We start from the raw sequence: 60,948 nt of genomic DNA, 5'->3' as shown, positions 1-60,948 counted from the left end.
AATTAACGGGAAATTAGAAACTGGATACAACTGCATTGAACTGATCTAAAAAAATAAATAACGGGAATTGGAAATTGGATGCAACTGCATTGAACTAACCTCAAAATATAAATAACGAAAAATCATAAACTGAATGCAAATGCATTAAACTAAGCTCAAAATATAGTTAAGTCATATGTTGTAGGAATGTCTCGATAAGTATAGTTTTGCATTTAAAATGGAGTTTATATTATCTTTTTCTGTATGATTGGGAACTCTTTGCAATTTAAGTAGCTTCAATATATATGAAATTCACTTTATTAGGCAATCCCACAAAACTTCAATCAAGCTTATATTATTAAACAACAAAATATAGTTGAAGGGTTTTATCAAAGGTGAATTTTTTTTTTAATGGAGAGTGAGGTTTTCACGTTATAAGAAATTTGGTTGAGTTATAAATATAATATTAATATATAATAGTTCTGCATATTTGCAAATATTTTTTAGAATAATTAATATAACAACACCCGTTCGTAGATAATCTTTGAAGATTTCACATAGTGAGTCATGCATAATTTAAAGAATAATTAATGGGAAATCGAACTGGATAATCTTCGATGATCCCACATAGTAAATCAAGCATAATTTACTTTTTATGTTATGTTTGCAAGGACACTATAGATGGATCAGTAGAAGTTGATATTACACACCACATTGGATAATTAAAAGGAAATCGGAAACTGGATTCAAATACACAAGTGAGCTCAAAGAGTAATTAACGGGAAATCGGAAATTTTATGCAAATGCAATAAACTAAACTCAAAAAGTAATTAACTAGAAATCGGAAACTGGGTGCAATTGCATTAAACTAACGTTAGATAATAACTAACATGAAATTAGAAATTGGATACAAATCCTTGAAAAATGATTAACGGGAAATCGAAAACGGTATGCAAATACATCAAAAAAATCTCAGATAATAATTAATGGGAAACTGGAAACTATATGCAACTACATTGAACTAAACTCAAAAAATAATTAACAGAAAATCAAAAACCAAATGCAACTGCATTGAACTAACCTCATAGAATAATTTGTGGAAAATCGAAGCTAAATACAAATGCATTGAAATAATCTCCAAAGATAATTAACGGTAAATCAGAAACCGAATATAATTGCATCGAACTAACCTCAAAGCATAAATAATCAGAAACTAGATGTAGATGTATTGAACTAACCTTAAAGAGTTATTAACGGAAAATCAGAAACTGGATCCAAATGCAATGAACTAATCTCAAAGACTAATTAATAAAACTTTGAAAAATGGATGAAACTGCACTGAACTAACCTAAATGAATAATTAATGGAAAATTATAAATTTGATGTAACTGCATTGAACTAACTTTAAAAAATAATTAACGGGAAATCGGAAAGTTGATGCAAATGCATTGAACCAACCTCAAACATAAAATTGAAAATTGGATGCAACTGCATTGAACTAACTTCAAAGAATAATTAACGGAAAACCAAAAATTGGATGCAACTGCATTAAACTAAAATCAGAGATTAACTAATGGGAAATCAGAAATTGGATGCAAATGCATTGAAATAACCTTAAAAAATAGTTAACTGGAAATCGAAAGTTCAATGTAACTGCATCGCACTGACCTCAAAGCATAAATGTCCACTTTTTTAGCCTTCTCACATGAGTAATTACAAGTAATTAAGAACCCAAAACGAAAGTGAGTTTATAAAAATAGACTCTTACATGTATGCAAACTATATAGAAATTATAAACTATCGAACTAACCTAGAAAAATAATTAACGGGAAATCATAAACTGAATGCAAATGTATTGAACTAACCTCAAAGTGTAATTAACGGGAGATTGGAACCTGGATGCAAATGTAATGAACTAATCTCAAATACTAATTAACGAAACATCGAAAACTGGATGCAAATGTACTGAATTAACTTTAATAAATAACTAATGGGAAATCATAAAGTGGATGCAATTGCACTGAACTAACCTCAAATAATAATTAACGGGAAATCGAAAACTTGATGCAACTGTATTGAACTAACCTCAAAGAATAATTAATGGGAATTTGGAAACTGGATCTAACGTACTACATTAAACTAACCTCAAAGAATAATTAATGAAAAATCAGAAACTTGATGCAAATGCATTGAACTAATAACCTTAAAACATATTTGTATTATATGTAGGGAGAATAAATGTCTCGACAAATATAGTTTTGCATTTTAGGTAGTGTTTATCATAATTCATTTATTGTGATTGGGAATGCCTTGCTATTCAAGTAGCTTCAATATTATTTTAGTCACATTGGGACTTCTTACAAAACTTCAATCAAACTTCTATTGTTAAACCTAACAATAAAAAGAAGTCGATGAGTTTTATCAATGTTTAATGCTTTCTTTTTATAGAGAGTGGTGCAAGAAATTTAAATGAGGAATTAATATAATTTTCATATCTCAAAGCTATGCATAGTTGCTAATATTTTTTAGAATAATTTAATATAATGACACCCGTTTGTAGGACACGTTCATGTGATAAATCTTTTCAAGTGGGAGTTGTGTATTCTTTGAGGATATGGAAACAATCAATCTGTTTTAGTGATTTGTACACATTAGTACGTAAGCTGAGCGGTGATGATTTACCGCTAAATCACTATAAATCTAATAAAACTATTATACAAGCTAGATCGAGTTTAAGATAATTCAATTTGAAAATTACAGATTAATATCCTAAACCACAAAGTGAAAATTCTATCTCAATTTGATCCCTTACTTTCCAAGTACTTATGTACCATAATCGCTGCTCATTAACGTATTTCGGTTTATTTTCAATAAAAATATATTTTGATTCGAAAATTTGCCGCTAAATCACTATAAATATAAGAAAACTATTATACAAGCTAGATCGAGTTTAAGATAATTCTATTTGAAAATTACGGATTAATATCCTAAACCACAAAGTGAATAGGCTATCTCAATTTAATCCCTTAGTTTCCAAGTACTTATGCACCATAATCGCTACTCATTAACGTATTTCGGTTTATTTTCAATAAAAATATATTCGGATTCTAAAATTTTCCGCTAAATCACCATAAATCTAATTAAAACTATTATACGAGTTAGATCGAGTTTAAGATAATTCTATTTGAAAATTATGGAATAATATCTTAAACTACAAGAGGCTATCTCAATTTGATCCCTTAGTTTCCAAGTACTTATACACCATAATCGCTTTTCGATTTATTTTCAATAAAAATATATTCTGATTCAAAAATTTGTGTAAGACATTTTGTAAAGCCTTTTTAGCACACAAAATATTTAATAGATCCCGAGCGTATGCCCAGGTCCAAAATCTAGTCCTAAGACTAAACATAACATAAACCTATAAACTTAATTAGATTTAGGCCAGAAGTAGGATCGTTGTCTACTTAGAATGACTTTCCCCAAGGCTCCCTGCTATAAACCCACCCTCCATCCACATATGCGTGCTTTCTAGCTAGCTAGATTCCCCATCCATGTTGTTTCCCCACAAATGAAAGATTATGTCATTGATAAGAGCCCAAAACTGTAGTTTTAACCCTGTAACAGACATACTTTTAGACCAATTATGTGAGTAATAATTAAGAGTTAACACTGATTACGTGTTTTTATGCATTTCAGGCTTCAAAGTCCATTATGTGCAGAAATGTGCCACTTTAGCGAGATAAATGAGCAAAGGTTGGTTACTAAGGAGTTCCGTGATTAAAGGCCAAGATTCAAGAAGAAAAAGCTTTCTAAAGCCCTGTCAAAAGCTGAAAAAGTCGACGCGTAAAACATCACACAAAGTCGTGAGAAACTTCCGAGGCCATATCTTTGGACTCAGACCTCGGAATGGGGCCTACCTTATGTCAAAACAACCGGCTCGGAAAGAGCTTTCCAATGGTCTAAGCCGTGATCCAATCAAAGGAGCAGAAGTGGACGAAAGGTCTATTGAAGCCAACTGCAGCTAAAGAGGCCTTTTTGGACTGAAAGAATTGGGTTTTGGGCCTGATTCTCTGACCCAAAACATGGCTCCAAGCCCATGCACGATTTTTGGATCTGAAAGTATAAAAACAAAAGCTTAGCTCTTTGTTAATGGTAGATTTTTTGGTAGAGAATAGTAGATTTTTAGGTTAGAAAATAAAGGAGTTTAGAATAGAAAGTAGCCATTAGAATAACTTCTAGATCTAGATTTAATTGTTTTAATTAAGTTTAATTTCAAATCCAATTCTTATTTTAGATTAAACTATTAGAATCATTACTCTTAATTAGTTTGATTAATAAAATAGCTAGTTGTTAAATTTCGATTCTTGTCATTTACATTTGTGTTAGATCTGATTCATTTATTACTTGTTATTCAATTCTTAGTTATTAATTAGATTTTAATTATTGTTTAATTTAGATTAGTAAATTTCAATTCTTTATATCATGTTTAGTTTAAATTTAATCGGAAATGATTGTGTAATGATTCTCGGCTAAACCTCCATTAGAGGGGGTTGAGAAACTTTGATGAAAGCTTGATTCCGACTATCGTAGAATCGTCGTAATTTCCTTTCCACTCTAGAAACGATTAGTTCACCATGAGAATGGGTTTAATCGCTCACATGCTAGTTATGAATTGGTAGGAATGCCATGTGTAATTAGGGATTAGGAAGAACCAATTGTTCTCAAGGCGATTCAATTCGGATTCTGACGATTAAATGGATTAATAGGATTAAGTCGAGTTAAGGTGGAATCAATCCCCCTCTAACTCCTTATCATAGAATCAACGTAGCATTCCCTTAGTTGTTTTAATAGTTGACTAGTGCATCTTGTGGGTAGTTGCATCGTAGTCTAGTTGCCACTTCGTAAATCTCTCATTAGACTTTATAGTTAGAATACTTATACTTAGAGAACATTAACATGCGGAAGGACTAGGAGTGGAACGAATCACTCTACTCCACTATATCTCATAGGATTGAGAGTAGAATTCTTTGATAATATAGGCATAATAAGATAGTTTGTAGTTTTACTTTTGTATAGAGTTTCATCGCTTTATTTCGTAGGTAAAACTATTTAATTTTATAATTTATCAAATGGCGCCGCTGCCATCTTAGTTGCACTTTCGCATTGTTTTCGTAGTGTAAGTACTTTTCTTAAAGTCCCATTTCACCCACCCACCCACCCGTGTTTGATTCATACTGTGGCTTTCCGTTTCATCGTTGAAAATTTCAGCGAGAAATTACACCGCAGCTTAATCTCGAAGGAAGGCACTGCCCCTATAGCTCGAACAACCGAAAACCCACCCCCATGGAGTCGCGACCATACTAAAAACACTGTAATTTGAAAATTACCCGGCGCCGATCAAGCTTCTATCGAAGCGACCAGCTCCCCTTTGTTAATTTTTCCGAATTCTACGCTTTTGACTCGAACTTTGATTTTTCAAATTTTTCAGTTGTCCTAACTTGTTATACACAACAACACGCGTAAACAAGACGCTATTCATAAGCGAAGCAAGGACGCTTGTCAGGTATTCCTTTCTTCCACACATCGCATCTCCCCGTAGAAGTTTATACTAGTATATCGAGAATTGTTTGGAGTGTTGATGTGTTTAGCTAAGTTTGGTTTTAGCCTTGTATGAGATTAAGGTCCGGCCGAACAAAAACACCGAACGTAATTACACAACAACGCCAACAAACAAGTCTATCTAGTATACCACCCACTACACCTCTAGCTACTATTTCACACACATCACGACCTGATGCCCGACGAAGAAGAGACTCCTCTCTCGACTTCTACAAAGCCTTGAGAGATAGCCCCAAATCTTGCATCGTTCTAGCGGACCCGATTAGAGATTTCGAATCCCCCAAATATTTTTAATTTGTTACCCATTTTTCATGGATTAGACCATGAAAAACCTTATCAACATGCGTAGGGATTGAACAAGTCCTAACAACATTCCACCATCCTACCCACGGTTGGTGCGGAACAAATTAAACTCGGGTATTCCCTTTCACCTTAGCCGATAAGGTGTGCGTCTTGGTTAATTGCCCAAGCCTAATTCTCAGGACTCGTGGGCTAAACTTGTTCACCTATTTATGGAACATTTTACCCACCCCTAAAGACGGATGAGATGCTTTCCAAGATTCATTTCTTTTCGACAAAATCCTCATGAATCATTTTCGAGGCTTGGAATTGTTTCACCGATCTCCTTATAGAGTGTCCACATCATAACTTAGCGAAAGACACGTTAGTTCGTACCTTTTTCAAAGGACTTCTACACCACCATAAAGAAGTCCTAGACATAATGAATGGGGGTAGTTTCTTAAGTAAAGGAGCCTCGGAGGCTTATAAATTTTTAGAGGATCAAACTAAGCGAAATAACAACTGGGGGGTAGTGATGATATCCACCGCTCCGCTAGTTCATCAAATACAGTTAAGGCCGCCGGTATGTTTGAAATTAAACACGATGCCGAGCTTAAAACTCTAATCGAATCACTCACTAAAAAGGTAGAGGCCATTTCTATTCAACAAAAGCCTATCCCCGTCATGAATGTAAATTCAAATCCATGTAGTTTCTGTTGGAGCCCTGAGCATCCCGACTCCCACTGTCCTATAGCCTATGAACAGGCTTGTTCCATTAATAGTGAACCTAAAGCCCCTTGGAGACAAAATCCCAACTTCGGTTGGAGAAATAACCAACATGTCACACCTCCAGGGTACAATAATCAATATGTTAGGCCAACACAAAGTTTTAACCAAGCTCCACCACCACAAGGACAGGGTCAGGGTAATTTTAATAATTATAACAACCAAGTGCAACCTCGACAAGGTCAAGCACAAAGTCAAGGTGGTTATAATAATTATAATGCTAATAGAGGTATCGTTCCGGTAAATAATAACTATCAAAATCCACCCATAAATAATTCACGTGAAATAGTTCCAAATACACCACTCGACTACTACTACACCCACACAACCGGATCGTCTTGGCACCTTCATACAAGTGAGCCAAAAACTTTTCCAAACCATGGCTCAATCTAACCAATAGCTTCTACAATCCGTTAATAATTTAACCCAACAGTTAGCTCAAGATAAAGCCCAACCCAAAGGTGTGTCTCCAGGTCACGCAATACCTAATCCTAAAACAACAAATACAGCCTTTGAGATAACCGATAATACTAGTAATGAATATGAAAATGTAGGTGAGCTAAAGGCCATCACCACTCTCCGTTCTGGCAGAGTGGTTAATAACAAAGTAACTATGCCTATAGTAACCCCACCAGTAGCCCCTACACCTGCTATTTTACTAGATACCGAAATAGAAACTGAAGAGCCTACCACGGTAGAGGTACCAGTTACAACACAACTTAAGAAACAGAAAGCCACGGTTAAACATCCGTGTGATACCATTGCTAAATATAGACGAAACCACCATTTCCACAAAAATTAGCCGTGTTAACTAGGGATACTAATTATGAGGAGATTAGGGACGCCAAGAATCTAACTATAAACCTTCCCTTCCTCGAAGCTATTAAAAAGCTACCACACCATGCTAAGTTTCTTAAGGAGTTGGTACTACTAGGCGTAAGACAAATATACCAAAAGATGCCTTTTTACGTAACAATTCCCAACTCTATCCAACATAATGGAATTGTTAAGTACAAGGACCCCGTCGCCCCATCGCATAATGCACCTTAGGAGATTCCTATACGACGACCGCGTTATTAGACTTGGGGGCTAGTGTTAACTTACTCCCATTTTATTTGTATAGACAAATAGGTCTAGACGAGATGCAACCCACTAAAATGACGCGTTGCAAATTAGCCGATCGGTCCATTAAGTATCCTAAGGGTGTCGTCGAAAATGTTCTCGTAAAATTCAGGATTTCTACTATCCGGCTGATTTTGTCATCCTCGATACGAGAAGTCGTTAACGACTCGTCCCGATCATCTTAGGGCGCCCTTTCCCCGGCAACCGCCAATGCGCTCATTAATTGCCGCGATGGTTCAATGTCCATGTCTTTTTGGCCATCTTGTTTGTTGAAGTCAATGTTTTTAAAATAAAGACACAGTTTACCCGATTCGTCTATGGATGGAGAGGTTAGCATGATCGAGAGCTTTGCTCGAGATTATTTCAACAACACATTCCCTGATAATCATATGCCCGAATTTCTTTCCTTTGGAAGTTCAGACTCCAACATTTCCATCCCTACACTAGTCGATACACATATTACGTATGGGGATGAGATAGATGACTTTCTCAAAGATGTAGAGGACTATCATAGTAACGAGGATATGACCAATCTAGATGAGCAATTCGATGAGTTTCTTAGAGCAGGTGATGATTCACCCTATCAAGAACTACTTTGCACAACATCCACCTCGACTCCCCTCCTTCCACCCTTTCAAAGGAATCTCGAGTTTGCACTCGATCCTGTTGTTTCTTCTGTGCTTCATAATTTTTTAAATTTACCTAGTAAACAAATACTTCAGAAGACAAAAGCGTTTGACAACTTCATTTTCAGACTTGAGACAGTCCCTAACTACACCATAAATGAGTTTTGTGCTAAACCCACATCCTCATTGTTTACATGCTTTCCTTCTACAACTTACCCATATCCACCATATTCTCCACAACCATTCACTCTTCCACACTTATTCACTAGGACACCCTCTCGTTCAAAAATGAAAAAGAAGGTGCATGCTACGTTATGTACTAGGGTTATCCGACTTCGCTTTCATTTCACTAGGTTGCGTCATAGGAAATCTTGGTGCTTGATTGTGTTTGGATATATTTTCTATGATATTTATTTATGGAATGATCCACAATTATTTCGGTTGTTGATATATGATAAACTGCATATTCATACATATGTTTAGATAAAGTCTCGAGTATCTGACTATAAACGACTCAACTTTTGTGTTTGGTGCATTTCCTTTCATTTCCATATATTGGTGAGTGCACCATTAAGGTAACCGGACCCTCCCTACGGAGTGTGTGGCTGTAAGTCCCGGATCCTAAGTCCACGTTTAAACATAATTCACGTTTTCCACTCTTGCATGTTTTCTCGGATTTTTGAGTCATGTTTCTCTATGGGGTGAATTATGTCTTTCTTGTTTATTGTTTTTCTTTTTAAAATTAAAAATATATAAATATATATTAAAGAATAAACATAGTAATATAGGAAGTCTCGGGAATCTGACTTTAAAAGACCCACTGCTAAAAACAAATTTTCTAAGCTTCGTTGTAAAAAAATTTGTTTGGGGGTGGGGTGTTCGTGTTTCCATCCTAAAATGTTTTATGTCCCATTAGAATTGCTTAGGCCGTTTAATTGTATTCCGATTCGGGTTGACACAATCTATGAATTTAGAGTTCAGTCGTTCGCATAACGTACGTCATGCACGCACTTTGAGGCATTTTACACTATCTTATATGTCATCCACGGTCGGAATAGAGTGTTTTATAGATCATTGGATTGGAAAATTCTCTCCTGATCATTTCCATATCTCATTTGCAAAAATCGGACCGGTAACGAAGCGGCAATTTTGATTTGAAGTTTCGCGAAAAAAATCGAAAAATTCACAAATTTCGATTTGGGCTTGGGCCCATCCCGCACCCACAGGAAGCGCACTCGCGCCCTTACCTTAGCCCAACAGTCGCGATCATCTTTTCCAAACCGCCATTAACGCCACCAAAGCTCCAAAAACCTAAAACAAAATAAAATTAAAAAGAAAACTAAATTTACCTACGCCCACAATCAAGACCCAACCCAAATCGACTCCAACCGCGACCGCCCCACCCTACACCGATTTGCATCAACAAAACCACCGAAAAATCAAATTAAATTAAAATTTTGTGTGTTTGCCACCACCGTCGCCACCACCACCACCGCTTGCTTCAGTCGGGTCGATACAAATTCCACCACCACATCCCATTTAAACCCCCACTACATTCCAAACATTAAATGGCTCAACAACGCCGAATTTTGCTTTTGCGAGAAAGCTTTTATCGGCGACCACTTCGCTACCGCTTTATGGTGATGAAATGATCGAGAGATGGAATAGCTTGTGGTACTTTCGGCCGAGCCTATTACCATGAGGACTTAGTCCGACGGTTCTACTATACGAGGGAGTTAGAAGGGACTAGGATTTTTGTTGTGGTGGCGAAGAGGAGGAAGGAAGTGACGACGAGGTTGTTGGCTGAGATTCTAGGCATTCCGCCTAGAATCCATCTGGATGTCACATTGCAGGAGTCCCAATATAATGGGGTAAAACCATTGATGAACGTGACGGTTACAGAAGGGAACTACAATGCGAGATCGCATTGTGTTCGCCAGGCATCCCTTAGGACCAACCAGCTGGCTGCAGCTCAGTGGATTGGTCGGAACGTCCTGGGGAAGGAGAAGGTCAGCGACATCGGCCTGAACTGCCTCCACATCTTATGGATACTCCAGGAGCAGAAGTACTAGTTATGTATCTTGGAGTTTTTACTTAGCATGATTAGGGGAGTAGGGAAGTCTGTTGCACCTCTCCCTGTGTTGATAACCAAGATCATGCTGAAGTTGAGAGCAGCACTTAGGCGTCGGATAGGACTTACATCACCCTACACCGAAACCCTCGCATCTATAAGGAGTGTGTCCAACGAGTTTGGAGGTTGGCTGAGGATCGAGAAGAAGAAGAGGAGGATGGTGGTTATGAGAATGCCGAGGAGGATGGGGGAAACGAGAATGCCTCGGAGGATGAGGAGGATGTGACTTGTTTTGATGCGGATGCCTTGGAGAGGTGTTGGTCAGACGCAGAACGCATGGCTGTGATTCATCGTGGCATGCGTTCGCTCAACACTATCTGCGAAGACCTCCGGACTCGACAGGCAACGATTCATCATAACTTTGAGATCCGTACACAGAGAGAGGATGAGAGGTGGGAATAGATGAGGGCCGAGCTAGAAGCTCAGCGCCAGTTCCGGGCTGACATGCTTTCACGATTCCCACCTCACGGGGATTCTCCGTCTGAGGACACACCATCGAGGCATGAGCATCGTCGCCGAAGGACGGATGGTGCTAGCCCATCGGGAGCTCAGGAGCCATCTCCTGACCGTGTGCCCTCCACTACCAGTATAGGAGTGATTAGAGATAGTATCGTTTAATGTTCTATTTTTATTTGTAGTTTCATTATTGTCATTTATTTTCATGTAAGTTTTATTTCCGTAATTTGAATTTTGTAGTGAAATGTACTTCGAATGAAAATTTTAATATAATGTGGTTATTTTCATTATGCGTGGTTGTTTAATATTGATCCCACCTTCCCAAATTGTTTGGGGGTGGTTTTATCTATTCCAGCATGATTTTTATATGACCCTCGTCTTAGAATTTATTATGAATCAAGGTGAAAATATGGCCGTTTAGGCATATCTATGAATAAGTATCATGGTAGGATGAAATATCGATTAAATAGGTAGATTCTATCATAAATTCAACCTAAAAGATACTAGGCTTGTTTTAGAATCAAGAAAATGAGTTGTTTCCGCTTTTCGGTTTGGAAATTTTGGTATTTCCGAAAACCGCCGCGAAAAAACCTTTTGGCAACTTCCGATCCGTTTTTAGCAACTTAAAACCTATATAAACTTCATACATTCTACACTCACAACTCACAATACACCTAACCTCCATCACTCACCGCTTCACACCCACGAATCCCACGTTTTCGCCTCATTTTCCGAAGTTTCAAGAACTCCGAAGCGCTTTCGCAAGGCTTCTACAGAGCGCACTCGCGCTCTGCAATTTTTTCAGTTTTTTTTGTCAGAGCTCACTCGCGCCCAAGGTGAGTGCGACCCGCACTCAAACACTGGAATTCTAAAAACTTCAGAGCGCGCCCGCGCCCAAGTAGAGCGCACTCGCGCCCTGACTTCCGTGGACCAGAAAAAATCCAGTTTTCTGCGGGTAGTTTCCGGATCATTCGCAGCTATTCCAGAGCGTAATTTTGAGATGACATCTCCAACATTGATACCGGAACAGTCTTTCGAAGATTTGTTCCAAAGCACTACTTATGGTGCTTGGTTTCGCGAAGCGATCACATACGTTGGTTGGGAGCCGCTTATGGTAAGACCTGATGCACTTTATTCTCCAACACTAGCATCTTATTTTTACGATAACTCCATTTTCTTTGAAAGACCAGATGGAGAACAAGTGTTCTCCATCAACATTGATAATGAACCAATGGAAATTACCAGGTTCTTGCTAGCATTTGTTCTTGGACTTGCTATGCCCGCTGAAATACAAGACCCATGGTGTTATTGGGTAGATAATATGTATGTCTACACTTATGAGTTTTTGCATGAGTCGATGGGGCGGCATTTTCCGTGACGAGGACCAAGGGGACTATAACGCCGCTTTTGGTAGCCCTGTCCATGAACATAGAAACTGTTATGTTTTGGATCATGCTAAACATTTTAGGGGAATGGCATTTTTCTTCTGTGAATGATGCCACTTGCAGCGTTTTCCTTGCTTTAGCCACGGGACGTATGTGTCATGACCTTCCCCGAACCTTGATGTCTAGTTTAGCTCGATCCCATAGCATGAGGCATAAGTCTTCTTATGCCCGCTCTAGTTTCCCCGTGCTATGTTTCTTTCCTATTTTTGTACATGTTTCACGGATTGGACTACGGCCCGAATCGCATTAATGCGATCCATCAATATTATTATTCGATCCTTCGTGGTAATGATTGGCAAGGGTGGAGGATACAACCTCATCGGGTTGCACCCTACACCCGTCGGACCAAAGTGGCTCTTAATAGGTTAGCAATAATAGATGATAAATGGCGGGAAGCCCGGCAAATTATCATGGCATGGCAGATCTAAAGGAACCTCACTTCTTTATGGAAGAAGAGGATGAGAAAGATGATGAGTAATGCGGAGATAAGATAAGTTTTCATTCTAGTTAGTGTCCGCTTATGTCCCAAGCAATTTCATTCTTGTTAACCCCATAATGGGTAGAACTTCGTTATAGAGTTCGCGTCGGTTTTTATTTCCTTTATTAGTACGTTCTAACTTTGTTTTGCGGATGTTCCCGAATTTCACACGCTTCAATGGTATTTTTCCCCTCTTTTATTTACAATTCTTTGAGGACAAAACATGCTTCTTGTTTGTTTGCATAGAAACACGCGTAATTAAGGCATCCGTTAGGATATAGATATGTATAATATGCATTTGTTTTCTAGTTAAAATTTCAAAAATTCAAAAATATAAATAAATAAGTTATGCTATACACTTAGGAATAGTGGTATTGTTTTCCTTCTCTATGCTCTTAACAATCTAGAAGTCTCAATGTAGTCATTTGCATCGTAAATAATTGTTAGAAACTTAGGTTAATATGTAGGTAATAATCTTTGCATCTATCTATAAATATATTACATGAGTATCTATGATTGTTAGCAGTAAGTTTATGAAATCTAGGCTAGAGTACTTATTCTACAAATCCTGTGAGAATATAGCCTAAAGCCTTATATGAGTGAAACATTTGAGAAATGACACAAAGGAGAAGTAAAATCCGGATAGAGAAATCACACGTCCACTTGCTTGATCACTATGCCATATCCTAAGCGAGAATTTAGGCCCTCTTTGGATCGATATAGCCAGAAATTCAAACTTATGAATTATTTTCCGCTAGTCGCCCCTCTGAGCCTTTCTTTAGCCTTCCATAAACCACAATTCCTTTACCCTGTTACAAAACAAAACAAAATAAAAAATTCAATGTACCAAATCTAGAATAAGTCTGAGAATAGAATGAGTGAAGAAAGAAGAAGAGAAAAACCTGTATACACAAAAATTAGTTAGTTGCTTCCGAAAAGAAAAAAGTTTCCATCCAAGGAAAAGAAAAAAAAAAAAAATAAATAAAAACTCTAAAAATAGAATAAAAGGGAGTCAAAAGCCAAAGAAAAAGAAAAAAAGAAAAATATGGCTAAGGATGGAAACAAAGTATAGAAGCAAAAAAGAAAATAACAAGGTTTTCTCTAAGTTACATAATATGAAACTCTATTATCTCGGACTTGTCCTTTTTTTGAATATCCATTTTTTCCTTCTTAAACCATCTCCTAATCCCCGCAACACCTAATAAAGACCTCTAGCTCAATTAGGAATAGGTTAGTGTGATAGTAAGTGGCAGATGTGTTTGATCGACTCCGGCTTCCTTGTTGTCATTGAGATTGTAAGGTAAAGTGTGCCCACTGCATACTGGAGTAGCGGAACTTGAGTGGAAAAATCAGAGTGTTGTATCTTGACTATTATTGTGAGAACCTACTTAAGGACGCTATCCCGAGTTTCAGAAACGAACCTGCTAGGCATTTCATAGTATTACTCATTGTATATATGTTTATTGTAGATGATTGATTATTATGCATATATTAGCTTAGGTTTTGACTTGATTACTCTATATGCATTGCTAGTGAGAGGTATAGTTAATTTAGAGCATGAATAAGGAAACAATAGTTTTATTTCTTAGTCGTTGTAGTATAGATGAAGTTTGTGAGTACCTTTATCGAAAAACTCTCACGAGGTTATAACTCGTCCCACTAGGGAATTCCTAGTGGTTTAAGGCCTTTGTTGCATATGGTCAATGCAATCACACTCAGCGAAACGAGAGTAGTTAGAACTCCATTTTTGGTCACTTATTCCAATTTCTCATCTTTGCTTGAGGACAAGCAAAATGCTGTTTGGGGGTGGTTTGATAAGAGCCCAAAATTGTAGTTTTAACCCCTCAGAATGATATACTTTTAGACTAATTATGTGAGTAATAATTAAGAGTTAACACCGATTACGTGTTTTTATGCATTTCAGCTTCAAAGTCCATTATGTGCAGAAATGTGCCACTTTAGCAAGATAAAGGAGCAAAGGTCGGTTACTAAGGAGTTTCCGTGATTAAAGGCCAAGATTCAAGAAGACAAAGCCTTTCTAAAGCCCGGGCCAAAAGCTGAAAAGTCGACGCGGGCAGAAATAGCACACAAAGTCAGCAGAACTTCCAAAGGCCATATCTTTGGACTCAGACCTCGGAATGGGGCCTACCTTATGTCAAAACGACCAGCTCGGAAAGAGCTTTCCAATGGTCTAAGCCGTGATCCAATCAGAGGAGCAGAAGTGGACAAAAAGTCTGTTGAAGACAACTGCAGCTGAAGAGGCCTTTTTGGACTGAAAGAATTGGGTTTTGGGCCTGATTCTCTGGCCCAAAACATGGCTCCAAGCCCATGCACGATTTTTGGATCTGAAAGTATAAAAACAAAAGCTTAGCTCTTTGTTAATGGTAGATTTTTTGGTAGAGAATAGTAAATTTTTAGGTTAGAAAAGAAAGGAGCTTAGAATAGAAAGTAGCCATTAGAATAACTTCTAGATCTAGATTTAATTGTTTTAATTAAGTTTAATTTCAAATCCAATTCTTGTTTTAGATTAAACTATTAGAATCATTACTTTTAATTAGTTTGATTAATAAAATAGCTAGTTGTTAAATTTCGATTCTTGTCATTTATATTTGTGTTAGATCTGATTCATTTATTACTTGTTATTCAATTCTTAGTTATTAATTAGATTTTAATTATTGTTTAATTTAGATTAGTAAATTTCAATTCTTTATATCATGTTTAGTTTAAATTTAATCGGAAATGATTGTGTAATGATTCTCGGCTAAACCTTCATTAGAGGGGGTTGAGAAGCCTTGATGAAAGCTTGATTCACTATCATTCGAATCGCCGTAATTTCCTTTCCACTCTAGAAACGATTAGTTCACCATGAGAATGGGTTTAATCGCTCACATGCTAGTTATGAATTGGTAGGAATGCCATGTGTAATTAGGGATTAGGAAGAACCAATTGTTCTTCGGGCGATTCAATTCGATTACTGAATTTATTAAATGCGTTAATAGGATTAAGTCGAAGTTAAGGTGGAATCAATCCCCTCTAACTCCTTATCATAGAATCAACGTAGCATTCCCTTAGTTGTTCTAATAGTTGACTAGTGCATCTTGTGGGTAGTTGCATCGTAGTCTAGTTGCCACTTCAGAATCTCTCATTAGACTTTAGAGTTAGAATACTTCGACTTAGAGAACATTAACATGGAAGGACTAGGAGTGGAACAAATCACTCTACTCCACTATATCTCATAGGATTGAGAGTAGAATTCTTTGATAATATAGGCATAATAAGATAGTTTGTAGTTTTACTTTCGTATAGAGTTTCATCGCTTTATTTCAGGTAAAACTATTTAATTTTATAATTTATCACCATCAAGAAAAAAATCTTAACATATTATTTATAGAGTGAGTAAATCGACCATTATTTAAAAAATAAAACCATAACCAAAACTCTTATATAAGATGTTAAATTGTTTGTTCCACAAGTTCCAGCTAAAGTATAAGTGTCTTTGCTTTTGAATAAAACTTTTTTTCTTCTTCTTATTATATGCACAAAAATGTATTTTTTTCATTTACTTTTAAGGATGAATGTGTTTCAGGTTTTCACGCGTTTAAAGACAATGGCATGCTAAAATTTGAAGTGAGTGGGCATTATAGTTGACTACTCGACTACTACTTTCCAGTCTAAGGAGGGTGTATTGATTACAATTTTATAATAATTAAAAAGGTGTTGCCATAAAAAATTACGGACATTTTCAATTATCCGCATCTAATCACTTAATATTAAGGCATTAAGCGCGACATTAATTAAGCTATTGAGGTAGTAAAACACAAAGATTTATTCCAAACAATAAGTTCATTATGTCATGTATATAGATGATTAAATTGGGCCAAAGGGGATATTATTTGTTGAAAATCCCTTCGATCAATATGAGGCATAGCAATAGGAAAAATTGAGACTTTAAAATGGAACCTCGTGAACATATAAAAGAACTCGGATTCTCTGCAAAAATTATTATGGATTAATTATATACTAGAAAATAGATCCGTGCATATGCACCAACTTTTTTGAAAATTTGTTCAACAATCATAACTACACATACATATAAAAATTTTCTATGTGATTTCTGTTTTCGTCATTTACTCGTTTTAATTTCATAACAAATTATTTTGATCAAGTCTTAAAAATCTGTTTTAATTTCTCAACAAATTGTTTTAATTAAGTTTTAAAACCCCGTTTTTAATAGGATAATGATTCTCGTTTTAATTAGAAGTGTTAGATTTATCTTTTTCAATAGGCCGGGGAGGAATTCCCATTATAATAGGAGAAGAATTCCCATTTTAATTAGAAGTGCTAGAATTTCCTTTTCAATAGGAGAGAAATTCCCGTTTTAATGGAAAATGATGATGTAGGACTTTAATAGAGCTCGAAAAATACCCTTTGTGGGAGCTTTAATATCAACAAATTATTTTAATTAAGTTTTAAAAACCTATTTTTTAATTAGGGGAGAGATCCCGTTTTAATTTAAAAGTGTGATTCCCATTTTTAATAGGAGAATGATTCTCGTTTTAATTAGAAGTACTAGATTTTTTTTCAATAGGGGAGGAATTCTCATTATAATAGGAGAAAGATTTCCGTTTTAATTAAAAACGCTAGAATTTCTCTTTTCAATAGGAGAAAAATTCATGTTTTAATAGGAGTTGATGACGTAGAATTTTAAAAGAGCTAGAAAAATACTAATTGTAAAAGTTTTAATATTAATATATTGATTGATATAGATAAGAATTTGTTTAGGTTAATGCTCTTAGGATAATACTCCACAAGTTAACTTCTTCCTAGATAAAGCCTAGAACTATCATCGAATCACTTGGCATATAATTGCCAACTATAGTGCTCCATATATATTATAAACTATACTCAAAATGTTATTCGCATAACCCTGTCATATACCTGGAATTTGCATTTGTTGTTGGTTATTAACTTCTCGAGTAAGTGCCCGAATACCCATCACGCACTCTCACATTTTTAACATATGCACTTTTCTTCATTTTCATTTTTCTTTCTTGGATCTCATTCTGATTTTCAAACACATGCAGGCTACAATATGATAATACATATTGAACGTCTAGACCTGTAAAAAGAACACCGGTTTATTATGAAAGGGTACTTTTATTTGCACATTTGATTTATGCTTCTTTGTATGACATTGTTTCTTTAACAATCTAATGATATATCTAATAATCATCCAAACACAACCTCTCATATATATACACTCGAACACTCAATTTAGAAAATGACAAAGTTAACACGAGATAAAATGCCAAGGTGCAAACTCTCCAAAGTTCTTTCTCATTAATGTAGAGAATTGTGGTTCTATATATTGGTTTAAGACCACTATAAAAGGATCGGATGATCACCGATAGTCATATTTGGAAGACAGGTAAATGTAATGCATGGTTATGCATGTGATGTTGTTTTTCTATTCAATGTATATAGAGCAATAGAGTACGTTTACATGTGAATCCATATAGCTTTTTCCATCACAATAAGAGTTGACTAAAACAATCTAGATTTTGTATTTGGATATCATCGACAAACACAAATGAACTCAAAAGCAAAATTGTATTTGGCACTTGGGACGGTTTCCTGTAGAAGCCCAAATGGTAAGCAAAACCTTAAGTATATGTACTTAACTAATTTAATTTATAAATAATACATTGGCTTTCTTTGAATTGAATATATACAACTTTCTTACATTTCATTTTAGCTCCTGGAATAGAAATTGGAACCGACTCTTATAACAAATACAAGATACGGTGAGTAAAATCACTTCATTCAGGAGTGAGGATTAAATTAACTAATCGAGGCGGCTGTCTTCAGTTTCCTAAGTTTGTCATTTTTTTTCCTTGAGTACAGGAAGATGGGATAGTGCTAAAAATAAAATTTCAAAATTTGTGCTCATTTTGAGTGCAGAAAGATGTGATAGTACTAAAAGATATGGGTCAAGATGCTTATAGAATGTCCATATCATGGAGTAGGATCCTACCAAGTATGTTTCACCTATCTAACTTCATAAATGGGTGTGGATGCTTATAGAATGTCCATATCATCATGGAGTAGGATCTTGCCAAGTTGTATAATAATATGATGTCCTATATGACCTACTCTTGGTATTGCATAAGAAAGCTATTATTGAATTTACATTGTACTGAGCAGTTCAAAGTGATGGAACTATGTACAGTTGAACTTGAAATTGCTCAACAACATTTATTCGATACGTAACAAATTTTGGTTGCAAAGAGAGCCACCTAAACATTTTTTGGTTGTAGGAATTTTAATAATTTTGGAATAAAATATATTGAAGCTTAAAAATTCTTACGAGTGTTCTACTGATAATTGATAGATGATAATTCTTTGGTCCAAAAGAGTGAAGAGTGTTTGTGTGAATTATTGTTATACTTATTTTTGTGGCACTTTATTAATACCATCAAACTTAACCCTTTCAACATTAGTGCAAATATTGGAAGAACTTTGTGGTACTATTTTTTCATCCGAACTTTGTTTTGCAATGTGCTTGCAGAAACATTGAGAATAGATATATCTACTATAAGAAATGAGAAAAAAATGTGGAATAAGAAAGAATATTTGAGCATTTTATTGTAGGTTCAAGGTGTGTGTTAGAAGCTTCAAGTTTGGAAAGAAAATGTTATTTGAAAGACACACTCTTCTTCCATCCATTTGATTATTAGATTGTTCAAATCTGAAAATTAATGGTCATTACTCATTTTACCCACCCAATCTTACGTTAACACTTTGACATGTTCACATTGACGAAAGACATAGAACGACATGATCTTCTCTGTTATTCATGTTGGAATTGAATAAGTATATTTTGCATATATACAAACAATTACCTAGAAAAAGAGAAAATATTTGGGGGAGTATTCTAAGTAGGTGAACGCATTTTCTTGAAAGAGAATTTTTTGTTGTATTCATCAATTCATCGTAGAACACGTTTATGTGATAAATCTTTTCAAGTGGGAGTAGTGTATTCTTTGAAGATATGGAAACAATCAATCTATTTTAGTTATTTGATAGATATTTTAGTCATTTGTATACATTAGTATGTAAGCCAAGCGGTGATGATTTACCGCTAAATCACCATAAATCTAAGAAAACTGTTATACAAGCTAGATCGAGTTTAAGATAATTCTATTTGAAAATTACGGATTAATATCCTAAACTACTAAGTGAAGAGGCTATCTCAATTTGATCCCTTAGTTTCCAAGTACTTATGCATTATAATCGCTGCTCATTAACGTATTTCGGTTTATTTTCAATAAAAATATATTCTGATTCGAAAATTTGCCGCTAAATCACTATAAATCTAATAAAACAATTATACAAGCTAGATCGAGTTTAAGATAATTATATTTAAAAATTACGGATTAATATCCTAAACCACAAAGTGAAGAGGTTATCTTTTGATCCCTTAGTTTCCAAGTAATTATGCACCACTGCTCATTAATGTATTTCAGTTTATTTTCAATAAAAATATATTCTGATTCGAAAATTTGGGTGAGACAATTTGTATAGCCTTTTCAGCACACAAAATATTTAATAGATCCCGGGCGTATGCCCGGGTCCAAAATCTAGTAAACTCTATGCCAAAACCTATATAAAGTTACCACTGTACTAGTGTAGTACTTTATTAGTACTTTAGTAGTATCCTTGATAATTGTCATTAACAATTCTTTATGTTTTTTTACCTATTTAATATTAAACAATTGTCATTAACTTATAATGTTAAATAATTGTCATTAATGATTTTTGATAATTGGCATTAACTTATTTAATGTATTTTTTTGAACTTATTCATTTGTGAAAAATAATGTCCCAAGTACCATATTTTCTTTTAGGGTTACAATTGTCTTATTCATGATACTCATGGTTTTAGGATGTTTCTCTTATTATTCAAGAAAAAAACTTTCAAATTTGTTGTATTACTCATAAGGGTGTCTTTGGTTGTAAGGATTTAATTCATAGTCGTACATCATCGGACCTGGCAGTAGAAAACTTTATTAACTGCTGCATGCTGATACATGCATTTAAAAACTTCCAAATTTGTTGTCTTACTCATAAGGGTGTCTTCGGTTGTAAAGAGTTAATTCGCGGTCACACAATATTTTTTATAAGAATTAGTTAGAGGTTAGTCATATTGCGGTCATGCAATATGACTTGGTAGTAGAAAGTTTTATTCACTTATGCATGGCAGATATTGAAGGTATGAATATATAAGCTTTATTCACTTCCAAAAGTGTAAACCCTTGATGTATGTTTTGACCTAAGCAACCAAAACGTAGTGTGAGGGCGGATGCGAGTGCGTGAGCCCGAGCGTCAAAACGCCTTAACCTCAAAAAAATTCCCCAATTAAAAACTCCTTTAGAGCATATACTCTTATACATTTAATTAAATTATATTATAGAAATACTAGCAATCTTCCTCCCCCAGTTTTTAGTATTTTCCGATAATTCTTGATTATAAGTGTGACAGGATACTTCGGACAGCCTATTGCTTTCACTTATGAACAAGATGAGGTGGGGCACAATATTATATTTCCTATCTGTTTATTGAGAATTTTTAAAGTTTTTTTAGTCCTATCTATGTGTAGGTCGTACCGCGTGACATTGTTTGCAGTGATGAAAGATTGAAAAAAATTTACCATGTTAAGTATCAATTTTCTTAGAGATGGTATGATTGTTAGTAACTTAGTATAACAATTTTTGTCTCTTTAACCAATTCGGTCCTAATTGTGTTTTTTAAGCGCAGGTCACGGCGAAAAGTTGGTCGAACCATTGTTGTTACGTTGTTGTCTCGGAACTCAACAGTTGGATACATATTCAAGTTCCGATGTAAGGATTTATTAAATTAAGTAGTTAAACTATACAAAAATTGTTGTAAAGTAAATAAGTTCATAGGTAATCATATGATTGTCGAAATAGCTATGCATTTTCAGGTTTAAATTTAAGATGGAAACGAGTGAATTGAGAGTTTTTTTTTTTTTTTTTTTTTTTTTTTTTTTTTTTTTCTCTCTCACTCTCTCTGGTAAAAAGGTGATAAAGATACAACTTAAACTAGATGTGCATGCGAAGATCAGAAGTGTTGCTTAAAAATAACATACTAAGAGCAGATAGATTGAGATTTTCCTGTTTTAGAGTATGACCTTATTCACATTTTCTATTTGCAGTGAACACACCAAAAATGTTTGGTGGAATGTGTTGCATCTGAATTGAAACACAAGACACTACATTTTTCATTGCCCGTTTGACATCTTCGAGTGGGAGGATATTGCTTAATTAGAAGTATCCCAAATTGGTGTGGAAGTTTATATCCATCATGGTGTAGAAGTTTATATCCATCATTTGGGAGAACAGGGAGAACATGTAAATTTTTTTTTTCACTTTAAGTCATTGCAGCAGAAATTTGGCCTCTACTTACGGGTCATCTAATTGTAAACATCACGTTAGTGACAGGGTTGATTTTTTTTTTTTTTTTTTTTTTTTTAGGGAACACTAGATTGCTGTGATGCTTTAACGTCCAAGGAGATGGAACATATCTATGACAAAAAATGAGTCACAAATGCAATTTGAGGATGTATTTGTTGGTGCATGAGGAGGCTGTTGTTGGTAAAGCTCTATCTTTCGATGCAGCATAAACACTCATTAATGTCTATCTGTTTTCCTACTAAGTTGATATTTAACAACCTTTTATGTTCTTCAGAGCAAAAAAATGAGTAAATGAGTTAGAATGACACCTATTACTAAATATGATCAGCCAGATGGCTCCAAATTCAAATTGTTGCTGCAAATTGTTTTTGGCGTCTTATTGTATCCATAACAACTCTATTGCAATTCAACTCTATCTTAAACTATTCCATTTTAATTTTATATGTGGTTCCTTTAGAATGGCATTGCGTTTGTTTTTTTATTCAATTCACTCAGCCTATATAGATTGGAGATTTATTGTGCCTACAACCTTTGAATTTTTTAGTCATGGCGGGACCAATTACTGCACTTCCACTAATTGACTAACATCTCTAGGTGAAGTATAACACAACTTTGATCCTTATTCTCTGCAGGCCTGCTGACTCCACAAAATTTGTCTCATGCATTCACTTGCAGCAAAACAACCAATTAAGAAAAAGATACTCGCTAAAGTCACCACTCTCCATCTCAACCTCCTTAGCAAATAGTCATCTTTGGAATTTGATGTAGCAAACTCACAGAAAGATTCTCTACATTCAACATGATGTTATCGCCTAGAGATACTTATGACGCATCTCAACAAACTAAATATGATCAGCCGAATGTTGCCAACTGTATTAATCATCTTGACCAACCAACACTTCAAATACCATCTATCCCAAGTGATTTTTTTTGTAAGGCCATGGCAATCTTTTTTTCAGAAATATCTCACAAGTAGTTAAGTATATGCATTTATGTCAGCCTATAAATTTCACTTTGTAACAAACACGTTATTGCTGTTTTGATTTGGTTCAAAAATATTATGTTACCTTTCGGAGTCAAATTTCTTAATGTCATTATTTCTATTTTCTTTGAAATTCCTTTCAAGTTTAATTATAAATTGTCATTACATCACAAACTCTGACCACATTTATCTGAATTTGTTTATTAAAGGAAAAATAAATAAATAAATTTCAACCATAACCATAGAATTACTAGCATCTTCTACCCGTTTTTAATATTTTTCAATAATTTGTGACTGAAAGTGTGAAGTATATATGTCGGACAGTATTGTTTGCAGAGATTTTGTCTAGCACATGCAACGCATGTGCCCATTTACTAGTACATTTAATTAAATTATATTTTAATTCCTTTAAATTTTTTTTGTTCAAGAAATAGTTGAATTTTCTTATTTTTTAATAGTTAAAAAGAAAAATATTAAAAACTTATATAGGGGCTAAAGTGCTAGTACTAGACCACAACCTATATAAGGCCTTTTACCACGTGGAGTAGAGAGATGGTTCTCTCTTTTTTTTTTTCTCGATAAAACCACATATTAAATTAAAGAGTAACTGGAATACAATTGAAGTCCAAACAACATCTGGGTAGCTCGTCCCTGTAAGTGGATCTACTAGCCCATTTTGCTAACTCATGAGCTTCTCCATTACAAATTTTGTTGATTCACCCAAAATATACATAATTAAAAGAAATGGCTATCATATGGATGCCTTCCACAATGTTCTGTAAGGACTGGTTGAGGGGATAATCTTCTCGTGACAGACTTTTGATCACCGTAGTATTATCTCCTTCAATCACAAAATATCCTCCTCCTAAACTTGCTGCCAACTTGACAGCCACTTCAGCAGCACAAAGTTCGCTTTCCTTAACGGACCTTGCCTTAAAACGACTGACCGCAACAGCTACTAGTACCCCATGTTCATTCCAAGCCATAGCAACTCCTGCCCCAGTTTGTTTCTCTTTATTGAAAGCTCCATCAAACCTAATATTCATAAAATCAATTGGATGAGATATAGAATTACTTGCATGTGAAATATTACTCATATTATAGTTATATGTATTACTGTTGAAGCTAGAAGAGGATGAATTATCATTGGAGTTAGTATTCCTTCTTAAAGATAAGATAAAGATTCCTCTCTTTCAAAAGCTTTGAGCCTTCTCTGCCTCCTCCCTCCTCATAACTCTTTTCTCAAACTTCTGGAGGTTTATGTTATCCCAAATAGTTTGCAGAAGAGTACATGCATATACTCCCATACAGGGTTGGCTTGAGGGCAGGCCAACTAGGTGGCCGCCTAGGGCCCCCAGCTTGTTGGTCAAATTATGGGCCCCCAAGTATAATCGTATACCCACTAAACCACATGTAAAGGACTCAAGGTTGTTCAGTTCAGTTAAATTATATGCAGTCTAGTCCACTCAAACATTGGCCAACGTCCCCTTGTGTAAAGACTTGTTTTTTTTATCAATAATATAAACCCCTTTTAAGAAACTCGCCTTGGGCCCCTCAAAGTTCAGGGCCGACCCTGCTCCCATATTTGCAATATATTTATCCTTGCTATTACTCCATTCCAGGATCTCATCTACCCATCTTCTAACTTTCCAATCTTTACGTACTTCTGTTCTAATACCTAATGGTGAAGCAAACCAAATGCCCTTAGCCCATTGGCATTCGAAAAAGAGGTGTTCTATGGTTTCATATTCTTTAGAACAGAAAGGACATAAGATATCATAATTCTTTATTCTATTCTTTATCCTGTCCCCAGTGAGAAGGATATTAAGATATATTTTTCACAAAAGCATTTGTTCTCTTGCTGCCAAATTAGTCTTCCAAATCCTTTTAATAGACTTAGTGTGGAAACTTGAGTCATGTTCTTTCCACTGATCTTGGTTAATCAGGTTGAAAGCTGACTTGACATTGAAACAACCTTTCTTATTTGGCCACCAAATGAGTTTATCAGCCCCAGCCTGAGGCCTGATGTGTACCTCATTGATGATAAATACAATCATAGAATCGAAAACCCCCCTTATGAACTGCTGATTCCAGCCAGAACCATCATCCAACATAAGGTGGTTAACAGTAGAGAGATGGTTCTCAATGTGGGAACATGTAATAAATAAATTGTTAGACAGAAGGCTTGCCGGCTTGGCCAGTTAGCCTACCAAACTGTGTTTTTCAGCATTACTCTGGCTTCTGATTGGTTATTTTTCTTGACAAAAAGCAACAAAATGATCTGAAAAGTCATATAGCGCATTCTTAGTCATTGGAAACTGCACACACTTTAGGAATTTAGTGCTAAAGTACAAAAGCACGATTTGAGAGCGCAAATGTAACCCAAGGTACATGTTTTAGGGTTGCTAAGGTTTGACACAATTTCTTGGATCAAACACAATAGAATTAACAAAAGATATAGTATCAAAAACAACTCAACAATAAACTTAAAATAATAAATACAATGCATAAATAAAAAAGAAAACGAGAACTTTATCGTGGTTTGGCAAATGCGCCTATGTCCACACTGATTTTTGTTAATGGTGTTGCTGGTGTTGTTTGGAGATTACATGAGATTGAAAAAGAGAATAAAAGTTCCTCTCCCACAATTTTAGTGTCTATGATAAAGTACCGACTTATTTTGAATATATCCTCAAAATATAGTTAAAAACAATTAAACAAAAAATAACATCACAAAATATATAATAGAAAATGAAAAAAAAATAAAAAATAACGGCAAAACAATAATGACAATATTTTAAAAATATATAATACTGAATGAAACTAATGTCAAAAAACAATTAATGGGGAACCGAAAACTGGATGCAAATGCATCGAACTAATCTCAAATAATATTTAACAAGAAATTGGAAACTGGTCAAAAAACAATTAATGGGGAACCGAAAACTGAATGCAAATGCATCAAACTAATCTTAAATAATATTTAACAAGAAATTGGAAAATGGATGCAAATGCAAGCATTAAACTAATCTTAAAAAGTAATTAATAGAAAATTGGAATATGGATACAACTGCATTAAACTAACCTCAAAGAATAATTAACGAAAAATCAAAACTTGGATGCAAATACATCAAACTAACATAAAAAAAATAATTATCGAAAAATCGGAAACTGGATACAAATGCATTAAGCTAACCCTCAAAGATTAAATTAATGGGAAATCAGAAACTGGATGCAACTGCATTGAACTAACCTCAAAGAAAAATTAATTATAAATTGGAAACATGATGCAAATGCTTGGAACTAATCTTAAAAAATAATTAATGGGAAATCAAAAATCGGATGCAACTGCACTGAACTAATCTCAAAAATTAAACTTGATGCAAATGCATTGAACTAACCTCATTAAATAGTTAACGGGAAATCGGAAACTGGATGCAAATTCATTGAACTAACCTCAAACAATAATTAACGGAAAATAAAAAACTAGATGCAAATGCAATTTTATCAAATAATAAATGAGAAATCGAAAACTGGATGCAAATGAATTAAACTAATCTCATAGAACAATTAACGAGAAATCAGAAACTGGAGGCAAATGCATTAAAGTGACCTCAAAGAACAATTAACAGGAAATTGGAAATTAGATGCAAATGTATTGAACTAACCGAAAAGAATAATTAAAGAAAAATCAGAAACTTGATACAACTACATTGAACTGATTTAAAAAAATAAACAATGGGAATTGGAAATTGGATGCAACTGCATTGAACTAATCTCAAAATATAAATAATAGAAAATCAGGAACTGGATGCAAATGCATTGAACTAACCTCAAAACATAGTTGAGTTATATGTTGTGAGAATATCTCGATAAATATAGTTTTACATTTAAAATAGTGTTTATCTTATCTCTTTCCATATGATTGTGAACTCCTTGCTATTCAAGTAGTTTCAATATATACGAACTTAGGCAATCTCACAAAACTTCAATCAAACTTTTATTATTAAACAACAAAATGAAGTTGAAGGGTTTTATCAAATGTGAGTTATTTTTTTAATAGAGAGTGAGGTTTTCACGTTATAAGAAATTTGGTTGAGTGATCAATACAATATTAATATATATTAGTTTTGCATATTTGCAAATATTTTTCAGAATAATTAATATAACAACACCCATTTATAGATAATCTTTAAAAATTCTACATAGTGAGTCATGCATAATTTAAAGAATAATTAATGGAAAATTAGGAACTGGATAATCTTCGATGATCCCACATAGTAAATCAAGCATAATTTACTTTTTATGTCATGTTGCAATGACACTCTAATATGAGAGTTGGTTTTTTTTTTCTCTCCTATGTGACACTCTAATATGAAAGATAATCCCACGTACATGTAACCTCTTTGGAGAGTTTGAGTGTATTTCTAATTCTTATATATTTGATCAAATAAAAAAAATTGCTAAAAAATAGGTGATTTATAGAAACTAATTCCCTATTACAAATCATACAATTTTCGTGCCTATAATAAAACACCGACTTATTTCGAATATATTCTTAACACAACCTCAAAACATAGTTAAAAACAATTATACAAAAAATAACATCACAAAATATATAATAGAAAATGAAGAAAAAAAATAACGGCAAAGCAATAATGACAAATATTTTAAAAAATATATAATATTGAATGAAACTAACGTTAAAAAATAATTAATGGGGAACCAAAAACTGAATGCAAATGCATCGAACTAACCTCAAATAATATTTAACGAGAAATCGGAAACTGGATGCAAATGGAAACATTAAACTAATCTTAAAAAGTAATTAATAGAAAATTGGAATATAGATACAACTGCATTAAACTAACCTCAAAAAATAATTAACGGAAAATCAAAACTTGGATGCAAATACATCAAACTAACATAAAAAATTAATTGTCGAAAAATCGGAAACTAGATGCAAATGCATTGAGCTAATCCTCAAAGATTAAATTAACGGGAAATCGGAAACTGGATGCAATTGCATTAAACTAACCTCAAAGAAAAATTAATTATAAATTGGAAACATGATGCAAATGCGTGGAACTAATCTTAAAAAATAATTAATGAGAAATCGGAAACTGGATGCAACTGCACTGAACTAATCTCAAAATAAACTGGATGCAAATGCATTGAACTAATCTCAAGAAATAATTAATGGAAAATCGGAAACTAGATGCAAATTCATTGAACTAACCTCAAACAATAATTAACGGAAAATCGAAAACTAGATGCAAATGCAACTTTATCAAATAATAAACGAGAAATCGGAAACTGGATGCAAATGCATTAAACTAATCTCATAGAATAATTAACGTGAAATAAAAACTGGATGCAAATGCAATGAACTGACCTCAAAGAACAATTAATAGGAAATTGAAAATTGGATGCAAATGTATTGAACTAATCGAAAAGAATAATTAATGAGAAATTAGAAACTGGATGCAACTGCATTGAATTGATTTCAAAAAATAAATAACTGGAATTGGAAATTGGATGCAACTATATTGAAATAACCTTAAAATATAAATAATGGAAAATCAGAAATTTGATGCAAATGCATTGAACTAACCTCAAAACATAGTTGAGTTATATATTGTGGAAATGTCTCGATAAGTATAGTTTCGCATTTAAAATGGTGTTTATCTTATCTCTTTCCGTATGATTGGGAAATCCTTGCTATTCAAGTAGCTTCAATATATATGAACTTCACCTTATTAGGCAATCTCACAAAACTTAAATCAAACTTCTATTATTAAACAACAAAACGAAGTTGAAGGGTTTTATCAAATGTGAGTTCTTTTTATTTAATGGAGAGTGAGGTTTTCACGTTATAAGAAATTTGGTTGAGTGATCAATATAATATTAAAATATAATAGTTCTGCATATTTGCAAATATTTTTTCAGAATAATTAATATAACAACACCCGTTCATAGATAATCTTTAAAGATTCCACGTAGTGAGTCATGCATAATTTAAAGAATAATTAATGGGAAATCAGGAACTGGATAATCTTCGATGATCCCACATAGTAAATCAAGCATAATTTACTTTTTATGTCATGCTTGCAAGGACAATATAGATAGATCAGTAGAAGTTGGTATTACACACCACATTGGATAATTAAAAGGAAATTAGAAACTGGATTCAAATACATAACTGAGCTCAAAGAGTAATTAATGGAAAATCGAAAACTTTATGCAAATGCAATAAACTAAACTAAAAAAAGTAATTAACTAGAAATCGAAAACTGGGTGCAATTGCATTAAACTAATGTCAGATAATAACTAACGGGAAATTAGAAATTAAATGCAAATCCTTGAAAAATATTTAACAGGAAATCGGAAACGGTATGCAAATACATCAAACAAACCTCATATAATAATTAACTGGAAACTGGATGCAAATGCATTGAACTAAACTCAAAAAATAATTAACAGATAATCAAAAACCGAATGTAACTGCATTGAACTAACCTCATAGAATAATTGGTGGGAAATCTGAAACTAAATGCAAATGCATTGAAATAATCTAAAAGAATAATTAACGGGAAATCAGAAACCGGATATAATAATTGCATTGAACTAACCTCAAAGCATAAATAATCGAAAACTAGATGCAGATATATTGAACTAACCTTAAAGAGTTATTAATGAGATATATGAAATTTGATCAAAATGCAATGAACTAATCTCAAAGACTAATTAACGAAACATTGAAAAATGCATGAAACTGTACTGAACTAACCTAAATGAATAATTAACGGGAAATTATAAATTTGATGTAACTGCATTGAACTAACCTCAAAAAATAATTAATAGGAAATCGGAAACTTGATGCAAATGCATTGAATTAACCTCAAAGAACAATTAACATAAAATCGAAAATTGAATGCAACTACATTGAATTAACCTCAAAAATAATTAACGGAAAATAAAAAACTGGATGCAACTGCATTAAACTAAAATAAGATATTAACTATCTGAAAATCAGAAATTGGATGCAAATACATTGAAATAACCTCAAAAAATAGTTAACTGGAAATCGAAATCGGATGTAACTGCATCGCACTGACCTCAAAACTATAAATGTCCACTTTTTTAGCCTTCTCACATGAGTAATTACAAGTAATTAGGAACTCAAAACGAAAGTGATTGAGTTTATAAAAATAGACTCTTACATGTATGCAAACTGTATAGAAATTGTAAACTATCGAACTAACCTAGAAAAACAATTAACGGGAAATCAAAAACTGGTTATAGATGTATTGAACTAACCTCAAAGAGTAATTAATAGGAGATTGGAACCTGGATGCAAATGCAATGAAGTAATCTCAAATACTAATTAACAAAATATCGAAAACTGGATGCAACTGTACTGAATTAACCTTAATGAATAACTAACAAAAAATCATAAAGTGGATGCAATTGCACTGAACTAACCTCAAATAATAATTAACGGATGCAATGTACTACATTAAACTAACATCAAAGAATAATTAATAGAAAATCAGAAACTTGATGCAAATATATTGAACTAATAACCCTAAAACATATTTGTATTATATGAGGGGGAATAAATGTCTTGACAAATATAGTTTTGCATTTAAGTAGTGTTTATCATAATTCTTTTATTGTGATTGAGAATGTCTTGCTATTCAAGTAGCTTCAATATTATCTTCGCCACATTGGGTATTCTCATAAAACTTCAATCAAACTTCTATTGTTAAACTAACAATAAAAAGAAGTCGATGAGTTTTATCAAGGTTTGATGCTTCATTTTTATAGAGAGTGGTGCAAGAAATTTAAATGAGTAATTAATATAATTTTCATATCTTATAGCTATGCATAATTACTAATATTTTTTAGAATAATTTAATATAATGGCACCCTTTCGTAGGACACGTTCATGTGATAAATTTTTTTAAGTGGGAGTAGTGTATTCTTTGATGATATGAAAACAATCAATCTGTTTTAGTGATTTGTACACATTAGTACGTAAACTGACCGTTGATGATTACCGCTAAATCACCCTAAATCTAATAAAAATATTATACAAGCTAGATCGAGTTTAAGATAATTCCATTTGAAAATTACGGATTAATATCCTAAACCACAAAGTGAAGAGACTATCTCAATTTGATCTCTTAGTTTCCAAGTACTTATGTACCATAATCGTTGCTCATTAACGTCTTTCGGTTTGTTTTCAATAAAAATATATTCTGAGTCGAAAATTTGCCGCTAAATCATCATAAATATAAGAAAACTATTATACAAGCTAGATCTAGTTTAAGATAATTCTATTTGAAAATTACGGATTAATATCCTAAACCACAAAGTGAAGAGGCTATCTTAATTCGATCCCTTAGTTTCCAAGTACTTATGCACTATAATCGCTGCTCATTAACGTATTTCGATCGGTTTATTTTCCATAAAAATATATTTTGATTTGAAAATTTGCCGCTAAATTACCATAAATATAAGAAAACTATTATACAAGCTAGATCGAGTTTAAGATAATTCTATTTGAAAATTGTGGATTAATATCCTAAACCACAAAGTGAAGAGGCTTTCTCAATTTGATCCCTTAGTTTCCAAGTACTTATGTACCATAATCGCTACTCATTAACGTATTTCGGTTTATTTTCAATAAAAATATATTATGATTCGAAAATTTGCCGCTAAATCACCATAAATCTAAGAAAACTATTATACAAGTTAGATCGAGTTTAAGATAATTCTATTTGAAAATGATGGATTAATATCCTAAACCACAAAGTGAAGAGGCTATCTCAATTTGATTCCTTAGTTTCCAAGTACTTATGCACCATAATCGCTACTCATTAACGTATTTCGGTTTATTTTCAATAAAAATATATTCTGATTCGAAAATTTGTGTGAGACATTTTGTAAAGCCGGCCTTTTCAGCACACACAATATTTAATAGATCTCGGCCGTATGCCCGGGTCCAAAATCTAGTAGCCTCCCCTATATTCACGCTGCATTAAAAACCTCCCCATTTTTGAGTAACCTCCCTATATTCACCTATGCTGGACTTGCTAAATAATGACTCCCCATTTTTGAAAAAATAATATTTATATATATATATATATATATATATATATATATATATATATATATATATATATATATTATTTATTCAAATAGCCTTTATATATAAATATATATATATATATATATATATATATATATATATATATATATATATTGATAGCTAATGATTCATTGCTTATAATATATGTATACTTTGTTTGAAGGGTTTATGTTTTTCTAATTTTTTTAAGGGGTTTTATTTCTAGTTTTGGGTTATTATTGTTCATGTTGCAATAAGTTGTCAGGTTGCCGATGAAAAAGTATGGCACCTAGTAGCACCTTCTGGCGAATGCTTGCGTCGCGGGTTTTATCTAGAACTAAAGATTGGGAGTTGCATTGATCCCATCAATTATTGTTCAAAAATTGCTGGTTCTAGCAACATGACATTCTGGCCAGAGCCTATTCCAGAGGGCATGCAAGTACACAATCCAAGGTATACTATCGGGCATGTGGTCTAATCCATACCATATCGACATCATCGCACTTTTATGCAACTAAAGAACAAAATATTTATGATTCAGGTGTATTTCATGCAACACTCAAAAGAGGCTTCAGTGTTAGAACTATATCTTGGCTTCTGACAGGAAGCAGATGCAAGTCTTTGAACCATCCTTACCACTTCAGCAGTATCATTTAAATAGTATCTGGCCTTGCTCGGCTTCTACCCAACTGTACATGCAAAAAAATTTCGAGCTATTGTAAGTGATGGATTAAAAGCTGCACTTGATATAACTTCAAACATGTCCTCGCCAGATCTGTATTGAATGCTCACATATTCTATAAATGTTGACAACCATGCACCAACAACATTCAACTTAGCAGTAAATCCACATTTTTTCACCCTACTAAAACAAACCCTTATCTAGGACTTAAACAAAGATAAATAATTTCAATATTAAGGAAGTCTGAAAATGCTTGCCGAAGTATCTTACTTTCGATCAGATTGATTACATTGACATCCAAGTAGCTTATATATAATGAATCTTTACAAAACAGAACATACACATATTTGGCTAATTGAGTTATGGCAGCACAGATGCTACTGTAAGCTCTGCCAATTACAAACACCATCAACTTGGACGTGTTCTGGATCATAGCTTGGCTTGTTCTCGAAGTTGCTCTTGTTTAGAAGATAAAAAAAACCTAATCAGAAGTAGTTTTCCAAAAAAAAAAAAAAAAAAGAGAGTAATCCTAGTTGAGAAAGCAAAACAACAAAATCAGGAAAAACCAACTTAGATAGAATAATGCTAAAGTATTCAAGTCGAACATAGTTTGGACACTCAATGATCTGACTCAAGAACCTCCATGTTGAGCCATCTGAAGGACTTTCCAGGTAAAATAGACATTTGAAACAACCAAGCTAAGATACTAACCTAATTAACTTTCCGTCTTCTCGTGTTAATAATAACATGTGATGCCCAAATACATTTTTGAGATATAAATGATGTGACTATTTTAATGGTTTGTTCTATATATCATTTAAGCAGTGATTGTACTTATTTAGCCAAAATAAAATGGAGTAATTGAACTTGATAATAGAAATGCCAATAGGTATGTTCATCATGCTACTTGAAATATTAATTTCCATGAGTTTGTATCTGACCGCAAAAGAAAAACGCATGCTTCAGTTTAATAAGATCAACTTGAATCCCCTGCTATCCGAGGAAAATTAACTTTTATGAAGAATTTAGTATCGTCGTATTGGACAGAACTTTGTTATTTCTCCATTAAGGATGTAATTCCATTATTTTCATCATTACTCTCTTTTTTGCTTCAATCAACCGCCAAATTAAGGAAGATGGATACTGCATAAACTAATTAAACCCACTAATACAAACCTCCATTACAAAGAAAGCATGAAACCCATATGGAACTCTATTTGGGAGCTCAATGACAACAACATGATCTGGTGACATTGTTTTTACATCAATGACATTTACTGAGGATTTTCTGCAGAGAAAAAAAGCAAATGACATTAATGACATTATATAAAAGCTCAACATGAATATAATAATCAGTCAAATAACATAAGAAATTAGGAATATAGGAATCAATAATGAACAAATTTCCTAGCATTGTTCACACGTTCTATCCATAATTTGGATAGTATGCACATAACGGAATCATCGTCACTCTATTCGCATAACTATAAACACATAGGCGTCTCAAGAAAGATAATACATTGAAGAAGCTGCAATAACCCAACTGATTTTCTTAGGTTCTTAACTGCTAGCATTTAAGTGTTTCACCTTTATGGAAGAAGAGCAACCCCAACAGTAAACAAAAACAATGTAAAAACCGAAGAAACTCCTTCACCAAAACAAAACCAACCAAAATAAGCAGAAAACAGAACACAAAAATTTGAAAAAATGAACATGTCCTTAAGCATATGGCCACCCTCACAACGCACACGTGAGGCCGTAACAAACCGATTAATTGAAACCCTATCAACACCCTATATTCTCTCCAAGAGTTACAGCTCATTATAAGCCGACGAAATTTCTTCAGCCGCTAAAATAATCGAAGAAGAAGCTTTTACAGTCGCTAGTTCTTCTTTTTTATCTGATTCAAAAATGGGTGGTGAAGAAGATTAAAAAGAAGAAGAAGATGGGATTGTGATTCTTCAGATCTATTTTAAAGAAATTAGTAAGAGGATGTTGGAAGCTGTTAAAACCAAAACAGTGGCGAATGTTTCTCCTGACCAAAGTGAGCTTGTGGTGGGTGTTTAGTCCTATTTGTAATACTACCTTCATTAGGTCATTCTGCAAGACTTATTTTTTGAACTCCTATTTAGTTTTTTTTTTCTCGCAGCTTTTTTCTTTTTTTTATCGGCAGTTTTTTTCCTCGTAATCTTCCTTATTTCTCTCTTGATTTTCAGAGAGAAGTACTTTTGTAGTTTTGTTTTTTTGTCATCCTGAATTCCTGATTTCTCGTGAGTAAAAAGTAAATACTTAAAATTTGCTGACGTGGACACCCTCAGAGATGAGGAAAAGGGAATGCTATTATATATATATAAAGATAAGTGAAGAGCAAGTATTCGGCCAGCAAGTTTAATAATCTCTAGGTCCACTGCACGGTGGCAAAAATATATATTAACCGAAACTTGGGGAATGCCAGCTTCTAATCATTTCACCAAGTGATGCACAAAAGCTTTTTCACAATCAAGTATCTGTAGGATGGATGGACTTTGAATCTGCTCTCCTTTAGTAGTATTGTAGTACCCTATATACAGTAGTACTCCATTGGTTAATTTCAAGTGAATTCAGTGATTCAAGTCTAGTGTTTTCTATGCCTGGCTAAAGAAATTGTTCTTTTAACCTTGTAGAATAGGGTAATCTATGAACTTTATCTCTATATGTAATGCTGGAGGATGAGGATGTACGACTACTGAGTGTATTATTGAGCAGTGTACTTCTGCTTATAATCGACAAACAATGTTGATATCTCTTAAAAAAGTAAAAAAGAAAAATGCTTAACCATCTGACAATAGCATACAAAATAACTAAAGATTTGGATGGAAGCAAACATATTATTGTGGAAAAAAAAGATCAACATCATATGTCAATGAACTCACTAACGACTAAAAAGTAGAAACATGGTTTTAGAATGTAAACAAACCTAGTAAAATAAGTTATTCCCCTAACAGCTACAGTTGAATGACATCAAGTGGAAGCTTGATTATGCTAATAATTCCCAAGTACCAACCCACACTACAATAGATGAGGTCTTTTGCAACGCTTTAAAGCGTTGCAGAATATTGAAAAACTGTAGCAAAATATCTTTTGCAACACTTTCAAAAGCATCGTGGGGACGTTGCTGCTGCAAAAGTCATAAGCACTTGCTACGCATGGAAGTGTTGCTAATGTCTTATAAGCATAGCAATTGATTTTCCACCCGTCTGTCCTCCAAATAAATATTATTTAATATAAAATATATTAGCAACGCTTTAGCCGTTGCAAAAGATGTACTCTACTTTGGCAACACTTTCATTGTGTGCCAAATGCTTATGCCTTTACCAACACTTTACAGTATTGCAAATAGTTGCAGCTGTGGTACTATGAATCAACCTTTGGCCACCCTTTTATGTGTTGCAGAAAGTTATTGCTGATGAAAAGCTTGATTTTGAAATTAGTTCAATTTTATTCGGAAATCCTATTTTATAATTTATTAAACATCATATGAGACATAAAACATTCAAACACATCTTAATCAACAAAAAAATTGACAAGTTCAATAAAAAGAAATCATACTTCTTACATTCCAAATACAAAAGTATCATTACAAGCATTAGATGTTTAAAAGATGTGAAGTTCAATGCATCACTACAATTATCCTTTTCATCACTTAGTACTCCTAAAATATTAATGTCTATTGAACCGTTGTTGAGCATTCAATTCTTCCATTGGACTCGCAAATCCTCCCTCGAATCTATACATACGACATCAGTACCCCACTGCTTCAATGTGGTGAACTCTGCAATTGCAAAAATGCTAACAATAAAATTCATATCTAATTTGCAATATACTCAAAGAAGTATTTAAACGTCAACAAACATGCGTAAGTTATAAAATGCACAAGTAGTAGTCCATATATGAAGAGCCTTTTAAGAAATAAGAACTAACTTCAGATAGCATATGTGAAATGATAATTTAAAGATTTGGTAGCATTTTCGCAAACACCCCTATAACTTTGTTATCCTTTTTACGTAAGTGTTTTTTGTGAAACACTATTATACATGAAGAATTGTTAGGTGTTTCAAATATCACATGCATGGTTTATTACTTACATGCTGAATTATAGATGTAACATACTACATTCCCCATCTATCGCTTTAGATGAGACAGTAAGCATGCCAGCCCTGCAGGTAATGAATACATTAAGCACACAGTTCAGACAATGGAATAATACATCCATTTTTTACCCTCAGAAAAATAGAAGTTACAATGTGAAAAAAGCTTCAGACAACCACCAAAAAAAGAAAAGAAAATATATTTGTATACTTGTATAGTGAGCTAGTATTAGAGGAAATAATGTAACTGTACTTCAAGCAAAGCCCGGACCCTCGGAAGGATGAAACCAAGTAACCTCATCCACGACTTAAGCACCTTGAGTTATGAAAGATAGTAAAATTGTTTGACAATAAGAATTAGCCACTTTTTTAATCATCTATAAAATTGCCTATAGAGGTGGGGGACGGAAAAGGTCTATTGAGCTTAAAGAAGCCCGGTTCAATAAGTTGTTAAAATGGCAGCAAAGTGAACTCCTAGTAATATTTTATTTTCAATGCAAGGAGAAATTCATTGACTTGGGTTAGATCATATTTGGGAATGCTGAAGTGATCTAGGTTCTGCCTCCAATGTTGACATCAGTAGGATTCGAAGAAATATGACAACTTATGGGCAGAACTTCTGCAACTATTTGGCGACCTGCAGAACCATGGAGCACAAGAAAGATCCAATGGCAATGTCACACCCACGTGTTATTGGACAATGCATTAGATACTCGCACATCAATAAGACCGCTGGTGTCATGACAACATGATGGAAATCAGAGCATGGAAATATCATGGACCATATCCTCAAAATAAATAATGTCTTCATAGAAGGCCAAGAACTCGTCACTGCAACATCTATGTGCATTAGTAAAAAAAAACTAGTACAAAGACGTTGTTTTATTTAAGCTGGAAAGTACCTCACAAAATTGAGTTATGGTTTGATGTATGTGTCGCCGAGCACAAATTGGTGCAAAGTACGGAGTGTCCATGCTCATCTCCATCAATGGTTTAACCAACAAGTTCAAGAGTTTGAAGTTCAATGGCTTCTTATCCGCAATGACAACCAAAATACTACAATAAGACACCATAAAAAACCTAAGAAAAAAATAACAATTCATTACAAGAACACTTGTTTTTCTTTTTATTAAATGCCAAGCTTGTCACATACTCGAGTGCAACTCAAACTTAGATCCAGGTATGCCAGACTAAAAACTAAGCTTAATTGAACATCAGGGTGAATTTTAAGGTCACAAGCACAGCCCAAAAGATGATTAACTTAAGAACTTGTGTTCTGACACAAAATCACCCTTGTGTCAAGCAACCCCAAAAATGTGTAGTAATTGTTACCTAAAAGAAACTGAAGTTTTAACTGCACTATTTTATACTATTATTACCCCCCCCCACACACACACACACACACAAAAACACGGTCAACCCAAGTTGACTTTTTTTCTTGTATGTACTTAGGGGGGAGACCCTAATTTTCCCATCTAGTGAGGGGGAAATCCTAATTGGCTCATCTAGGGGGTAATATTCGTTAACCCAAATTATAATTTGTAACTCTTTTCCTACGAATTTGAAAGCAAGTACTCAGAGATTGTGGAAAGCCCGCTGAGGTAAACTTGAAAATAGCAAGAGAATATGGATATGCAAAACAAGTACTATAGTCTATAGGACTTAGAGACAATTTACAATTTAATAGGAGGAAAACAAAACTTAATAGCCAGAATGAGATTGAGATTGTGTCTTCTATGTCTTTACAATATATGTAGATTTTTTTTTTGGGTGTGTGTGTGTGTGTGTGTGTAGGGGAGGGGGTTGATGGTTAAACAGTCACATGCATTAGGTTATGATAACCCATACGTCCTCTTCAAATGACAATATTAAAAAGGGTTTTTGCAGTTACTTACAAATTCCATAACCAAATAGGTTTATAACAGTTAGCTTTGTGTCAACAAACATAAGGGCTGACAGTAGGACGACCACCCAATCCTTGACAACTCCCGCGACATGAATAGTCAATGCACTTGTGTGTGAGATGACAAGGAACACCGATAGATTCAGTGCAAAAGTACAAAGGGAATTGAGGGTCAGCACAAGAGGTTGAAAACTCCATGGCCCATTCGCATTCATCTTTGGCAGCTCTAGGAATATCCATGGGATGAAGAGGCATAGAGCACTGCAGAAAACAATATTTTGTCATGGAGGCATCTTTTCACATAAGAGCTGGAAATCAAACTTAGGAAAGAAAGTTCTACACATACCTGCACGGACTGACATAGTACATTACAGATATAGGATTTAGTTTGAGACCCTTCCTTTTCACAAATATCTCCATGAAAATTACCCTCAACGCCTCTCCAACAACACCTCCCACTTGGTAAACCACTCCGATCCAGTTAACATTTACTTCTCCATATGAAGCAACAAGAACACCAAAACTGATCAACGACATTATGAAAAACATTCTGCAGCTCATAAGTTCAAGTCCTGCTGCTACTCCAAGAATAAAGACCGTTACATGCACTGCACATTTGAAAGATTACATTATGAACAATTGCCCCAATAAATGGCTGTATACAGGTAAGAAGAACACTTCAGACTGTGTGAAGGTTGGGATACTTCAATCTCTAGCCGTGTAACAATTACCCCAGCTGACGCAGGGGCACTTGGACATACTTACATGGACAGATTTGACTCACGTACATTCTTACATTAAAGGTAATAACATAGGCACATAGCTATACAGGGGTAGTTGAGTTTGGAGAAAACATACTGATAGCTTTCAACATTTGTGCGAATGCAACAAAAATATACATATATGCAGTGTTCCCCAGCCACAACGTCATCGCAAACATTGCACCAATTGGGATTATTGGCTACACATTGTAAGTGTAGCAAATAATTTCGTAGCAAAAAATCCCATTTCTTGTAGTGCCAGCATTCCTTCATTAGAAGTTCCAATTACATTCGATAAAAGCATGTTAGGAGCAATGTAGCTCAAACTAAATTGAAACGTTGAAAATGAATTAACCATGAATTATATGTTGTTCTAGGAAGCAACAGTGTTTGAGTATATTAAATCAACATGGCAAACAGTAAAGTATATGTATGCAATAAAATAGTCAATAAATGAATTTACATGGACCATATAGCCAGGACGTTGATATGATGGTTTTTTCAAATGTGACCAGATTGCAATTATGCGAACAACATTGAAAGAGTGGATATATGAATGTATATATGGAGGGGCCAGATGTTTTACCATACAACCAATCTTTAAAGGACACATGATAATTCCCGTTTCCGATTCTCCTCAATAGGAATATCCTGCAAGGCTTGCTTAATCTCTTCTAAACTCTGATGCTGGAAAGTAATTGTGGTGTTAGAAGGAAAAGCTGTGGATAACAGCATGGTAAACCTCAAGCAGTAATCAATATAATTCAGTAAACATACATTTTTCTGCTGAGATGCCATGTAAACCATAGGTAATGGGAAAGGATTTTGTCATGTGAACGGTGATGATTCTTCTCCAAACCAGTTAGGAATCTGCATACCAAGAAAATTAAAGAAATGTTTTAAAAAAATAATAATAACATTAATAATATAAGAGTATAAAGTGCTTAGATATTTCTATACAATGTCCCCATTGGAAAAAGCACAACTCAAGTAGTCATGTTTCTGATGATGACATTTTCCCCACCCCAATCTAGAAATTTTAAATGGTCTAGTTCTATATTGCTAAGAGACTATACAGGAACATTACACTGAATTCCAGTAGACCACTGAGGAAAACCACAGCACCATGAACGACTCCATATATAGTTGAACCAGAATGTGAAGAACAAAAATTAAATAAAAATTAAAAATGAAACCTAATACTCAAAAAGTAAGACCATACCAAAAAATTTGTGAACTGGTCAAGGTCAAGAGATGTAGCAGACTCAGCTTGAACATCATAGACCCCAATAGGATGAGACAATGAGGTCATGTGGATCAACCATTCCCAAAACCAGAGGTTCATTCCACCTGTTGATAGTTGTATCAACACCAACTTGACTCATGTGCTCCTCCAATTGTGGATAAAATGTATTGTATGGTGCAACCTGACGAAAAAATGACCATAAGTTCTCGATACTTTGTACAAAGTAAGGTGAGCAAGCTGTCAGTTTAAATAATACTCCCCTAATAGGATTAAGATCATTTGACTTCAATATATAGGTCTCAACGAGAAGAGTGTGGAAACAATGCCTCTGCAGTGACAAAAAAGAGTGTAAAAAAAGAAAAGAAAGAAAACACTCACCTACAATTTATGATTATCACCAAGAATGAATGGTTGCTGATTTACCCCAAGAAGAACACACACTCTTTATAGTTGGCTATGCAGATCCGTTTAGCAGTTGTAATATAAGGCATAAGAGAAGAGCCATGTGCAATTGGTTTGGGCTTAATGGTGGCTTTTGATGAACTGGGAATAGGATCAATAGGGCGGTCGTCCTCCAAATTCAAGTCAGTGTGGCTCTTCCTCTTGGTGCTTGGATCAAAATTCTCCTGCAAGAAAGATTTTAAAGCAAATTATTGAAGGAATAAAAAGGAGCTAAGATCAAGTATCCAAAGGATCTTCTGTAGATAACTCATATACCTTCAGTTTCCTGCTATGTATCAGTGTTATCAATGTAACAGAATCCTCATCAGTAGCAGAGTAGACCATATCTGTTGAATGCATTCTTACATTAGTGTTTGATCCGTAAGTTACAAATAGTATTATATGAGTAATAATGCTAAGTCGATCAACTTAACCTAAATACAATCTGTCTAGTATCTAATATAGCTAAGTTTGAATTCAAAAGCTACATCTACATGAGCTCGTGCTGGTTTCAAAGTCTACATGAGTAACCTATTTTTTCCAACGTTTTAAGCTGTTAGCCTATCACTTGTACTATCCATTATGGTGGGCCAGATGGTCAATTCCTACTATATGTATCCATGATCCATGGAAAGATGGAAAAAGAAGAGAGATTGGGAGTGCAATTCCATCCTACTGAACTGGAATAGATAGTTGATTTTTTAGTGTCATAAAGGTCTTCTTCACAAATTTACTTCTAAGCTTTATCCTGGTCATGTAACGTACACTTGATTTAGCTGATTCAAGAAATCCAGAAAACCAGGTTGTTATTGCTGACGCTTGTTCAAAGAAATATAGAAAACCAAGTGTTTGTTGTTACTACATAATACCAATGAGTGCAAAGGTACATGTTATTACTTTCTAGATGTTTTTTAAGGGTGAAACATGGACATTTTATCGAGAATGCTACCCTATTCTTTATATTTTTTCTCTCACACCTTTATATAGTAGGCTTAATATTTTAGCAATCTAAGCGTCTCCTAGTCTTCACCAAACATAGTATTTGAGATCATATCATCTTCAAGATTACATCTTTTTTCATTTCAGACAAAATCCTATTGCTCTCAAACCACCGAGCCTCCCACATCAATACCAATATCTTTTCCCAACATTAACTCCGACGACCTAAACATTTCAGGAACTTGTAAATTCATTGTAGGTCGATAAATTGAATTTTGATTTTTGAATCAAGTGATTAGAACTATGTAAGACACCAAGTGAAAAGAGGTAGGCTAGATTTTGTATAGATATTAAAGAAAGAAGAAATTTATCATCATGAGTTTAATTGCCTCCACCTCCAATGTCGTATTATATAATATTCATACGTAAGTAGGCCACTCCTTAAAAAAAATTCTCTACAAAATATATCTCACAACAATATAATGAGGGAACAAACTTTTGTAATGAGGGAACTTTTATAGAGCGAAGAGTGATGAACCCCTTGCCTTTAATCTTATCCTCTTGCCCCAGCAATAGTATACGTAGTTATTGAACATTATAAAATATATGTTACAAACCAATACATATGGTAATATCGGAAAAAACATTCATAATAAAAAATCAAACCTTGAATGTTGTTTATGAAGTTGATATTATCTACATCAATGTCATTACGATAACCATCAATGTCGTCTCTGATTGGTGCACTTAAACTGGTACTCGGGTTATCTGATAGCAATGTAAAGATTGAGTAAAAAGAATAAAAAATAAAAATAGTTAAAAAAATAAAAATAAAAATAAAAATAAAAATTAAACAACGTACCAATGACAAAATCTAGATTCATTCGATCTAGGAACAATGTCGTAGACAAAGGGCGGTTACTCAACCTGTTAACTTCTGATTGTACGTGAGTCTGGATGATATTAAAGACTTGCTTTGAATCAACAATAGGATCAGAATGTGGCGGTATACTTCTGTCGTGCAACTGTTCACTATCTAAATGTGGAGGTACATTAAAGTCGTGCAAATGTTTAGTGTGTGGCTTGCAGATTCAGTCTGTGCCTCATTTGGTTGAGAAAGCAGTCTCTCTCTTCGGAGTCTATAGCTTAGGCGTTTTCATTCTCGCAGTTGGGACCTCTGTTCATCAGCCATCTCGGCCATTCGCTGTCTATAACGGATACGACGACGTTCTTTATCAGAAGCCAATTGTTCCTCACTCTTATTAAGAACCTGTCTTCATTCATAAAGACGTCTTCGTTCATGTTGCTCATTAGTTGATACAATCCTATTAGACCGAGGACATTGGCTTCGTTCATAAAGACGTCTTCATTCACGTTGCTCATTAGTTGATACAATCCTATTAGACCAAGGACATTGGCTTTGGTAATTCGCAACATCGGTTGTCATGATGACACATGCTTGAGAATGTAGACATAAATACATCAATGGAATATTAAACAACACTGAAAGTAAATACTTCATAAATCACAACATTTAGCACGTACATTCTTTAAACCAATGAAATATTAAACAGACATGATGATTTTCAAGAAAAAGAGGAAGAAAATAACCAAAATGCAAAGAGCTGTTTTATGAACCTTATTTAAACCAAAAGAAAACACATTGAATTCAAATATTCAACAGCCTGAATTCTTTCAAATATATAAAATGAATTGAGAAGCTTACCATAAAAAATCTCACATCAATACCAAGATAATCACCAATCAAGATCCGAACATATTTGATTGGTTGAATGTAGTGATTCCTCAGATTAGTCGTATTCATTATGATACAAAAAGTTCAGTAATTGATTGCAAGTCATCAAGCGAAATGAGAGGTGGGAAGATGGAGCAGGAAGATGTCATGTCCCAAGGACATTGACAAAGGATATGGGTGTCATTTCTTTTAAGCTAGATGGTTGTTTGGTTTTATGTAGTTTATTTAGATGTTGCCAAGTGTAAGGCTAGTATCATCTTTTGTTAGGTGAGAAAGCTTATATATGGATAGAAAAGGAAAAGAGAGGAAGCTAAGATGAAAATAAAAGAAACCAGGCTCTTGTTTCAGTGAAACAGAGATTAGGCTCTGCATTCTTTGAATCAGAGATTATTTTAAATGTTTTGTTTTTGTTTACTGTTCACGAACTTAGTTTCTGTTAATGTGAACTAGGTTGTGAACTCAGTTACTGTTTGTTTATAGAACTAGCTTTAAAACTCAAGCTAGTTCATAGCATAAGAGTTTGGAAAAGTGGGTATTCATTAGAGACGGGAAAATTGGAGAAGGAAGAGCCTGGAATAGTGGGGGGATGGATTGATTGGACTGGGGTTTTGACGGAAGAGTTAAGGTTTTATTTATCCTCTTTTTTCTTATATTCTTATGCGAATAGTTCTCAAAACAGGGCGTGAGTTTGGTTTCTTTGGTGCCGAATTATTATAAAAGCTGAAGTGTCCATCTTAGAGAAAAAAGGGGGCTGAGGTGGCTTCTTGGGAGCATTCTCAACTACTCAGTATTCATGGTCTTTGATAAAGGCTCGCGGTATTGACACCCCCATAAATGGGACTAGCACCCCTTTGACCAATTCAAAGGTACTAGCACCCCTCCATTAAATACACAAAAAACACTAACGGGAAGCAGCTGCCGCGGGATCGCACAATCCACGACATCGGGTTGCCACGAGATCCCATATCCCATGGAAGGTGGTTGCCGTAGGTTTTTTTTTTTAGCCACCGTAAAAAAAGTTAGTTGCCGCGAGATGATTTTGTTTACTAAAATGGAGTCTTTGCTTGTGTTAATTATCAAAACTCTTCTTCATTAATTTGATCACAAAATTTTCTTATAGTATATGAAAATATTTGCCGCGAGATAGCAAAATTATGGCTCGATTGTACATTTTTTTTGTCATGGTTTTGGTGTTGTTTTTGGAGTGTATAAAGAAATTTTAAAAAAGAAAATGGGGTATCCATATGTCATGTGTGTTCAATACGCAAAATTTGAAGTGAAAAAAAACAAAAAAAAATATGCCGTGACAACTACTTGCCGTGGGATATGGGATCTCGCGGCAACCCGATACCGTGGATTGTGTGATCTCGCGGCAACTGCCTACCGTGGGATATGAGATCTCGTAGCAACTACCTGCCATAGAACTATGGGCATGTGGGGTGTAAAAGGACATATAAGGAATAACCATTATTGTTTTACTTTTTGTCAAATGGGTAATAGTCCCATTTATGGGGGTGCCAATACCGCGCCCCAAAATAAATCACGATCTGTTATGTTTCGTTTATCCTTTTATTTTCTTTCTCCCCCTTTTACCCTTTAGAGAAAAACAGAAACCCATTTTCACTCATTGTTTCTCTTACAATCAATTTAATTTCTTTACTTTACCTTCTATTATGTTCAATTTTGAAAGGTCTTTTTAGAAAATTTTCATTTACGATTCAAAAATTGCGTATGATTATGCTACAGAGGAGTTTGGTTCATTGGAAAATTTGATCATAAATCAACTCATTCATCTCTTCAACTTGTTTTTTGAATGAAAAATAACGGTCTTAACTTCCAATTGGAGGGGGCGGAATCGATTTTTAATTTCTTTTCAATTCAAACTTCATGTTAATTGAAAAAGATTAGTGCAAATTTATCTTTCGACTGGTGGATTTGGATATGTTTGCTTTCACTCTTCTTTGTTTCTCTCTGGTGGATTAGTTTTCAACTTTTGGTCAAAATTTGATTTTTTTTCAATGACTTTATTTCTTTTCCAATGTTATAAATGGACATTTCAATGTGCAAAAAAAATCTGCATAGCAAGTAGACTATGTAAATTTATTGTTGCATAGGAATTTGACTATGCAAATTTAGTTTTGCATAACATTTTGGTATGTAAATTTATTTTTGCATAGAAATTTGACTATGCAAATTTAGTTTTGCATAACATTTTGGTATGCAAATTTATTTTTGGTTGCAAATTGACTATATAGATTTATTTTTGTATAGCAAATTGACTAGATGAAGAAAACATTTATGCATATCAAATCGACTGTGCAAATTTATTTTTGCATGACAATTTGACTGCAAATTTATTTTTACATAGTAATAGCAAGTTGACTATGTAAATTTATTTTTTCATAGAAATTTGTAAGTACCCTCCGTTCTACACTACAGAGCACGTGTCCACATGGTAGGACGTCTTACTTCAGCTCATCCCACAACATCAGATCATACCAATGATCCAACATCCAGGTCGTCACCAGCAACAGTTACAGCCATTCATGGAAAAATATCAACTAGCACAATCTTGGAGCTCAATCAACCCCACAATCAAGGAAACATTAACTTTGGAACATCACATTAATGGCGAATCACCAAGATAGCACACAAGGTGGATCTGCAATCCATAACGGTTCAAGTACACCTCTATAAATAGAGAGAGATGAACTACATAAGGATTGATTCAAGTTTACCCCGAGAAACTTGATACGTAGGCAACTCTTATCCCAAGAAGAGTGCAGCCACTTCCTATCCAACAAATCCTCAGGTCGTAGTCCCAAAATAACCAACATCTACATTGGCACCGTTTGCCGGTTCGTTTCCTTAAGAAAAGAACAACCACTCTTTTCTCAAGCCCACGAAGCTGGTCAGAAAAACCACAATGGAGCCCAAACTACAAGCATTGGCAGACCAGATGAAGACACTCCAAGAAGCCTTCATCACTTTGCAACAAGAAAACCAGACAATGCGAGAACAGGCCAACTCCAACGCCAACAATGGCACCACAGAAGCCGGGGAGCACAACACTGTTGCAACCCTAACCAACACCACCAATCAGCGTTTAGAAGATTTCGTGCAAAAACTAGAGAAGTCAAGCGAAAGAGCCAGCGCGATCCAGATCGCTCAGAAGATGTTAGAGACGTACAAAGCATCACCATTCATCCAAGATATCTGAGACAAACAACCTCCTTCAGAGTTCATCCAACCAAAGTTCCCATTGTATGACGGTACCTCCTGCCCAGGCGAGCACGTAACACGCTTCAGCCAAATCCTAGCACTCTACAGCCATCCTGACTACGACTACCTAAAGTGCAAACTTTTTCCAGCCAGTTTAAAGGACGGAGCAATAGACTGGGTTTCACACTCCCTCCATATTCGATCAACAACTTTGACAGCCTTGCTGAAACGTTCGTAGCAGAGTTCGTCCACAATAGAAAGAAGCGCGCCGACCTGAACTCTTTGTTTCAGCTCAAACAAGCTCATGGTGAAATGATCTGAGCCTTCCTAGGACGTTTTAAGAAGGACCTCCTCTCGCTAGAGTCAGGACTCAGTGACGATTTTGCAATTTTTGCGTTCACAAACACCTTCTTGGATGACTCCGACCTAGCAGGGTCCTTCATGCGCAACAAGCCAGACACCTCAGCCGACCTGTACCATAGAGTCGACAAATACATCAAATATGAAGAGTGGATGGCCAAGCGCAAAGGTAAAGAGGTCCTCCCAGTTAGCAACGAGCTAGACCCCAAGGAAAGCAAGCAATATTCAAACAGCAACAACAACAACAACAACAACAACAACAAGAAATCCAACACCAGCAAACCCTCATACACAAAGAGGGAATTCTCCAACTTCTCTAGGACGCCAAGTCAAATCCTGAAGAAAATATATACAGCACCATACTTCAAACCAAACATCAACAAGGTGATAGCCATACCAGAGTGTCCATATTGCCATTTCCACAAACTCCACCACCACGACACCAATGATTGCTGGAGCCTCAAGCACTACCTCCAAGACCTAGTGGAGGAAGGCAAATTAAAAGAGTTCTTGCCAGAAAGCGATCTGAGGCACAAGCTGGATGCCAAACGCCACAGAAGCAGGAGCCGCAGCAATGAACGACCTGCCAACAACAGAAATAGAAGCAGGAGCAGATCAACTAGACGATCTAAGTCTCCAGGTCGGTTAAGGCATAACATGAGACAACACTCCTTTGACCAAGATGAGGACAAAGTAATCAACATGATTACAGACACCTCAAACGACGAAACCTCAGGTCGGGAGAAGCGCAGAAGAGTGGGAGCAATCTAAAAAATCTACCACCTCTCACACAAAGCCGAGATGATCAACCCTACCGACCTTAAGAGGACAACAACAATTTCATTCACAGGAGAGGATCTAGACAAGGTGTGCCTACCTCACAATGATGCCTTGGTAGTGCATGTCAAAATCAATGGTTGGACAGTCAAAAGAGTCCTCATCGATCCAAGGAGCTCATGCGATATACTGTTCTATCAAACATACAAGGACATGCACCTGCCGGACTCGATGATATAATCCAATGCACTGCTCTATTGGTTCAACGGAGATCGTACAAATGCCATCGGAAACGTAATCCTACTAGTCTCCATTGGCGAAAAAGAGGACATGGTCAAAACTTTAACACCCTTCAGTGTGATCGATGTCAGGTCGTCCTACACTACCATTCTAGGACGCCGTTGGATTCACAAAATCCAAGAAATTCTATCAACCCTACACCAGGTCCTACGATATCCCGATCCCAGAGGCATCATGGAGCTCAGAAGCAACCAATTGGAAGCTCACCGATGCAATCAGGTTAGCACTACGATCTTACCCAAACTTCAGGTTGTCGAAACTAAGGACGTCCCAAAAGGCAGGATCTTCAAACATCCAGCCCTCCAGCAACGGCATCAGAAAAGCTCAAAGAAAAACAAGCTCAAATAGAACCAGGAGAAAAAGTCAATTTGGGCACAACTGATGACCCAAAATTTGTTTATGTAGGGGCTGACTTAGATCCCAAGCTCAAGGAGCAGCTTGTCAAATTTCTATCTCTCAATAAAGATGTTTTTGCTTGGTCGTATATTGATATGCCAGAAATCGACCTTCAGGTCGCTTGCCACAAGTTAAATGTAGATCCAACCATCAAGCCTATCAAACAACGACCTAGAAAACTAGCACTCAAGTTTCAAAAAGCCATTAACAAAGAGATATAAAAGCTCAAAAATGTTGGATTCATCAAAGAAGTCGAGTACCCGACCTGGCTTGCCAACATAGTAGCCGTTCCAAAGAAGAATGGGCAAGTACGACTCTGCATAGATTTCACCAACGTCAACAAGCACTGCCCAAAAGACAGCTTCCCCCTACAAAGAATCGACATACTGGTAGATCAAACTTGCGGCCATGAGCTCTTATCATTTATGGACGCATACAATGGATACAACCAAATACCACTTGCAGAAGAAGACTAGGAAAATACGTCTTTCATAACCGAGCAAGGTACGTTCTGCTACAACGTCCTACCTTTCGGCTTGAAGACGCAGGAGCGACTTACCAAAGACTGGTCACCAAAATATTCAAAGACTTGTTAGGAGACACTATGGAGGTCTACATAGACGACATGGTGGTCAAAAGCGAAAAGGCAGATGATCACATCTCCTACCTACAAGAAGCCTTTTAACGACTTCGCCAAAACCAGATGAAGCTCAACCCAGCCAAATGCATATTTGGAGTAGCCTCAGGGAAATTCTTAGGTTATCTCGTCTCAGAAAGACGTATTGAAGCAAACCCAAAACAGATACGAGCTCTCCTTGAAATGCCAGAACCAACGACAAAGCAACAAATCCACAAGTTATCTGGCATGGTTTCAGCCCTCAATAGGTTCATCTCAAGAGCATCTGACAAATGCAGACCATTCCTGCAAATACTAAAAAAAGGAGCAACATTCACTTGGACAGACGAGTGCCATAAAGCCTTCACCGACCTGAAAGCTTATTTATTAACTCCACCCGTCCTGTCCAAACCAGAAGAAGGAGAGACAATAGGGATGTACCTTGCAACTATCGACTTTGCAATCAGCTCAGTTTTCTTTTGCGAGCATGATGGAATCGAAAAGCCGGTCTACTTCACCAGCAAGACGTTGGCAGATGTAGAAAATCACTACTTTCCAATGGAGAAAACAATACTTTTTTTACTCTACTCAGCTTGGACGTTCCGACCTTACTTCCAATCACACAACATCAAGGTCATCACTAATGTACCCATCAAACAGGTATTGAGTTCTTACAACAAAACAGCCCGCATGGCCAAATGGGCTGAAGAACTCGGAGAACATCACATCGAGTTCGTTCCCAAAACGTCTCGCAAAGGCCAGGTCATTGCTGATTTCTTGGCAGATTTCCCCGTCGAAGACATCAACTAGGAACCCGAGCCAATCACTTCACTCCATTAACAAGCCACCCCAAACACATGGCACCTCCACGTAGATGGCGCATGCAATAGCAGTGGTAGTGGATTGGGGGCTGTATTAACTTCACCAAAGCGAGCCCAACTACAGAAATAAATCAAAATCGATTTCGCAACGTCCAACAACGAAGCGTAATATGAAGTATTGATCACAGGCCTCCGAATGGCACAACAACTACAAGTCTCAAAGCTTAAAGCTTATAGTGATTCCCAGCTAATCATCAAGCAGATCACCAAAGAATATGTCACGAACGGAGCAAACTTGGCAAAGTATGCTCAAGTTATTTATGACATAATCAGCTCGTTCAAAACATTCTCCTTAGACCATATTCCTCGAGAAGAAAACAGACATGCATATAGCTTGGCTTTCCTAGCCTCCAAAACATAAGAGGCATGTCCGACCACAGTCTATATTGATGACCTGCTTACCAGAAAGAAAATATCAACAGCCTCACAGATTTCCAGCCCTCATCCGAAGAAGAAATCAATCAATCTTGGATGAGCCCATTCCTTAAGTTCATCTTACATGGTGAGATCCCATCAGAAACAAAACATGCTCGTGCAATACAACTCCGAGCCCCAAGATACACAGTGATCAAAGGAAGACTGTTCCGCAAATTAGTAAGAGGACCCCTCCTAAGGTGCATAATTCCAAGGGAGGGACAACTTATTTTAGACGAAATCCACAAAGGTGAATGTGGCAACCACGCAGGAGCAAGATCACTGGCACACAAAACAATCGCCCAAGGGTATTATTGGCTAGGCATGTATATCGAGGCAAAAAGGTACGTTCTTAAATGCCTCCAATGTCAAACTTTTGGCCACAATCACCTAAGTCTAGCAAGGGAATTGATCAACATAGCCAGCCCATGGCCGTTCCACATGTGGGGGCTAGACATCATGGGACTGTTCATCCCGCAAAAGAAATCAGGGCTCAAATACGCCCTAGCTGCCACAGATTACTTCACCAAGTGGGTTAAAGCAATCCCACTAGTCCAAGTCAAGGAAGTCAACGTAATCAACTTCATCTGGACTAATATCATCACTAGATTTGGTCTACCCCACACCCTAGTCATGGACAACGGAACACAATTTGCTGGCACACAAGTCAAGGATTTTCTACAAAAATGGCGCATCACTCAAGCATTTTCTATACCTAGATATGAATAAAGCAATGGCCAAGCAGAGGCCACCAACAAGGCCATCAAAGAAAACCTCCAAAAGAAGCTGGAGAGCAAGAAAAACCAATGGCCCGAGCAACTCGAAAGCATTCTATGGGCATATAAAACAACAGCTAGAGCCAGTACAAATGAGTCTCCTTTCACACTTTGCTTCGGAACAGAAGCAGTGATACCATCAGAACTCACAATCACAACTACAAGTTTTGACATTGTTGAATCAGGAGTCAATGACAACGTCTTGGCAAAAGAAGTTGATCTCCTAGAAGAACGTAGAGAAACTGCCGCAATATCCCTAGCTCGGTACCACCAAACAATCCAACGTTCATACAACAAGAGGGTCGTCCCAAGATCTTTCCAAGCTGGCGACCTAGTCTTCAAAAAGACTTTAGCACCAGCCAAGCTCGACCCAACATGGGAGGGCCCCTACATTGTTGACAAAGTCGTTGGAAATGGCGCATAATGGATCAAAACCCAGCTCGGTGATAGGCTTCCCTGACCTTGGAATACAGCTCTCCTCAAGCGCTTTTACCAATAAGTTTTTCTCCAAGTATATAAGTCAATATGAATGAAATCTCATCAACATTTCGAGTGCAGCTATCATTTTTTACATTACATGAGCACCTTGCATTTCACAATACACAGCCCGACCTAAGACATCACAATGTCAGGTCGGATATCAAGGATGGAGTTCAGAACGACTCAACAACAACAACCACGCAGTGGTTAATTTCAATCAATTCAAATCAAGGTCCCCCAAAAGGACCCTAAACCAACTTAACACTAATGCCAGAGTTAGGTATGGTTCAACTATAATTGCCACTCAAAGGCCAATTATCAGACAAATTCAATCTAGGAGACCCCCAAAAGGACCCCAAGTTAACTTACGACCTCACAAAGGGTTTAAGACAGACTCAAATATAATGGCCACTTAAAGGCTAATTATATCAATAAGAAGTTCTCCCAAAAGGAACGAATCAGGGCGTACACCTAGGGACAAGACGAAGCCTAGGTGCCAACTACGCAAATGCATCAGGTCGTACTCAAACACTCTACGACCTGTGACAAAAGACGACCTAGCAAAGGCAAGTATCCCATCAGGACTAGTACTACGAACCACAGGTCGTCAAACAACAAACCAGTAAAAACAAAAACAATCACATGCATACTTCAAGCCGACTTCAACAAGTAAGTAATTTAAATATTACAAAATCGGTTAGATACCAAGGCCCCCAGGTTATCCTAGGAAAACGACATCAGTATCCCCATAAAAAAAATATTGTATCAGTATCAAAAGCTGTTTAAATATTGTTCAACGACCTCCCAACCCAAAATCAAACACAAGACGTTCAGAGTCAATTCACACAAGGAAGATTCTCCACATTCAAAGGGTCCAGATCACCACCTTCTACATCACCAGAACCAGTAGCCTGATCAACAACAACTTCAGAAACATTTGACCCAGAAACAACAGAACAACATAAGAACAAATTTGGAGCAAACCGGTGGCACAACGACTTGGTCGGATGGCGTCGATGGTCTACGGCATCGATGGTCTACTAGCATCTAGACATCTTAATACTTATCCAATGGCTCAACATAATCATCCAACAACACGCATTTCGCCACCCCACCGTTCCAATAGACATCTTAATATGCGATCATACTTATCCAATGGCTCAACATAATCATCCAACAACCTCCATTTTGCAAAATCTAGAGCGCCAGAGCCACTTTACCACCCAAATTTTGCACTTGATCCTCAAATTTGCAACCTCCGTTCTCTCCACTTGTCGTTCAGCCACCATGCCTGCTACAAGTTTGCTTGCTGACGTCCAGCTCTTTCTTGTAACGGTCGGAGATAGACGCCATATCCTTCAGCTTCCTATATATTGCTAGAACCTAGCAAACAAGATAACAAATATAGACATTAGAGTGGATAAAAATCAACAAGACCCAAAAGGATCAAGCTCAGAACAGAAGAATACTCACATAGCACAACGACCATTCCATCTTCACCAAGTTCACTTCTAGGCCTTTATTATCCAGCTTGCGCCTATCCCCGGCAAGCACAATACTCTCCAACAACGCCCCACCAACCAAAGGGGACTTGAAGCTACAATCACCATTCACAACAAACTTCGGTAACAAACTGTAGGGTCCTCATACGTAACCATTATATCAAGGATGGCACTGCCACTCTTCTTACTTGGGTCCGTACTTTTTGACCCCTTGCCCTTCTCAGCAGCAGGCTCAGCCTCACCAACTTTCTTCTTTCCTCGGGCCTCAGCCAACCCAGCATCATCAACCAAATCAATCAGGTTCATCCTCTTCAGAGGAACCTGACCTGAAGACGAACGACCTTCAACAGAACTAGGTCGGTCTTCAGACTAAGTTTGGGCCTTCTTAGCCCCCTCTGACTCAACCACTTCATAATGCCTTTTCAGATTAGGCTTCCGAAACAAAGTGGGAGCATCACCCTCCCTACCAAGAGATCGCCACCAGAAGACCACCACCAAAGACTTCCAAAGACCCGCATCTCCGTAGGAGAAAGCGGTTGGATGCGAGACGATCTGCATCACCAGAAGAGAAGTGGTTGGACGCAGAACGCCCTCCACCCCCCAACTCGGAACGTTGGGGTGCCAAATGATTTGTATCACCCAACTCAGAACGTTGGGATAGCAAACGATTTGCGTCACCCAACTCAGGACGTCTAGAAGGCGTCACCCCTTCAGCCGCCCTCACCGCTCCAAAACGGTGTTTAGCAACCCACCAGACGTCCTAGCTCCACCAGAACGGCTGTCACTAACACCTTCACTCCTTTTCACTCCAGAAACATGTGCTTTCTTTTGACTCTCCCTCTCCATGGCAGATTATGAGCTAGAATTAGAAAGTTCAACCACTACCTTGCGAGCCCTAGCTTTTTGCTCCAGCATCTTACAATTAATTTTTTTTCCCTCCACACCTCTTAAAGTAATGCGCAACCTCCCCCAACAAAGCCTGCTTATCCTCCAAACTCAAACAAGCAAACCTTTTAATAACACCGTTCTTCGTACGATCACGGATTGTAACCTCTGCAAAAAAACAAACCAGATAAATCAGAACTTCCAAATTATAATTTAAAACACACATATTACGACCTACAACTAACCAACGACCTACCACGAGGTTGTACAACACGTTTATCAATCTCCAAACTAGGCGGGCAATATCTACCTATAGCTAACAACGGCTTACGCCTCCATTCCTCCTTAGTCACCCCCATAATAACAAGAGACTTTCCTTTATAAACATGAAAACTAAAATTCACAGCACCCGACTTCCTCACAATAAAGTGCTCCATCACATCGTTTAAACAGATGTGGTAGCCCCTGTCATTCAACAAATCCAACATATGGAGAATCCTCCAACTGTTCCCCACGAGTTGACAGTGGGCTTTCCCCAAAAAGTTTAAAACCTCCACAGTAAGATGGGAAAAGGGCAGCCTCATCCCAGCCTTCATCTGCCCATAACAAACAACTACTCCTCCACCCCAAGGAACGTAGTCGTTAGTATACAAATTCTTCTCCCCAGCCAGATCGTACACAGACAAATCAGTTTTCACCTAACCAAACTCCTTCCTCAAAGCAGAATAACAATCCACCAACTTAGGCTTCCTCTCATCCACCATCTCCAATGAAGAAGACGACGAAGCCTCATCACCACTACGAACTCTATCCTCAACTTTTTCGTCACTTACCGTTCTCTCTCTCCATTTACCAACTTCAACCTCACCACTTACACTATCACTAGTCATAGACATTGCACAATCAAAGAAATAATGAAAGCTCAAATTTTTAAGTTGAAAACACGAACCTGATGGCAAGGGATGAAAAGTTTTTCCTTGTTTTCTTTCTTTTTCTTTCACTCTGGATATTTTCCTTTTTTTTCCTTTGGTTGAAAAGTGAACAAACAAAAGCTTCTACAAGTCAAAAACCCTTCAACTGCCCAAAACACCTCGAGACAATCAAAATGTTTCGTGTTCCCAAAACCTAAATCATTACACGCCCACAAATCGTCGTAACTCCGGGCCCTCTAATCCAGCCCAACAGTTCCCGCACATTCCCCGAAACCTAAATTCAAAACAAAACAACTGTCAGACACGTGCTTTCAAACTTTAATTTTTAACCGTTCTACTTCCACGCAACAGCTGTCCAATGAACGAGTAAAAAATAAAGGGGGATGTGTAAGTACCCTCCGTTCTACACTAAAGAGTATGTGTCCACATGGCAGGATGTCTTACTTCAGGTCGTCCCACAACATCAGATCGTACCAACGACCCAACATCCAAGTCGTCACCAGCAACAGTTACAACCATTCATGGAAAGATATGAACTAGCACAATCTTGGAGCTCAATCAAGGAAACATTAACTTTGGAACAGCACATTAATGGCGAATCACCAAGATAACACACAAGGTGGATCTGCAATCCATAACAGTTCAAGCACACCTTTATAAATAGAGAGAGATGAACTACGTAAGGTTTGATTCAAGTTTACTTCGAGAAACTTGATACGTAGGCAATTCTTATCCCAAGAAGAGTGCAACCACTTCCTATCCAACAAATCCTCAGGTCGTAGTCCCAAAATAACCAACATCTACAAAATTTGAGTATGCAATTTTAGTTTTGCATAACATTTTGGTATGTAAATTTATTTTTGCATAGAAATTTGACTATGCAAATTTAGTTTTGCATAACATTTTGGTATGTATATTTATTTTTGCGTAGCAAATTGACTATATAGATTTATTTTTGCATAGCAAATTAACTAGATGAAGAAAATATTTATGCATATCAAATCGACTGTGAATTTATTTTTGCATGACAATTTGACTATGCAAATTTTTTTTGCATAGTAATTTCGAATGAAAATGTATTTTTGCTTAGCATTTTAACTATGTAAAATTGCTTTTGCATATATTTTTCAATATGTGAAACAGTAATTGTAGTGTATTATGTAAAAACAAATATGATTTTTCAAACAAATTTTGGATTATTTAGCTTTTTGTTTTGCAAAACCACACATTTCTTAAAAAAACACATAGGCTTTTGTGGTATTTTAGTTTGGACTTTTCTATTTGTGTGGAGAAACAAATATCTTTACATTTATCTTCATCTTCAGTTTTTATTTTTATTTTTTGAGATTTTTTGCAAGAGAAAAGTTAGATATTTGTATTGGGTTTATTATTATTATTATTTTCAATAAAAAAAAGGACGAAGAAAAAGATGAGAACGTGGTTTTTGTTCGGGACTAAGTTACGAGGGGTATTTGTGTCCATTTAAGTCGTGGTTTTGTTTTTGAAAAAAATAGGGAGGTTTTATGAGTTCTCTGTTCGGGAGGAGTTTTTATGGACCGGATTATGCAATGAGGGAGATTTATCGTAAAATCTGCTTCATCATAACAATCTCTGGCTTGATCAACCTAAGTCTGATATTTTTATTCAAGGAACAGGCGGGTATAGATACTGCATTAGTTGTGATGATTATCTGGACTATACGTCTGTTGATTATATTGCACTTGGTAAGGAAAATCAATAATCATAAATCATCATAAGGAAAAACCTCCCTAGCCTATTATATTGCACTTGGTAAGGACTATACTTTGGATTTTTTACCAAAGGAAGTTGTTATCACGACATCATGCAACGGTTTGCTTATTTGTCGTAGTTTGTTTCGAAGGAAAACAAACCTTCATGACCACAACAAGTTAAAAAATCCAATTGATGCAGAGCTTATTATTTATGTACGTAATCCTTCCACTAAAGAATTCGCCATGTAAGATCGAACCTTATAAACAAAGACCAATGTGGCTTACTATTGGCTTTCGACTCTTCTTCTACTTGTTTCGAAGTGGTACTTGTGCAGCTTGAACGTCAGTCTAAACATTTCTTTCGCTACTCGTTCAAGATCTTCTCATTGAAGACAAACACGTGGAGGGATTTTGAAGAAGTTTGTTATTACTCGCACAGATTACACTTTCATCGATATGTTTTTGTACAAGGAGTGTTTTGTTGGTTGACTTCTGAACATAGCATTCTAGTATTTGATTTGAAAAAAGAAAGATCTTAGATTATCCTGTTACCAAATCCAGTGATTAGGTACATGATCGATGGAAACTATGGAATGTGCTTAGGCGGCGAATCTGAAGGATATGACGATATGTGCATTATATTTCTTCAACTAGAGTTTGGACTCTCAATAATATTGACAACTCAAAACCTGAATGGAATTTGAAACATTTTAGGCATGTTTCTGATGGGAAGCTAGTTGACTCGGACAGTTGGGACGGACGATTATGTTGTTTGCCTAATTCATACACTGCACCGAGTTTCAACATTGATCCGGCCTTTCGCTTTCAAAGATGACATTGTACACAGAAAGTGGAGTCTTGATTTCTATGCATATGATCTCAAAACAGGTAATATGGAAAACTTTTGCAGCTCCAAATATTTGGCAATTACTTCACATAATAAGCCAATCATTCTTCCATATAATAGGAGTCTGTTCCCGGGCAGTTTGCAATGATTAAAAGAAAATTTCTCTAGTAGACCTGTTTACTTTAAATTTCCCTCATTAAAGTAAATGTCAGTTGTTTTTAACTTAGAGAATCTCTAGGTGGTGGAGGTATCAAGTGTCATGTTTGAGGCTAAATTTGAAGCAAGCATCCGCAGACGATGACCAACTCTAGGTGGAGGCAAAACACAGTCGCAAATTTGTCGTAGGACCTACCACGCACGACATTACCACTGTCACGTGATATTTGTAAGCGAAAAAAAATTCACTCGACACTCCGACTATAGCGATTTGAGACATTTTGTTTTGGTATAGATAGTTCTCTAAAAAATGGATTCCGACGACGACTATGTCTATGATAATCAAGAAATAAGATGGAGTAGTGATGGCGAGGAAGAGCAAAATAGTAGTAACATTGCATTGTTTTGGAGAAATCCAATGAGTGATCTAGATGATGAAGCAGGAACTTTTGGAGTTGAAAATCAGGGAGATGCTGGAGTTGGTAACCAGGGTTGTGAGCCAGACGATCTATTACTGCTTCAGTATTAGCAAGTCGATTATTAATTTTCTGCAGATCCTATGGATTTTAGACATCTTAGATGGGTGTCTAATTAGAGGTGGCATGATAAGATTAAGAGTTGTTCTTGACTAGTAGATATGTTTTTTTTTTTTAAATTTTTTTATATTAGTATTAGTGTTTAACTTTAGTAGTTAATACATGCATTTTTATTTTTATTTTTTAATTTTAGTTGCATTTTGCATACATCAGTAATGTGTTATGTATCAAGTTCGGTGCACTCCACGTGCGCTTAAGACATGGTGGGATGATATTAAAAAGGTCGGTGCACTATACCATGTTAGAGATGCAACTCTAGCGACTCCCTTTGGTCATCTAGTTGACATACTTTATAATAAGACTGACATCCAGGGAGTTATCATTGGTTTGGTTGAGAGATAGTGGAGCACACATACTTTTCACTTTCCTCAGTGAAAATTGGGCTTCACTCCACTAGATCGACTTTTGTATGATATCTGGTTTGAGTATGGGATTAGGTGAGCTGTTGAAATGTAACACTGATTTCTAGAGTTGCGCCCAAATGATGACTGTCTTCCCTTGTCTGACCGAGGAGTCACCTGGGACTAGGGTGCGTACGTCCGGGGTGAGTTAACTCACCACCTAAAGTTAGTCTAAAACTGCAGACACATACTCAGGCTTTTACCGAATCGGTCGATTCAATTCAGCCTGTGCCATGACGGTTAGCCCTACTCCCGTGTCACGAGATTCGATTTAGGCGACTTTTGGGCGATCAAGGCTGGAAGCAATCGTTGAAATTAGATCAACAAAAAGCTTCTCTTTACCGAGCGGCGAGTTCAGTTGGTGATTTGCTTGTTCACTTCCAAAACAAGCGCTAGTGTTAGGAATTCTGGCATAAATGTTGCATACATTACACCCTTGACTAATGCTGAAGGGTTTCAGTTTTTAATAGACTATTTGTCACTTAATTCTGAAGATGGTCAAGCACATGTCGATGATGAGTATGTCAGAGTTTTTTGTATGTATTTGATGGGTGTGTTGTTTATTCCTTCTTGCCATTCCACGATTAATTTGGGGTATATTACCTGCAACTTTGTTAACTTGCATGAGTTAGGCGGTATTGATTTTGGTAGAGCCATGTACTGTAATTTGTTGCGTGCTTTAGATAGGGCTTATCGGCAAATTGGTGCTGCCACTACTCCCCAGGTTGGAGGGTGGAATGCCCAAATTTATTTGGGTTAACTAGTATTACCCCCCCACTAGATGAACTAATTAGGATTTCCCCCCCACTAGATGGGAAATTAGGGTCTCCCCCCTAAACACACGGTCAACTTGGTTTGACCGTTAACTTTCAAGTCAAACAATTGAAAATTACACAAATGCCCTCATTATTTTTAAAAAGAAAATGTTCAATTTTAATTAGGTGGGGGCATTTATGTCATTTTCTGTTGTTTGACTTGAAAGTTAACGGTCAAACCAAGTTGACCGTGGTGTTTTAGGGGAGACTCTAATTTCCCATCTAATTGGCTCATCTAGTTCACCCACCCAATTTATTTTAACAAAAAAAAACAACAACTATAAAACATCGTATTATTTAAAAAAAAAAATCAACAGAGTCTCCTTTGTATTTTTTCAATATATATATATATATATATATACGGTTTTGGGGAGGGTGCCACTCTAATTTCCCATCTAGTGGAGGGATAACACTAGTTCACCCAATTTATTTTAACAAAAAAAAAAAAAAACCCACAACTATAAAACA

General features: G+C 35.8%; 1 protein-coding gene and 2 long non-coding RNA genes across 3 annotated transcripts; 1 reads left to right on the top strand and 2 right to left on the bottom strand.

Annotated features, from left to right (window-relative positions):
• The first annotated feature begins 22,222 nt into the window (after nucleotides 1–22,222).
• LOC147492542 (uncharacterized) lies at nucleotides 22,223–23,160 on the top strand. The gene is made up of 3 exons (XR_015199254.1): nucleotides 22,223–22,355; nucleotides 22,479–22,598; nucleotides 23,051–23,160. It is a non-coding gene; the product is annotated as an uncharacterized LOC147492542 (long non-coding RNA).
• A 13,630-nt stretch (nucleotides 23,161–36,790) lies between these two features.
• On the bottom strand, nucleotides 36,791–37,663 carry LOC147492541 (uncharacterized). The gene is made up of 2 exons (XR_015200271.1): nucleotides 37,343–37,663; nucleotides 36,791–37,029 (listed from the first exon to the last, which is right to left on the bottom strand). It is a non-coding gene; the product is annotated as an uncharacterized LOC147492541 (long non-coding RNA).
• A 218-nt stretch (nucleotides 37,664–37,881) lies between these two features.
• Nucleotides 37,882–40,179, bottom strand: LOC147492540 (putative sugar phosphate/phosphate translocator At3g14410). Its single transcript, XM_086567540.1, has 5 exons — nucleotides 40,107–40,179; nucleotides 39,595–39,856; nucleotides 39,241–39,509; nucleotides 38,248–38,401; nucleotides 37,882–38,176 (listed from the first exon to the last, which is right to left on the bottom strand). The coding sequence occupies exons 1-4, from the start codon at nucleotides 40,177–40,179 to the stop codon at nucleotides 38,367–38,369; spliced, it is 639 nt and encodes a 212-aa protein (XP_086423666.1). The 3' UTR covers nucleotides 37,882–38,176; nucleotides 38,248–38,366.
• Nucleotides 40,180–60,948: the final 20,769 nt, after the last annotated feature.

Source organism: Coptis chinensis, chromosome 6, assembly GCF_015680905.1.
Source record: "Coptis chinensis isolate HL-2020 chromosome 6, ASM1568090v1, whole genome shotgun sequence".
NCBI lineage: Eukaryota > Viridiplantae > Streptophyta > Magnoliopsida > Ranunculales > Ranunculaceae > Coptis > Coptis chinensis.
This window is presented reverse-complemented; position numbering and strand designations above follow the sequence as displayed.

Excerpts from the sequence above, each read along its gene's own strand:
- LOC147492540 (XM_086567540.1), bottom strand. The coding sequence starts at position 40,179 with ATGACGTTGTGGCTGGGGAACACTGCATATATGTATATTTTTGTTGCA. Across the intron at positions 39,857-40,106 it reads ACAAATGTTGAAAGCTATCA|TGCATGTAACGGTCTTTATT; the intron begins GTATGTTTTCTC and ends TCAAATGTGCAG. Across the intron at positions 38,402-39,240 it reads CCTATTTGGTTATGGAATTT|TATTTTGGTTGTCATTGCGG; the intron begins GTAAGTAACTGC and ends GTCTTATTGTAG.